This window comes from Castanea sativa, chromosome 12, assembly GCF_040712315.1.
Source record: "Castanea sativa cultivar Marrone di Chiusa Pesio chromosome 12, ASM4071231v1".
Lineage (NCBI taxonomy): Eukaryota > Viridiplantae > Streptophyta > Magnoliopsida > Fagales > Fagaceae > Castanea > Castanea sativa.
The window spans coordinates 29,360,660-29,432,748 of record NC_134024.1 but is presented as its reverse complement, the minus strand read 5'-3'; the positions used below and the strand labels follow the sequence as shown (position 1 = coordinate 29,432,748).

At 33.8% G+C, this 72,089-nt stretch overlaps 2 protein-coding genes, 1 non-coding gene and 1 pseudogene across 3 annotated transcripts in view; 1 reads left to right on the top strand and 3 right to left on the bottom strand.

Moving 5' to 3' along the window:
• Nucleotides 1-24,863: 24,863 nt before the first annotated feature.
• Nucleotides 24,864-39,576, top strand: LOC142621289 (SWI/SNF complex subunit SWI3C-like). Its single transcript, XM_075794610.1, has 2 exons — nucleotides 24,864-25,012; nucleotides 38,982-39,576. The coding sequence occupies exon 2, from the start codon at nucleotides 39,036-39,038 to the stop codon at nucleotides 39,441-39,443; it is 408 nt and encodes a 135-aa protein (XP_075650725.1). The 5' UTR covers nucleotides 24,864-25,012; nucleotides 38,982-39,035; the 3' UTR covers nucleotides 39,444-39,576.
• Nucleotides 28,668-28,774, bottom strand: LOC142621390 (small nucleolar RNA R71). The gene has a single exon (XR_012841771.1). It is a non-coding gene; the product is annotated as a small nucleolar RNA R71 (small nucleolar RNA).
• A 1,392-nt stretch (nucleotides 39,577-40,968) lies between the features above and the next one.
• Nucleotides 40,969-48,037, bottom strand: LOC142621069 (metal transporter Nramp6.2-like; annotated as a pseudogene).
• Nucleotides 48,038-64,016: 15,979 nt separating this feature from the next.
• The window catches only part of LOC142620498 (metal transporter Nramp7.2-like), an 8,203-nt gene continuing 130 nt past the window's right edge, over nucleotides 64,017-72,089 (bottom strand). The window contains exons 2-11 of the mRNA XM_075793861.1: nucleotides 70,680-70,758; nucleotides 70,447-70,551; nucleotides 70,124-70,234; nucleotides 66,769-66,949; nucleotides 66,461-66,530; nucleotides 65,294-65,467; nucleotides 65,101-65,205; nucleotides 64,839-64,970; nucleotides 64,659-64,754; nucleotides 64,017-64,358 (exon numbers count right to left, since the gene is read on the bottom strand). Of these exons, the coding sequence (XP_075649976.1) occupies nucleotides 64,017-64,358; nucleotides 64,659-64,754; nucleotides 64,839-64,970; nucleotides 65,101-65,205; nucleotides 65,294-65,467; nucleotides 66,461-66,530; nucleotides 66,769-66,949; nucleotides 70,124-70,234; nucleotides 70,447-70,551; nucleotides 70,680-70,758 (1,395 nt within the window). The remainder of the gene's footprint in view (nucleotides 64,359-64,658; nucleotides 64,755-64,838; nucleotides 64,971-65,100; nucleotides 65,206-65,293; nucleotides 65,468-66,460; nucleotides 66,531-66,768; nucleotides 66,950-70,123; nucleotides 70,235-70,446; nucleotides 70,552-70,679; nucleotides 70,759-72,089) is intronic.

Sequence of the window (72,089 nt, the reverse complement as noted above, 5' to 3'; positions counted from 1 at the left end):
CTCTTTCTGGAAAAATACAGAAACAGGATCATCAAAAACACAGAGGAAGAGAGTAGAAAGAGTGCGAGCAAGACAGAGAAGAAGAATAGGAAGACAGGGGTGTGATCTCAAGTTTGATAGCATTTTACGGTGGTTGAAGTTTCAGCCTTTAACAATAGGGTAAGCCTGTAAGTAACAACTTTTTTTCAGGAAAAAAAAACCTTTAACGGTTTGACCTGTAAGAATCGTTTACAGTTTTGAAACTAGAAAGGTTCAACCATGGTTGGCGCGGTTCACTGACTTTCTTGCATAAACTGGTTCTTGGAGTTTAAAGAACCATCTTGATGAACGGTTCCCGTTTAACCCAATCGGACGTACGGTCTAGTCTGGGTTTAACAACCGTGGTTGATAGTTGGTCATAAGAATATTATACTCAATTAAAAAAAAAGATAATAATAATGATGGCAAGACATAAACGTAAGTTGATAATTGATAATTGATAATTGTGTTAAGTTTTAGACCCCTTAACACAATATGTTTAACCTAATATTAAGCCAAGTTGATTAACAAGTTTGTTAATTAAGTCTTGGTTAAACCAATATATATAAAATAAATATAATGCAGAAAGTAAAGAACACAAAAATTTGATGACCCAGGAAAACCTAACCGGTAAAAAACCTAGGGTGGATTTTACCTAGATATCCTCAAGGTAAAAATAGATCTACTATGAAAGAATTGAAATTTGAACAATAAGACATAGACCACTAACATCTTATTACTACCTCGTGTAGAAAATATACTACCACGACCACGTGACAGCTCTGAGTCTATGAACTACTTCTTTTCTTGATCTGCAACAACCATAAGTTCACCTACTTATGACTTTGACACTTCACTCAAAGGGTTAAGATCTTCTTACAGTTTTTTATGTAGCAACTGAAACAACCATCAATTTCTTGATGTGAATTTTGATCTTGATAGTTCAATGTGTGTGTATAAAGGTAAAGACCTCTAGATCTCACAAAAAGATTTAACACACAACTCAACAAAGACTTTTAAAACATGGCTAGGGTTTTTCCTTTTATTCTTGGAGTAAAACACTTAACCATACACGTTATATGGGCTTGGGCTGGTTTGATAATATTATAGAAAATTCTTGTTCTAGGAGATTTGATCGATCGAGTCTAATTTTCAATCGATTGAGACTTGCAGAATTTGACCATTAAATTCCTGCAATTACTCGATTCAAACCTTACATAAAACCAATCTTTGAGCAAGTCTAAATTTAGACTAAATGTTTTGATCATGGTTTGCCAACATATACAAATTGAAGTTCTAATACATTAGTTCCTAAAGTCTTAGAACCTAACAAATTGGCATAAAAATATTACACAAAGTATGTGAATATATAGTGGAGCATAAAAACTAAGCACCGTGTAAAGTTGTTATTTACAACTATTTTGTGTTGATTTTGATTCCGTATCAAATTTGATTGTAATTTTGTTCAATCATGTTTACCATGTATTTTATGTGGGATTTCATTGTATGGGTTGTGTGTGAGAGAGAGTGTGAAGACTCAAGCTTTTATTGAAGCAAGAGTAGATTTCGTAGGTATTTCGTGAGTAGACTTTCCACGTAGTGAGCCACGTGCAAAGCACATGACTAGAATGCGAAGAGTCATGACAACTGGTGACAGTTGGTTTTCTCATGTAATTTGTGGGTAAAGTCTTCCCATGAAATACCCGCACATTCTGTTTTACTATTTTGGTTTATCTGCTACACCTTGTCGCCACCCACACTATGTATACCAACATTACCCATATATTGTAAGGAGTGCTTTTAAGAGAGAAAACCCTAGCATACACACTTGAGAGTTAGAGATTTTCATACCCACAATTCTCTACAAAATCTTTTGTGGTTTTCCTCATACTCTTACCTCTCCATATCTACATCCTTGAGTGGTTGATAGCCCAAACACTTACCACGCCCAATCTTAGTGTAAAGTGAGGTTTAGGTGCTGCTGGGAAGTATTGGAAGAAGTCAAGCTTTGGTGGATTCAATTGGGCGTATTACGGGATTTGGAAAGCTAGACAAGACACGGTTCTGAGGAGCTTTGTTGGAGTAAGAGCTTGGAGGGTAATGAGAAATTTAGTCCCCGGTTGATAGAATTAACAAGTTTTAAATCCAAACCTGGGGGGAAAACCTTCCCAAAAAGCAATCCACTATAATAAAGAGAAATTTCAGTTCTAGTAGAAAACTTTTATCCCTAGACTCTACAATCCCCGTAGATGAACTTACAATTGAAACCTTCTATCACTTCAAAACCTCTAAACTCTTCAATATATGAACGACACCCTTTTGATGCACGGATCCAAGTACTTGGCTAACTCACCAACTTGAGGAAGAAGAATGTTGGCTGCTAAGTTCTTCACTTTATCAACAATGAAGATCAAGAAGCACTTGGTTACAAACGCAATAGCTTCTTTCAGAGAGAATAAGGAATTAGCCACATTTTTCAAGTGTTCTCCTTGTATTCTCTTATGTGACGGCCTTTAAAATAAGCCTTATATATGTCTAGGGTTGTGAGAAACCTTATATATGTCTCGAGTTGTGAGAAAAGAAACACTACACATACATGTTAGCATGGGCCGAATTTCAGATCTGGAAATCTGAATTTCATAAAGCTCGATAGATACAGTTGTTGAGCTAGCTGTCGAGACCTCGATAGATAGCTATTTGTAAAGCAGCTGTCGAGCTTTAATGAATCAGTACTTCTTTACTTGCTTCTTGGACAAATTTGCATGGCTTCAATACTAGACTTGAACTCTTGTTCTTTGAAGTATTAAACACATCTTAGATCTACCCAAATACAAGTAGAATGTGTTTTGTCAAAAGATTAATCAATACATAAAATGTTGACATATGTTCCTAACATAAATCACATTTGTCCTAACAATCTCCCCCTTTAGCAATCTGTGACAAAACCACAACACACAAATGAACATATGAGAGAAGTCATAAATCACTTAACTCATACTCACTTGTTGAATACAATAAAATCTATCTTAACACAAATTCTTGAAAAACTTTGCAAGAAGAGAGTTCATGGCAAAGAAGACTTTGACAACTTGTATTTCTGAAACACTTAAACAAAACTCATCAATACATTTTAGTGTGAGATAGAAATAAAAGATTGCATACAAAAAAGAAACAGATGTATAAAGATAGAAAAGAAACAACACATGTAGAGATAGGTGAAGAAGACATATATCATATGTGTGTGTGTGTGTGTGTGTGTGTATATATATATATATATCAAAGATAAGAACAATGTATGTAAACATGGTCATAAGACCGATTGATAAGAAGAAGAAGCTAAAAGAAGTTCCTACAACAACAAGGAGATAAACACTCCCCCTAACAAGATGAAACACAACTCCCCCTTACAGAGGTATGTATTTCTCCCCCTAACATGGAGAATCTTTAAAAAGAAACCAGATATTTCCACAATTTCTCCCCCTTTTTGTCAAGGATGATCAAGGGGGCACAAGGAATCCATAAAAATGCATGAATGTAATGAAACAAGATGCTATGAATGACAAGATAAAAGAAAAATGCAAAACTTGTAAAAACAATGCATGCAAGAGGATCTCGATGGATTGAGAGCGATCGACCTGCTATTAAGCTAACCTCGATGGATTGAACAGTTATCGAGAAGCTATCGAAGAGACAGAAACTTTCTCGATGGATCGAGGAGCTATCAAGATTGCGATAAAGACAAGCTGAAGAGCTCGATAGATAGCGAAGTTGTCGAGAGGTGTCGAGGAGCTGTCGAGATTGCTTTAAAAACCATTTTTCAAGGAAGAGAAAAACACAGATATGAATACAATCAAGCATGCTACTCAACCAAAGATCCAAACAACATTTTAATCTCTCAAAAACATCTCTTAATCAAGAAAAATGTCATGCATTGAGGTCCAAAACACACACACATACACTAAACAAGTCTAACCAATTTTATATTTCAAAAATAAGTTAAGACAGTTTAGTAAGCATACATTAACACATGTAAACCTTGTGATGGCCAAATCACATTATACCTGTACATGTATCAAGAGTAGCAAAGAATATTGTGTATTGTGTGTGAAAACATCACAAGATTTCATAAGTGTCTGTATATTATGACGAATTGAGATACGAGTAAGTCAATTTAACTCACAAACGATTATAACTACTTGATGGAGACTATCACTTTTGAGGTACATCCTATAACTTCCACATCTCCTAGAATACACGCTTGCAATCATATATAAAACATTTTGATTTATTTGCTTTCATTTTCTTTGCGTATTTTTCCTTTTAATAAGCATATCATGCATGAACATATAAGAGAAAGAAAAGAAATACCCAATTATGTTAAACCCTTTGACATTGCACTTTTGCTATGCCGAAGCATACTGATGTCATTTTATGATTGGCAAACAATAGTGATGAGATGGTTATTTATGCCTTTCTCTTAGGATTTTCTAGTCATTCTCATCAAAAAGAGTGATACGAGTGTTAAGTATAAGAGATCACTTAATCTTACTCATTACAAACAAGAGCCATAAAACTCACTTGCTTAGTATAAATGCTCATCTAAGGTACAAGAGATACAAAGTTTAGAAAACTTTGTTTCATTGGCCATTCAAGGTACACAAGTACCAATGTACACAAACACACACTATTTTTTTATTTTTATTTTGAAAACAAAATAAAATAAAAACTAAACAACCAAACAAAAATAGACAAACAACACGAAAGCATGAAAGAAAGATGCATATGCATGAAAGCATGATTTCAAAGAAGATAAGAAATCAAGCAAAGAGAGTCCTACTTTAGATAGAAATAATTAAAGCAGAGTACAAATAGAAAAGATAATTAAGTCTTAGACTCGTTTCTCACCCACACAGCATAAGTCTTTGGCCGTGAAGATGAAAAGGCACGTGTCCTAATATGTCTACTAATGGACATAGAAGAATTAAAATTCTCCTAAAATTGAGTTAAAAAGCTAAAAACTTTTAATAACTCTCCGAACAAAGGTATAGGCCCTTGAGAGGAAATCTGTGACTGTTTGGACACTTACTTTCGAGGATACAACTTAAAGCAATTAGGATAAATATATCCTGAAACACCACAATGGAGACAAACATGAGGTCTAATAAAGGATTTAGAATTAGCCAAATTAGTTTTGGATTTTATACCTTTATTACCTTTCTTAGATTGACGCACAATGACAATCCTTGATCTAGAAGCTGTGGAAGAGGAGGGGCTGGAGAAAACAGCATATCCTAAGCCAGTCTTATTAGAACTAGGCTTTTGAGCACTCAATATCTCATCAAGCTTTGCACTAGACATCCTTTCTATTTGAGTTCTAGCTTAACTAAGCTCAACCTCAAGATTCTTGACATTCTCTTTTAAAGAGGTGTTCTCCACAACAAGAGTCTCAACTAACCTTGTAGTCTTATCTAGTTTGACTAATAGATCAGCTTTATCAGTTTTTACCTCATTAAGCTCTTTTCTACAAAGACGAGAAGTCTTTTCACATTTTATGAATTCAGTGCATAGTTTATCATAGGCTTCTTGAAAGGTTAACTTTTTGGATACTTCCTCATCAAAAGAATCCTCACTGTCACTAGCACTCTCCATAATTACCTTATTGATTAAGGCAGCAAAGGCCATAACGTGACTACATTCATCCACATATCCATCAAAAGAGTCATTCTCAGTGTCACTCCAAGTAGCAACCAACCCTTTATCTTTTGACTTCTTGGTATTTTCCTTCATAAGGTAGTTTGGGCACTCTATCCTTATATGACCAAAACCTTTGCACTCATGGCATTGGATGAAGAGTTTCTCATTCTTACCCTTCCTAGAGGATTTAGATTTCCTAGGAGGTTTGCCCTTATTCTTTTTCCTAAATTGAAGAAGCTTGATAATCTCATTAGTTATGAAGGTTAGATCCTCATCTTCATCCTCATCTTCATCTTCATCTTCAAAGTCCTCAATCTCTTCCTCTATACCCTTAAGAGCCAAGCTTTTTCTCTTTCCACCTTTTTCCATTGAGCCTAATCCCATCTCATAGGTTTGAAGGTTCCCTACAAGCTCAGTCAAAGGAAGTTGATCAATCTCCTTCGCTTCTTCAATGACAGTGATCTTAGCATGGAATCTCTCAGGTAAAGACCTAAGGATTTTCCTAACAATTTTGGATTCTGCTATAGATTCTCCAAGGTTGAAAGCATAATTCACAATATCCTTGAGTTTAGCATAGAACTTATCAAAGGTCTCATTCTCCTCCATCCTTATTTCTTCAAAACTACTAGTGAGTCTTTGAAGCTTCATAGTCTTTATTGCCTTGGTACCTTCATAGGTGGTCTCAAGAATGGTCCATGCTTCCTTGGCAACTTGCGTGGATGATATTTTCTTGAATTCCTTATTGGTCACCCAACAAAACAAAGCATTCAAGGTCCTACTGTTGAAATTTACGGCTATGATTGTTGCATCATCCCAATCCACCGGCGATTCCTTTGGCTTAATCCAGCCAACTTCAATAGCTTGCCATACCTGTTCACCTAAAGCCTGCAAAAAAAACTTTCATACGAATTTTCCAGTATGTATAATTGGTGCCATCAGATAAAGGAGGAATCAAAAGAGATTTTCCACGATCCATGACAACGGGGGTCAAGGATCACACTCAGGAAATTAATCTAATCAGAGTGTACTCGCTCTGATACCACTTGATGGGAAATTTAGACCCCGGTTGATAGAATTAACAAGTTTTAAACCCAAGTTTTTAATTATATTTATTATGAATAAAACTTGTTAAAACAAAAAACATCAATATTATGTCAAAATCATATGCATCAAAAAAGTAAATAAGACAAGATATGATGACCCTATAAAACCAATGAAATAAACTAGTTTCATAGTAAAAAACCTGGGGGGGAAACCTTCTTAAAAAGTAATCCACTATCATAAAGAGAAGTTTCAGATCTAGAACAAAACCTTTGTTCTTAGACTTTACAATCTTCGTAGATGAATTTACAGTAGAAACCTTTTACCACTTTAGAACCTCTGAACTCTTCAATATATGAATGCCACCCTTTTGATGCACGGATCCCAGTACGTGGCTAACTCACCAACTTGAGAAAGAAGAATGTTGGCTGCAAAGTTCTTCACTTCATCAACAATGAAGATCAAGAAGTACTTGGTTACAAAACCCTAAGTTGTAAAGACGGAGTAGCTTCTTTCAAAGAGAATAAGGCATTGGTCACATTTTTCAAGTGTTCTCCTTGTATTCTCTTATGTGACGGCGTTTAAAATAAGCCTTATATATGTCTAGGGTTGTGAGAAAAGAAACCCTACACATACATGTCAGCATGGGTCGAATATTAGATTTGGAAATCTAAATTTCATAAAGCTCGAAAGATATAGCTGTCAAGCTAGTTGTCGAGACCTCGATAGATAACTATCTGTCGAGCAACTGTCGAGCTTTAATGAATCAACACTTCTTCACTTGTTTCTTGGATAGATTTGCATGGATTCAATACTAGAATTAAACTCTTGTTCTTTGAAGTATTAAACACATCCTAGATCTACCCAAATACAAGTAGAGTGCATTTTGTCAAAGGATTAGCCAATACATAAAATGTTAACATATGTTCCTAACATAAATCACATATGTCCTAACAGAGGGCTTAGGTGTATTGGGTAGATTAGGCTTGGAGGGTCTCTTGCTATTCGTGTATCCCAACTTATTGTCTAGTAGATTGATTTACCGCTTGGAGGGAGGCAGAGAGGTTTTTCACTGAATTCTTCGGTTTTCTCTTTGATAACACATCGCTGTGTTATCTTGTGTTTGCATCTTTCTTCTTGTTAGGTTCTAAGACCTTTAGGTTTAAATATATTAGAACACTAATTTGTAATGTTGGCAAACCATGATCAAAACGTTTTAGTCTTGTTTAGACTGCTCAAAGTATGTGTCTTATATGTAAAGTTGGAATCGAGTTTTTGAAGAATTTACTATGCAATTCTCCCTAGATCGATCAATCGAGAATTAGACTCGACCGATCGAAAGTCGTGCGCAGTGTTTTTCTGCAAAATTTTCCAACTCAGCCTAAGCCCGTTTTACATGTAGGGTTTTTATGTTTGCCCTAGGTATAAAAGGGAAAACCCTAGCCACATTTTTTAAGAAGTTGTTAATGCTGTATGTGTGAATCTTCTGTGAGATCTAGAGGTGTTTGCCTTCACAAATACTTAGGGTTATCAAGGATCAAGACTATGTCAAGAACTTGATGATCATTTCAGTTGCAGATTCAAGAGCTTAAAGATATACAAGCAGGAGCGGGAGTGCTTGTGCTTGCTGGGAATCCAAGAAAGAAGTAGTTCGTGGACTCGGAGCTGTCATGTGGTCATGGTAGTAAGTTTCCTACTCGAGGTAGCAATAGGATGTTAGTGGTCTAAGTCGCTACTGTGTAAACTTCAATTCTTTCATAGTGGATTCAGTTTTACCTTGAGGATAGCTAGGTTAAATCCTCCCCAGGTTTTTTACCTGTTTGGTTTTCTTGGGTCATCATATCATTGTGTTCCGCTGCTTTGTATGATATGATATATTTGTGTTAACCTAGATTTGCTTAATTTACCTAAGTTAATCACCTGGCTAAATAACTAAGTTAATCTGGTTGTGTTTAAGGGTTCTAAAAACATACAAGTGGTATCAGAGCGGGTAGCTTTTTTATTGAAGATCTTTTGATCTTTAAGCTGATCCTTGACCCTTGCTGTCATGGATTCTTGGAAAATCTTTTTACAGATATGTCATCTTGTCTACTTGTTATTTTTGTCTATTGTTGTCTTTGTTAAATCTTTCCTTGGACATCTAGGTATAATTTCATGTGATAAAAATTATTTGTGTTACACAACTTTAACCACCTTAAAGGCACGTGATTATTGTCTTTGGTATTTGGATAGTGGTTGTTCCATGCACATGACAGGAAATAAAGCTTTATTCAAGACACTCTTTGAAGGAAAGATTGGGACAGTCATGTTTGGAGATGGAAGCAAATCTGTGATTAGAGGCATTGGTACTGTGGACATTCCAGGGTTGCCAATGTTTGAAGACGCCTGGTATGTTGATGGGTTGAAAGCTAGCTTACTCAACATTAGTCAGATTTGTAACAATGAACTAAATGTTCTATTCACCAAGTATGAATGTGAGATACTTGATGGAGAAGGTGACTGTATGTGTATTGGTGTGAGGACAGTTGACAACTGCTATTGTATAACACCAAGTATAAGCAACAAGTATTTTAGTGCAAAGATCAATCAAGTTGACTTATGACATTAGCGGTTGGGACATGCTAGTCATAAGCAATTAGAGAAGATTTCCAAGTGTGATGCAGTTATTGGTTTGCCCAAGTTTGAGAAGATAAAGAAGTGTATCTGTGGACCATGTCAGATGGGTAAACAAGTGAAGTCCAAGCATCCGTTTGTAACTGAAGTTCAAACTTCTAGACCTCTTGAGTTGTTACACATTAATCTCATGGGTCCTGCCAGAGTTTAGAGCTTAGGTGGGAAGAAGTATATTCTAGTTGTTGTGGATGATTTTACTTGATATACTTGGATTGTACTTTTGAAAGATAAAGCTGAGGCTTCTAAAGAGATGATACATTTGTTCAAAAAATTGCAAGTTGAGAAAGGTACTATGATAGCTAGAATCAGAAGTGATCATGGGAGAGAATTTGAAAACAGAAAGCTGGCTACCTTCTGCAATGATCAAGGCACACATCAAGAGTTCTCTTCACCCAAGACTCCATAAAAAAAATGGAATAGTGGAACAAAAGAATAGGGTTGTGTCAAAAGATGGCACGTGTTATGCTACACAACAAGAAGTTGCCCAAATCTTTGTAGGGAGAAGCAGTTAACACTGCTTGTCATACACTCAACTGGGTGTATTTTAGACTTGATTCCAAGAAAACTTCCTATGAACTCTGGAGAGGAAAGAACTTGTTGTCAAATATTTCTGGATATTTGGTAGTGACTGTTACATTCTACATGATAGAGAGAACCTAGAAAAGTTTGATGCAAAGAGTGACAAAGGTTATTTTTTGGGATACTCTTCTATTAGTAGAGCTTACAAAGTGTACAACCTAAGAAGTAATACAGTCATGGAGTCTTCAAATGTGCTGATCAATGATGAATTGAATTCTGAAACTCAGTCAGATAACATGCCTCCTGTTCAAGAAAAGACCATGGAAGTTGATGAACGTATTCCTAATGATTATATTGGGAAGCATAGTGATGAAGAGTTGTTAGTATTGAATGATGTTGTTTTAGTACCATCAAGTTCAGAACCATCTACACCGGTTCATGAAACTCAGCTAAGACAAAGAGAGCCTAGTCCTTCATCAGAATAGAAAGGTACTTTCACATCTCTAGTCAAAGGTCCCTCTTCAAGAGTAAAGTTAAATCATCCTGTCACAAACATATTAGGCAGTCTGAATGATAATATGAGATTGAGATCCAAAGCTTTGAATGTAATCACTCATTCATGCTATCTATCCCAATTTGAACCAAAAAGGGTGGATGAAGCTCTTCAAGATGTTGATTAGGTGAATTCTATGCATGAAGAACTCCATCAATTTGTTCGGAATGATGTGTGGGAGTTAGTTCCTAGACCAAAGGGAGTTAATGTGATTGGAACTAAGTGGATATTTAAGAACAAGTTAGATGAACATGGAACCGTTATCAGAAATAAATCAAGACTTGTTGCTCAAGGGTACACACAAGTGGAAGGGATTGATTTTAATGAGACCTTTGCACCAGTAGCTAGATTGGAACCCATTAGGATACTTTTGGCCATAGCAAGTCATTTGAATTTCAAGTTGTATCAAATGGATGTTAAGAGTGCTTTCTTGAATGGCATGTTGCAAGAAGAGGTTTATGTTGAGCAACCAAAGGGTTTTTTTGATCCTCACAGACCGGATGATGTCTACAAGTTGAAGAGAGTCCTCTATGGTTTGAAACAAGCTCCAAGGGCGTGGTATGATTAGTTAACTGCATATCTCATTAAGCATGACTTCAAAAGAGGATTTGTAGACTCTACTCTCTTTATATGAAAGGATAAGGATTACTTTGTTGTAGCTCAAATTTATGTTGATGATATTGTTTTTGGTGAAGTAAATGGATTCTGGAATTTACATCAACCAAGAAAATACACAAGAAATCTAGTTAAGAGATTTGGACTTGACAATGCTGTACATGCTAGAACACCTATGGCTGCAAATGCAAAATTAATAAATGATCCATCAGGTGAGTCTATTGATGTTACATTGTATAGAAGCATAATTGGATGTCTTTTGTATTTAACTACTAGTCGGCCTGATATTTCTTTTAGTGTTGGTATCAGTTCTAGATTTCAGTCTAATTCTAAAGTTTCACATTTGAATGCTGTTAAAAGAATCATCAAATATGTTGGTGGAACTTGTGATTATGGATTGTTTCATAGTAAAGAGTCTAATCTTTCTCTTGCTGGATTCTTTGATTCTGATTGGGCTGGTAATGCCGATGATAGAAAAAAAACCATTGGTGGGTGTTTTTATGTTGGAGCCAATCTTGTTGCTTGGATGAGTAAGAAGCAAAACTCTATCTCTTTGTCTACTGCAGAGGCAGAATATATTGCTGCTGGAACCTGTTGTTCACAACTTCTTTGGATGAAAAAGCTTTTGAGTGATTATGGGATGTCGCATGACACCATTGTAGTTTATTGTGATAATTCTAGTCCTATCGATATCTCTAAGAATCCTGTTCAACACTCTAAGACTAAGCACATAGAGATTAGATACAACTTTATTAGGGATTTGGTTGAAAGAAAGATTGTTGCTCTTGAGTATATCCCTACTGAACGTCAGAATGCTGATATTTTCACCAAACCTCTTGATAGAAGTAAGTTTGAGACACTTCGTCAAGTAATTGGTGTGATTCTGTGTCCCTAGTCATTCTTGGTCCTTGTGCTTCATTGCTCTACTCTTTGTGACAATTTTTTTTGGTATTTTTTTTTTGTTTTCTTTGCTTTTCTAGGATTTGCATTGTATAACATTCATGCATTTCATTCAAGGTTGTTTTGTTTTTTTTTTTTTTTCAAAAAAAAAAAAAAAAGAGGAAAAGGGAAGCAAAATGTGTACATTGTTCTCTTCGACTTGATATCAAGGGTGGCCATATTATCTTTACATAATATGTTTATGTACCTTGTTTAGCTTGGATGAGCTTATTTTCTTACACTTTACTAATTTGAGCTTTGTAGTGCATGTGGTGTGGGAAGATGTTTATAGTTTTTGATCACATGATCTTGATCTTGAAATCACATGCCTTTGATTGTCGGACTTAAACTTATTGAAAAAGGCATAAATAACCATCTCACCACTGTTTATTAGCCAATTATGAACAACTTAGTGCATATCGTAAGATTTTATGCTCAAGAAAGTGTAGCAAATGCACAAAAAGAACATAAGGTGTAGCCTCGGTTTAAAATGCTAAAATTGGTGTGTATATTATTGGACTATAATGAATTCAATCAATTAAAATTGGTGTATACATTATCCCGGCTAATTCTTAATAAGTTTCTGATCAAATAAAATTGGTGTGTACATTATGAGGCAAATCAAGAAACTTACATGATTGCAAGCTTTTATTCTAGGAGATGTGAGAGTTATATGATGTACCTCTTTGAGGGATAGTCTCTTTTATATGTATGTGATGAATTTTGTAGAAATTGTGCTTAATTTCTATTCACATATCACCTCACATGTCTCTCAAGCTTGTGCTAGTTGCACACACTACACAAGTTACTCTTTGCTAAACTTTGTACATGTTATTGTGTGTGATTTAGTGTTGGCCATCCAAGATTGAAACTTCCTTGAGTTTAAATGCAAAATGTGTTTTGAAGTTTGAGATTTTAAGGTGAATTGAGTGAAAATCTTAATTTTTAGGAAATCTAGGCATAAATCTAGTGTTTTTGAAAAGCATTTCATCTCATACTCATGCTTTTTATTCATAAAATTCTGTGTTTTGAGGAGTTTTTGCATAAAAATTCTTTGTTTTTCAAAAATTTGGTTTTTCAAGAATTTCGATCGATCGAATTTGCTTCTCGACCGATCGAAATTGCAATTAAAATTTTGGTCATCCACTGGTTGTTTCAATCAATGCTCGATCGCTGTTGGATCAATCGAAGGCTTTTTTGATTAATTGAACCCAACTTTCGACCGATCAAAAATCATATAGAGAGTTTTTAAAATCATGAGTTTTCTCATGTGTTCTTGTACTTTTCAAACTTTTTTTTCTCTCTCTCTCTCTCTCTCTCTCTCTCTCTATACGATCTGTCCAAGCTCCCACTCAAGATTTTTGTCGTTTTCCTCTGATTCTTTTGTAAGGTTTTTGTCCTCTAAGGCCGGTAAGACCTTTATACCTTTCCTTTTTCATTTATTTTCATGTTTCATGCATTTTTGTCATGCATTTAAGGGTAAATTTTGAACCTATAGAAAATAGGGGTTTTTGGAGTTTTCAATCATTTCCTTTAAAATTGATCATTGGGTTTTTGTTGTGGGATGTTATACAACTGTTCTTGGTGATTTAATTTGATCAATTTGGGATTTTGTGAAAAATTGGAAATTCTAGGGCATGAAACTACCTGAATTGGAGATTTTGTTCAATTGAGTTTAATTTGATGAAATTGGCTTGTTGGATTTATTAATTTGATCATTTTAATGTGATATCTATCTTGTGTAATGATCAATGGGTCAATTTCTTGAAAATTTTATAAGTGGTTTTTCAAATTTTTGGGGTTTTTGACATAAACTCTATGCTCAAGCCAATTTTGTGATTTTAAAGTTAAATTGAATTTTTTCTCATTGCATTAGAGCATGCATCATGTGTTGATTTCTTTCATGCATTATATGGATTGTTATTTTCTATATTGTTTTGTGCTAACTTGCAGTCTGCCCTTGGTTTTTCTTGTTTTTTGGTTATTTTCTGTTATCCTGTCTTTTCCTTAGCATCATGCCTAGGAAAACTAGAGCCAACAAGAAATCGTCCTCTTCTTCTGCTCCATCCTTTAAGAGTGAGAGATTCTTGGGTGAGAAACACCAAACGACCTTTGAAACACTAAACCTTAAAAGGAATGTTTGGGCTGAGCGAAAGGTTTTTTTAGATGAGCTAGATCCCAAGATTAGGAGGAACTTTGAGCGTAGGGGTTGATTACCTTTGTTAGATATTTCTCACCCCCCTCCGGTTACCTTGATCAGAGAGTTCTATTCGAACCTCCCTATCCACGTCTATGATTCCAACACTTTACTTAAGAGTTGGATACGAGGTGAAGAGTACACCATTACTCCCTTGGTAGTGGCTGAAGCTCTTGGGGTGCCTCTTGTTTAGCATCCTATCTACCCTCATGATAAGTCTCCTCCCCTAGATGACATCATGTCTTACATCACTGGGTCTTCTATCTAGTGGGGTTCTGATCCTCGGATCACTACTGTTGAGCTCACTGAGGTTCACTATCTTTTCTTTCGGATTAGTTGTCATTCCTTGTGGCCTATATCTCATCTACACACCATTCCTATTAAGAGATGTGTGTTTCTGTATGCCCTTTTTACTGATGCCCCTATTAGTTTTTCTCATCTGTTTATTCGTTCCTTGAACGAGGTTTATAAGAGAAGTTCTACTGCTCATGCTCTTTTCTTCCCCGTTTTTATTCACTGGATTCTTTTACATTTTGGTTTAGAGGAGTTTCCTGTGTTTGAGCCTGTTCATATTATTGCTCCTATAGGTGCCACCTTTCTTAGGCAGATGGCTACTCAGTTGAAAGCTAACTCTAAACATCTTAGGGTTGAGTCTTCTGGTGTCATACCTCCTCCTCCTCCCTCCTCTATAGGTGATACTTCTGCTGAGGTGTCTATCGATCCTGCTGATGTTGCTACTGATGTTCCTCCACTTTCTACTTCGGATGATTTAGGCATTTGACGTATGTTGGAGACTGTTATGACCATTCAGGCGGCTCATGGTTAGCTTTTGGTGGACATGTTTGATGTGTTTCGTGTTTTGCGAGTAGATTTGGAGAGTATTAGACCACCACCTCCTTTTGATGATGAGTGAGTGCCCTTTGGCAATTTGTCACAAAAAAGGGGAGTGCATATGGTGTAGAGAGGAGTTTTTGTTGTTAGGGGGAGATTTTGTGTTGTTTGGAGCTGTGAAGTGTTTAGATTGTGTCTAGGTGCTTCACTTTGTATTTACATTTTTGGCTTATGATGTTTGTGTTTGAGTTATCCATGATAAGCTAGATACTTTGTTTTGTTTATCTGTTTCTTGTTTCACATTGTGCTACATTATTTATTGATTTTTATATATGAGGTTATTCATGATATATGTCTTGTAGTTTATGTTTATGTGAAATCAAGAAGTTATGCTGTTTACTTGTATTTTCCACACATGTGTTTATGTGTTTGTTAAGTGTTACAGGAATATACAGGTTGATTCAGTCATGTTGCTGTCTACACTTGCAACTGATAGATAGTAGTTATGTTGAATTTGTTATGTTGGGCTTTGTTTTTGTAATGGGCTATTTCTATGTAAATTTTGAGCACTTTGTTATGCTTGTGTTTTGTCACGAATTGCCAAATGGGGAGTTTGTTAGATTCTAAGACCTTTAGGTTTAAATGTATTAGAACACTAATTTGTAATGTTGGCAAACCATGATCAAAACGTTTTAGTCTTGTTTAGACTGCTCAAAGTATGTGTCTTATATGTAAAGTTGGAATTAAGTTGCTACAGAATTTACTGTGCAATTCTGCCTGGTTCGATCGATCGAGAATTAGACTCGACTGATCGAAAGTCGTGCAGAGTGTTTTTCTACAGAATTTTTCAACTCAGCCTAAGCCCGTTTTACGTGTAGGGTTTTATGTTTGCTCTAGGTATAAAAAGGAAAACCTTAGCCACGTTTTTTAAGAAGTTGTTAATGCTATGTGTGTGACTCTTCTGTGAGATCTAGAGGTGTTTGTCTTCACACATACTTAGGGTTATCAAGGTTCAATACTATGTCAAGAACTTGATGATCGTTTCAGTTGTAGATTCAAGAGCTTAAAGATATACAAGTGGGAGAGGGGGTGCTTGTGCTTGTTGGGAATCCAAGAAAGAAGTAGTCCGTGGACTCAAAATTGTCACGTGGTCGTGGTAATAATTTTCCTACTCGAGGTAGCAATAGGATGTTAGTGGTCTAAGTCGCTATTATGTAAACTTCAATTCTTTCAAAATCGATTTAGTTTTACCTTGAGGATAGCTAGGTTAAATCCTTCCCAAGTTTTTTACTGGTTTAGTTTTCCTGGGTCATCATATCATTGTGTTCTTTATATTTCTGCTGCTTTGCATGATATGATATATTTGTGTTAACCTAGATTTGCTTAATTTACCTAAGTTAATCACTTGGCTAAATAACTAGGTTAATCTGGTTATGTTTAAGGGGGTCTAAAAACGTATACTTCCCTACTCTTTTAGCTTTCATTTTAGTGTTGTTATATGATGAATATGGCCTAGAGTAGTTTTGTTGTTTGTTTGCTCGCATTTACTCTTTTCCGCACTTAGTTAAGTTAGAGTAAAATCAACCAAGCTGTAATCTTTTATTTTGGGGTCTGAACAGCTCTTATGCTTTTAATACAAATCCGAGCTTTCAACTGGAATCAGAGTAGATGCACTTGTTATGGTTTCATTACCTAAGTGCGATCTTAGACTCCTTTTGTGATGGATCGATCACAATCGCTTAACGCTCCACCATACTTTAATGGGAGCAATTATGATTTTAGAAAGTCTGTATGAGGGCATTCCTTTGTGTTATAGATGAGACGGTATGGGATTCCACCGAGAATGGGTATGATAGACCCAATACTGCCAAATCCGAATGGGATAAGGTAGCTCTTGCTTTGGCAAATGCCAATAGCAAAGAAATTAACGCTATTTTTTGTGGTGCGTCTAGTGATGAATTTCACAAGATATCTCATGTGAAGACCGCCAAGGAATTTTGGACAATTCTTGAAACTACCTATGAAGGTGCCAAGAAAGTCAATGACACAAAACTCCAAATGTTTACTACCCATTTTGAAGAGCTCAGGATGAGTGACGATGAGTCATTTGATTCATTCTATGCAAAGAACTTCCGAAAATATCTTAAGTTGAAAAAAAGTGGGAAGTCTTTTAGCAAAGGAAAGTTCTCATCCTCTAAAGGTGATAGGAACGAGTTCAAGAAGAAAGATGAGAAGGATTTTCAATCCCCTTAAGGAATTATATGCTATGAATGTAACAGTCATGGACATCTCAAGAAGGAATGTCCCAATTATTTGAGAGGAAAGGGTAAGGTGTTTACCACTACCCTTAGTGATTTCGAAAGCTCAAATTCAGACTTGGAAGGAGAGTGTGATAGTGATGGAAACTATAGGGCCTTTATGGCAATTATCTCCGTTGACTCTAATGATGAATTGAGCAATTTGGTTGATGACTTGGTGTGCATTCGGACAATGAAGAAGTTGAAGGTTCAGATGATGAGGACATGTGCCTCAATGAAGGTGAGAAAAACCTTCAAGAAGTCTATGATGCTTTGCTAGAAGATTGTGGCAAATACGCTAAGGTTACGAACCATGCTGTGAAAAAGATGAAGAAGATTGAAGAAGAGAATAGGTGTACACTTGTGCAACTTAAGGAAACAAAGTGTGAAGTAGAAGGACTTAAGGGAGAATTGGTGGAAGCTTATTCTAAGATCAAGTTTCTTGAACTTGAAATTATCCAAGCTAATGTCAAGGTTGAGCACATCTCCACCAAGAAACTTGACAACGTGCTGTCCTCACAAAAATCTTCACATGATAAGACCGGTTTGGGCTATACCAGTGAAGGAAGCTCTAGCAGTGAACCCAAAAAGGAAGTGAGGTTTGTATCAGCCAAGAATCTAGAGAAACTCAAAGAGGTGAAGCTCGAGATTGAGACCCCTACTATTGCCAATAGAACCATTGGCGCAAGACCAAAGGATAAAGGGAAGTCATTACCCAAAAATCAAAGGGGCCTTAAGTGAAGCATGTGTGTCATTATTGTGGCGTGCAAGGGCACATAAGGCTGAATTGCTTTAAGCTTTATGCACTCAAGAAGGCTGGTTCTATGTGTGGCCAAGAAAGTTCAAGAAGAATGCTAAAGGGAGCACAAGCTAAGAGAGAAAGTGACAGACAACTCATTGGAGATGTTATGGAAATGTTGAAGAACGTCTCACTATGCCTTGCTAGCTTCACCTTGAGGTTTGAAAGTTATGTCCGTCGTACCCCTCCATCTAAGGATCTCACCCAAAACACTCGTAAAGTGTGGATGAAGAAGGGTACTCATCCATGATCACTTGCCCATGCATTAATACTTCCAATGTTTTAGGGTCATAGGTTTATGCATCATGACATATACATTCTTCTTTTGTCATTGCTTCTGGTTTGTAGCATAATTCTTTTACAAGTTTGTTTTTGTATTTGTTGTTTTTGTTGATCTTACTTTACAAGTTTTGTTTTTGAGTATGTTGAAAAATTCAAAAACCATAAAAATTGAAAAATCTCCAAAAAGTTTGATCACTTGTGTTGTGTTTATCACATGTGAGTTTAGCCTAGCACATTCATACTAATGGCGTAGTGCATTTACGAACTTAGCTTGTTATGTATGCACATCTATCTTTGTGAGAAAAATTTTGAAATCTGTGTAATTGTTGTAAAATTGATCTTCAAGCTTGTCATGAATGATTAGTCAATAGTCTTGTTGGTTTTGATACATGCATAGACTTGTGCCTATATATCTTCCCACTTTTTATGTTTTTGCTTTATAGCTCAACAAATGTCAAATCTTGAAAAGAAATAATGAGCTACAAAAGCCGTCGCACATACTAGTATTTGACTAGGAAAAAGGGAAATCGACTTGTATTAAAATGATTGGTGCCTCAAAAAGCCAAATGCTTACTCTCAATATTGAAATATCAAAAATTTTAGGCATTGATCTCAAAATAAGATGTATTGTCCATCAATGATAAAAAGTTATAAGTTGAAAGAAGCTAAAAGAAAAGTTTCAAAGATTGGTGATAATTTTCTTGTGGGAGGTCATATATGTTCATTTCTATAATTGAGATAGACCACTTGACTTAGTACTAGTTGTGTATAAGTTGATTGAGTTGACCATTAAAGCTTCACTCTAGACTAAAGACTATTCCACATTTGATACACACACACAACATAGAAGTTTATTGTTCAATGAATGCTTATTTCATTTGTGTTATTGTATATGTTCAAATGTGATATGTATACTCAATTGCCTGTTGATCAGACCCAAAAATATATGAGTATTTTATATGTTTTTGAAAGTGTTTTTTATACTTTCGTGTTTTAAGTTTTTGTTCATATTGAATTTTTAATGTTTTTCATCAAAAACTCCTTCAGAGGCATTTTTGAGAGAAGCTCGCGAGTAAGCTCTTCCCACGAGAATGAGATAGGCAAAACAAGAAATTCAGACAAAAACTTTTGCGACTGTCTCGCGAGTAAATCTTACCTGCAAAAAGTTTTGTGCTTCAGTGGCATTTTTCATGAGTAACTTTGTGAGATGAGAAGCTATCCCACGAAAAACGCGTGCTTTTAGTTTTTAAGGGTTGAACATGACAGTTTCTCAAACATAAACACTTTTCCTCCCTGGAGCCTCTCTCAACCCTAAACCTATTTTCTCTCAAAAATCCAACCAAAAATCAAGTGAAATCTTCTCAAAATCATCTCTAAGGTATGTTTAATCAATCTTTTCTCTTTATTTCTTAAGATTATGCCTTGGATTTTTTGTTTTGCATGAGTTGGGTATATTTTTGAAAAAGGTTGGGAACCTTTAAGTTTTGTAAAAATCTTTTCAATTTCTTGATTAGGCTTTGTCCTATTTGCTTTGTTTGTGTTTGTGTTGGCCCCTTGTGGCATTTTAACATGTATTTAGGCAAGATTCATACATGTTCATGCATTGTTTACATGTTAGTTGTGTTTGTGCATTCCAAGTGTTTGATAAAATGCCCAAATGACATTTTGTTTTGTTTTGAACTCTGATGAGTACCAAACTTTGGGGATTACCATGATTATACATGTTTATCATGTTTTGATCATTGGTTGTATGTTTTACACACTTTGACCTAAATGTGTTTAGTCATGCCTTGATCATGCATCACATATGCACACCACAGACACACTTGATGCACACATTTGTTCACTTGTCATGTTTTGCATATCACTCATGCTAGATGATTGTTATTACATGTTTAACACTCATAACATGATCTTGTGACATTGCTTATGTTCTGCTTAGGTTCTGCTTAAGACTTCGTAGTTTGTTTTATGGACTAACTTGGTACTAATTAAGTTTGTGTTTCTGTCTTGCGTTTTCGCACTTGTTCCTTGTGTTTTGTGATTGTTTTTGCAATGTCTCCTACTAAGTATTTTGCCACAAAGAAATCATCAAAGCATCCACGCATTTATTTGGGGGAGACCGGAGAATCTTGATGATTAAGGGCCCGTTTGGTAGAGGAGTTTGAGTAATGTTATTTGTAGTTTTTTGAAATACGTATAGGGTGAAAAAGTGTGTGAAAATGCATGTAATGTTGTTTAAATACTGAAAATATGTGTTTAAGAACCTCTACCAAATGGGGCCTAAATTTTCTGTCAGAATTATTAGTGATATTTGGGGGAGGGGTTTCCTCCAAATTAAGGGCTACTATACGGTTGCTCTCTCCACCCTCATGATGATGGTGATGGTACAACTTCTGTTATTTGCTGCTGTTGCAGTTAGCTTCTCATTCTTTCTCTCTGTCTCTCTGTTTCTCCCTTTCGACTTTGATTTAACTACTGCATGTGAAAGCCTCAAATGGAGCTCCTTTAATTATAGTGCATGTGGACATGTCACTTTCTTCTCTCTCTCTCTCTCTCAATATATTTTTTGATAGAGAAATAAATCTCACTTTTAGATCCTTCTGTCTAGAAGAAGTGTGTTATCTAAAAAAAAAAAAAAAGGATATAGATATAAGAATATGATGTTTGCACTCCTTGGCAAAAGATGTTTGGTAGTATATTTTAAACAATAGTTTTCGGTGTTTAAACAATATTATACGTATTTTCACACACTTTTTCACCCACATTCATTTCCAAAAAATACAAATAATGTTGCTAGAACAACATTACCAAGCGTACCTTCCTCTTTATATATATATATTTATATATATATATATATATATATATATATATATATATATATATATATATATATTAAAGTACACATTTGAGTTATTCTTGTTTTGAAATAGTTAAAAATTAATTTTATATATATGCTGCAGGTTAACCGGTTTCCCTAAACCTGCCCCCAAGTATTATTGTCATCTGCATATATAATGACTTAAACAGAATCGTTGTCTTTTATAGGCAGAAGAATACAGAATAATTTTGCTAATGGATATGCATTGCCTGAGTTAATTAAAAAAAAAGTTTAAAATATAAGAAACTATAACCATTATAGTTCAAGGTGCTCAAATAAAAAAACAAAAAAGCTATAGATCAGGTGATGAAAGAACAACTTGTAGTAGCACTGACAATGGGAATAAATTATGCGGTCTTTGTGATAGACTATGTTACTTATCTATCGTTCTACTAAAAGATTCCTATCTATTTTAAAATTGCTGAGTCAATTTAAAAAGGAAGTCAGTTTTTGTTTAAAATTTTATTTTTATTATAAACAGACTCAACAATTTTAAACAGGTGGCAGTTTTTAGTGGAATGATGAGTAAGTGACGTGATCTTGCATGAGGATAGTATAATTTATCCACGCTGTGCCACGTGAAAAGCCAATATAACATATTTTGGTAGAAAAAACCTAAAGGGTGAACAATTATTTTTGGAAAAATAATATTTCACGTAAAAAGATCATTTCCAGAGATGGATTACTGTGCCTTCTAGGAAAAAATATTCATTTTTTAAAAGAAATTATTTTTGTGAGCTTTTATAAAGAAATCATTTTTGAGATTAAAATCCCATAGCATTTTACAAGCCATTTTCAAGGAAAATTGATACTTTAAGGATCTTTGAATGATGATTTTTGGAAAGTGGAACAAGCAAAGACTCTATCTTCAAAATCAATGTTAAAAGCTTTACTTGGAAATTTATTTGGAATCTTTGGAGATGAGTTTTTCATTCTTTGTTTAGAAGAATCCCTTCCTTTAGCAATGCTTGAAAAGATTACTTGAAAAAGCACTTGAAAAAAAAAAAAAAAAATCCTTTTTAAAAACATTTTCAGTGTGTTTGTTGGAATCAAGTCTTTTACTCTTGAGTAGAATGTGTTTGTGATGCTAACTAAAAGTTAGTATGTAAACACCTCCACCCATATGAGAAATCATACAAGGATTAATGAGATCTAAAAAAAGCATATATGAATTAAAGGAATGTTCACATTTTTATTCATTTTATAACTAACTCAATATCCATATAACCACCATATATCTCAATGTCAAGCTTTTGGATGTTTAATTAATGGAGCAAGGATAAATAAGTTAATCACACATCAATATGGACAAATTTATTTAAACAAGCAAAGATCTATGCACTCTGAGTAATGCTTTACCTTTTTCAATATGTAGTTGTGTGTTAGGAATTCCTATAGGTATTTAGATAATAACTGTTGTAATGTTGCATTTAGTTAGTTATAATTTCAAAAATGTTAATCTCATTTAACACGTGTTGGAATTATTAATGGACATTAGAAATAATAGAACCATTAGGATAGGGCCATGTGGGCCAATATCATAGTTTTATGGTTCTATAAATACCTACTTGGTGCCACTCCCATAGAATTCCTCCTTGTAATAACCTAGTGTGTGTGGGATGGGGGACTGCACATGTCCAAGGGAATAGTCAGATATTTGAAGAAGTCTAGATATTCCTGTTTATCAAAAAAAAAAAAAAAAAAAACCTACTAGCAATTAAATTTCTATTCATTGAAGAATAAACAAATTGATTACCTAGTGCATTTCCTCTCTCTCTCTCTCTCTCTCTCTCTCCTAATATTTCTCTATGGAAGGTGACTACCTTGAATTAAGTCAATTTTTCTATGATTCTCATACATTCCCCTACAATTCCCATCCATCCCAATTAGGAACCACTAGGTTCCTAACATTGTGTATATTAGAGTGTATAGAAAATGCCTTCACAACTTAGAATTCTCAATGCCGTCTTTTGAAGTTTCTCGGAGTCATTGCTAAATATCATCTCTCTCATAGATTCACACATTCTCTTTCTCGGTTAGTTTAATTTATTTCTTCTCTTTCTTTAGCTTTCTTAATTATTTCTTTGAACCATAACAATGAATTTTGTTCCTTCCTAAGAAAAATATCACTACAAAAAAAAAAAAAAAAAACCAAAGGGGATAAATAAAGGATTAAGACCCCAAAAACATATTTTCTATTTTGGTTCAAGTCTTAACGCTTCAATTGGGTTCAACCCATTGTGGCATCCATGGATCCACCCATCTTATCTATACTACTATTTAAGGGGCTTCTCCATGTTTGGACTCATCATTTTTTAGTTAAAAAATGCTCCTATACCTCTATATTTAAGTAGAGATAGAACTAAAGGACAATCACGTAAAAATGCAAATCTAATTCCCATTAAAACATTACCTAAAAAATAGGATCATTTTCCTTATAATTTTTAAATTGCTTTATCTACTTATAAATTAAATTCTCAAAATAAAAATTATATATATATATAAAATAAAATAAAAACACTGTTTTTTTTTTTTTTTTGCTAAAAAAGAAAGCCTCATCGTACGCGCGAAAGGCATGTGACAAGGCAAGTGTCCTATTATGATTTTGATTGGGTTACTTGTCCGACTACATGTCAGTGAATGGTGCTTCCCTAGATATCTTGAATATTAGCCTTCTTGTTTCATAGAATTTTAAGAAGAGAGAAAATGTCGGAATTTCTTGACAAAGATGAACTTTTTCTAGGTTGCCTTTTTGGCCTCTGCTGTTGGACCAAGAATTGCTGTAGCCTGTGCCCATGCTTCTTTGGCAGCATTGTCTGATGAGAATGGCTTATCTGCTTCTGGAAGCATTATACAGATAGAAGGATCTGGACATGGTAATAGGTTGGTGTATTTCCTTCTTAAATTTTACAACAGAACATTGATAGTTTCCTTTAATTTTGCCATTCCATTGTATAAAACTATAATTCTTGTCTTTGGATTTATGCTCATGAGGTTATCAGAGGATATAAGTTTGCAGTCTTTCGTCCTAGTTTTAGGAACTGTTGAGTAGCATTTTTCCACTTACTATTTTTATCCTTGAAAAATGGACTTTTACCACATGCCATTTTGTATGCAAATTATGGCTTCTACTTTATTGGCGAAGTTTTGTAAGTATGGAGGAAATTTTTATTGTTATGACTTAACAAGAAATCCTCTTTTAAAGCTTGTTCATTGAAATTATTGCTTATCCGTCAATGTTAGGTTATGTGTTCTGTACACAGACTAAAAAATTTCTTTTGCACCTGTGAAGGATGAACTCAGAGTGTACATGACAGAGAAGGTGTTTGTCATGGAGAAATTGCAAATTCAATCCATCAAAAAGGTAAGCCATAGTTTGCTTTCCTCTACCCCCCCCCCCCCCCCCCCCCAAAAAAAAAAACCTCTACACACGCACACAAAATTTATCAGCTAACGTTTGTTCTAAAATTTTATGTGGAAAAAACTTCAGAAGAGAATTCAGGAGTACATGGTTCATGGGGGTCAAAATGAGGCAAAGATTCCATTATCTGCAGAAAAAGTTAAAGCTGCTGCCAAAGCTGGCCTTGCTGCTGCAGCAACAAAGGCAAAGCTGTTTGCAGATCATGAAGAACGGGAAATTCAGCGGCTATCTGCTAATATCATAAATCATCAGGTTTAATATTGATAGATATAATAGGTTTATGATTTTTTTTTTGTTGTTTTTTCTCTTTCACTGTGTTTCACTATTTTCCCCTTATATTCCTCTTTTTTTATTTTCTTTTTTTGATAGGTAATAATAATTTTATTGAAACAAGACTACTTTGTGAAAAAAGACACGAAACAGCCTAAAGAATTATGATTGAAAAATGTCTTCAAATAAATTGACTCTATGAAGGATTGAACAGAATTACTATCTGTGGGACCAATCATATAACTAATGAAGCATGTTTTCAATTGAGTTGACATGCACTCCACATCCTCAAAAGTATGTTGATTTCTTTCCCTCCAAATAGTTCACATCAAACGTAAAGAAATAAAATTCCAGATATTAGGTCCCTTACTCTGCCACCCACATAATAAATCAAGAATTTTCTCTGGTAATACACACTAAATCCCAAACGTCATGAATGTAAAACTCAAGTGCTCAAAAGCTAAACTACAATGAATTAAAAGGTGGTCCATAGTCTCCCACTACAATGGTACATACAACACCAACTCACCATAGAATAACCTCTCTTGATAAGGTTCTCACAAGTAAGAATTTTCACCAAAGCTGCTGTCCACCCAAAAAAGGAAACTCTCCAAGGAGCCTTGACCCTCCATATGGCTTTGCGAGGGAAAGACATAGGGATTGAGCTCTGTATGTCTTATAAAAAGATCGCATGGTTAGTTGGTTTTGTAATATAACCCCTCTTATATTCCTCGTCTTCTGCTTAATAAATGCTACTGCAGTGATTAATTTTTAGCTGTTAGTTGTTACTTGTCAGTAGATGGAGTTGGAACTCTTAAGGAAAACTTAAGGCTAGGCCCAGGGGGCAAGGCTTTTATTTGTGTTTGACTTGTGTTAGGGGCTTGAGTTAGGACAAAGAGGAACAAAGTTAAATCAGATTTAGAATTCTTGTCAGATCTGTTAGTGCTTGGATAGCTTGGATTTTGAGGAATTAGGGTTAGGGTTTGGTGGGAAAAAGACCGGAAAATAGTAAGTAATAATATAGGGGTTTTAATGGTAAAAGGAATACTTGGATTTGGGGATGAAATAAAAGGGAAAAAACTAAGATTTGGGTTGCTGTCTTTGTGTTATAAACAGTAACCCCAGAACAGTGTTTTCTTTTTAGGATATTTGGGGTTAATTGATGGATAAGTGGTTTACGGTTTTGAAGTTTTGGATTTTGGGTTTAAAAGATGATAAATCAATTGTGTTTGCAAGGTTTTAACTTTTAAGTTGTTGGGAATTTAAGTATGAAATTTAAGGTGGGAGATGGTTCTTCTACTAAATTTTGGCATGATCCATGGAGTGAGGGACTTCCTTGGGAAAATAACTTCATAGAGCTATACAATATCTCCAGTATTAAGGAAGCTTCAGTGGCTGAGTTGCTATCTTTTTGAAGGGGAAAACTACAATTGGAATATTAGTTTTATACTAGTTCAAGATTGGGAGTTAGAATTGGTTGTCTCCTTAATGGACCTTATTTATCTTGGCTCTTTGAGAAGGAATGGCATGGATAAAATTTGTTGGAAACTATCTCCTCGGGGCACGTTTGATGTACGCTCTTGATGTGCATGAAATATATACAATAAAGTACTCACATATCTACATATTTAGCGCCTTACTTTTATGTTATTTTGTTACTGATTATATAATATTTTTGTGTTATAGGTAATAAGAGCTTTACATGCAAAGTGGGGCTAAGCCAATTGAATCAAGCCAACTTTCATCCAGCTAAGCATGAATTCAAGAGAAGACCAACCCAATTAAATTCAAGTCCAAGTGGAGTAAGGAATCAAAGGAAATTTGTGCCAAATCCAAGTCCAATTCGGATTAGGATTCCAGCCTGTACATCAGTAGTATTTTTGGCATAACTTTCGGCTTAGATATCCAATCAAGATGATTCAAGTTGGGCTAGAAAGTTAACTTAAAGGGCTACAACTTTTTAGTTTACCAAAAGTCCAAATTCTGACGTTAAATAGGCCAAAATCGTCGGTTAAGTGAAGCATAAAAATTTGGAATTTTCTCCAAACGGGAATAAGATTTCTTGACCTATTTAAAGGCTCTTTAGGGAAAAAAGAAAGAAGACCAGAGAGGAAAAGGGGGTACCGCATAGAAGAACTTGTTTTGGGAGTCATTATCAAGAGGAGGACCTGAGGACAATGGCGAGAGCTTCATGTTGATCAACCAATTCAGATGAAAGACATAAGTTTTATTTGTTTTCTTTTCAATTTTATTATGAACTAAATTTATTTTCTAGAGCGTTGATGTAGTCTAGCAATGAACACACAATTTATATTCTGAGTTATTTTATTTTTAATATTTCCATGATTGAGTGTTTAATTCTTATTCTTAATGCTTACTAATTTTTTACGAATTATTGTTTGATCAATTGAATTACAATGAGACCAAGAGGTGATTTATTACTTTAGTTCTAAAATTAAACATCATTAGTTGAGCGAGAGTAGAGATGCTTTGCCGCGATTAGTGTGATTTTTCAGAAAATTCAAAGTATGTAATGAGTCTCCAATTAATTAAATTCACATAGACATATGGAATTGTTAGTTGAAGATATTTTTGATATTATTCAAGAGAAGATATTGAATACTTAAGGAATTTTTAATCATCAACGGGAGATTATTAGAATTTAATAATTAGGAAGAATAAATTGTGTGAGATTTGTTAGGTGAAATCAACCACTCTAGATCAATTCTTATCATATTTTTACACTTTTAGATTTTTGCATTTTGTTAATCTTTTGTTCGTAGATTTATTTTTATTAAATAGTTTAATTTAATTTAGATAGTAGAACGTTCTATTTATTTTCGATTTTCCAAATAGTAATTAATTTAGTGAATTTCGGTATTCAATAACATAGTTAATCCTTGTGGGTTCGACATTCGTTTTCTAAAAACACTTTACTACTTGTTACGATTCTGTGCACTTGCAGATTATTTTACGCGAACAAGTTTTTGGCGCCGTTGCTGGGGATTAACTATTTGTTATTGATATTGATACTAGCTAGATATTTACTACTTTGGATTTTATTTAATTTATTCAAAAGAAGAAGAAGTTAAATTAGGTGCATCTGAGTTTGTTTTCTTTCTTTTTCAGGAATTAGAAGTGCATGACCAGATCTAAACTGTTAGAGCATACACTCTTTGATCCTAAAATTGAAAGAACCTTACGTCAGCTCAAGAAAGAAAAGAAGAAAGAGGCCAACACATCTCTATCTAATATGGCCGATCAAGAGCAAACGGCGTTAAGAGATTATGCTACGCCCTCGGTAAATGGAGCTACGTCGAGCATAAGGAGGCCAACCATACAAGCCAATAATTTTGAGATCAAGCCGGCCATCATTCAGATGATACAGCAGACTGTCCAGTTCGGGGGGTTGTCACAAGAGGATCCTAATGTCCATATCGCAAATTTCTTGGAAATTTGTGATACTTTTAAACAAAATGGAGTGACAGATGATGCAATTCGACTAAGACTTTTTCCCTTCTCACTTAGGGATAAAGCAAAAGTTTGGTTGAATTCTTTGCCACCTAGCATCATTACTACATGGGAGGAGTTGGCTCAAAAATTCTTAGCAAAATATTTCCCTCATGCAAAGACAGCAAAGCTAAGGAATGATATCACCACGTTCATCCAATTTGAGGGTGAATCATTATATGAAGCATGGGAGAGGTACAAAGATTTATTGCGAAGGTGTCCTCATCATGACCTTCCAGCATGGCTTCAAGTGCAAACATTCTACAATGGTCTAGGAGCTACAAACAAGTCTATGGTTGATGCAGCAGCTGGTGGAGCTTTAATGAGTAAAACTCATGAGGCAGCCCATGAACTTCTGGAAGAATTGGCATCCAACAACTATCAATGGCCTACAGAGAGAGCAATGCCAAGAAAGACAGCTGGAGTTTTAGAACTTGATTCTATTACCTCATTGGTGGCACAAATGGCAACTTTGTCTCAGCAACTAGGTAAAATGAATGTTAATGCTATTCAAACTAATGTTGTTTGTGATCATTGTTCAGGAAATCATTCAAGTGCTGACTGCCAAGTGGGAAGTCCTTTTGCCTAATCGAGTTATGGACAAGCAAATTACATGTCAAATTTTCAACGTCAAAATAATCCATACTTGAACACGTACAATCCTGGATGGAGGAATCACCCCAACTTTTCATGGAGCAATAACCAAGGGCAAGCTAAACCACCTCAGCAATTTCCACAGCAAGAGAAGAAGCCGACACTTGAGGACATGTTCATGCAGTACTTGCAGAAGACAGATGTGGCGATCCAAAACAACTCATCTTCAATCCGTAATCTTAAGGTGTAGATTGGTCAGCTCTCAAGCATGCTTACAGAGAGGACTGTAGGAACTTTGCCAAGCAACACTGTCACCAATCCGAAAGAACATGTAAAGGCAATATCATTGAGAAGTGGACGAACATATGAGGAGCCAAAAGTAACAAATGCAAAACAAGATGAAGTTGTAGATAATGAGGAGTCAAAGATGAAGGAGGCCGAGTCAAAGATGAAAGAAGTGGAGCAAGCTGAGAAGACTAAGGAGAATGAAAGAGCTTCAAAATCAAAAAAAATCTAGGGAAGTTACTTTTGAGACTTTTTCTACTTCAATTTATGATCCACCAATTCCTTTTCCTCAAAGATTAAGAAAAAACAACGTGGATGATCAGTTTTCTAAATTTCTAAATATATTTAAGCAATTGCCTAAATATGCTAAATTTTTGAAGGATATTATATCAAAGAAGAGGAAATTGGAGGAGCATGAAACAGTAATGCTGACAGAGGAGAGTAGTGCAATCTTACAAAAGAAGCAATCTTACAAAAGAAGCAGCCGCCTAAGCTGAAAGATCTGGGGAGTTTCACTATCCCTTGCACTATAGTAAAATCTTATTTTGATAGAGCTTTATGTGATTTAGGGGCAAGTATTAATCTAATGCCTTTCTCTGTTTTCAGGAAATTGGGTCTTGGAGAAGTAAAGCCGACCACTATCTCTTTACAATTGACGAATAGATCCATTAAATATCCAAGAGGAGTCATTGAGGACGTATTAGTAAAAGTTGACAAGTTCATCTTCCCGGCTGACTTCATTGTCCTTGATATGGATGAGGGTGAGGAGATCCCTTTGATATTGGGTCGACCTTTCCTTGCGACGGGGAGGACCTTAATTGATGTCCAGCAAGGAAAACTTGTTTTGAGGGTTGGAGAGGATGAGGTCACTTTTGATGTATTTAAGTCTATGGAATTTCTTTCCTAGACACATTCTTGTTTTCAAATAAGTGACTGAGACGTGATCATGGCCGATGAGACTCATGCAATTGATTTTCTAAAGTTACCACTTAAAGTATGTCTTACTCGCTCTACACTTGTTAAATTCAATGATGAAGAGGTTAAGGAGTGTGAAATATATTTGGAGGCTACACCACTCTTTCCTCTTTCAATGCAACTAAAAGTGGAAGACTTGAAATCATGTCAGCCAACATCTCCACCAGAAGAACCACCTAAACTTGAGCTCAAACTGCTTCCATCAAAGTTAATATATGCTTTCTTAGGTCAAGACTTTACTCTTCTAGTTATTATTAATAGTTCTTTGAGTGATGTACAGGAGGAAAAGTTGCTGAGAATCTTGCGGGAACACAAGATGGCTTTGGGTTAGACCATCTTTGACATCAAAGGAATTAGTCCTTTAATTTGCACACACAAGATTTTAATGGAGGAAAAATATAAACCGATTATCCAACCCCAGAGAAGACTGAATCCATCAATGCAAGAAGTGGTGCATAAAGAAGTGTTGAAGCTGTTAGATGCCGAAATTATTTATCCTATCTCGAACAGCGCATGAGTAAGTCCAGTACAAGTCGTCCCAAAGAAAGGTGGAATAACCGTGATAAAAAATGATAATGATGAGCTTATACCAACAAGGACGGTCACGGGATGGCGAATGTGCATAGATTACAGAAGGCTTAATGATGCAACTCGGAAAGATCATTTTCCTTTACATTTTATTGATCAAATGTTAGAAAGACTTGCAGGGCATGCTTACTACTGTTTTCTGGATGGATATTCTGGTTATAATCAAATAGCCAATGTTCTTGAAGATCAAGAGAAGACCATTTTTACTTGTCCATATGGAACATTTGCATATAGGCGGATGCCTTTTGGCCTTTGCAATGCGCCAGCCACATTTCAAAGATGCATGATGTCCATCTTCTCAGACATGGTGGAAATTTTTTTATAAGTCTTCATGGATGACTTCTCTGTCTTTTTATATTCTTTTGATAATTGCTTGTCTAACTTATCTTCAGTTTTACAGAGATGCAAGGAGACAAATTTAGTATTGAACTGGGAAAAATGCCACTTCATGGTAGAGGAGGGGATAGTGCTAGGCCACCGCATTTCCTCTAAGGGAATTGAAGTTGACAGAGCAAAAATAGAAGTGATCGAAAAACTCCCTCCACCAGCCAATGTGAAGGGCGTGAGAAGTTTCTTGGGACACGCCGGATTCTACCGACGGTTTATTAAGGATTTTTCCCAAATTACTAAACCTCTTTGAAATTTGTTGATTAAAGACACTCGATTTGAATTTTCTAATGAATTCTTGCATGCTTTTGAAACACTGAAAAAGAAATTAATTTCAGCACCTATAATTGTGTCACCAGATTGGAATTTACCGTTTGAATTAATGTGTGATGCCAGTGATTATGCTATAGGGGCTGTTTTAGGGCAGAGAAAAGATAAAATTTTCATGTTATTTATTAAGCAAGTAGGACCTTAACAGAAGCTCAACTGAATTATGCCACTACTGAAAAAGAATTATTAGCAGTTGTTTTTGCTTTTGACAAATTTCGTTCTTACTTGATACGTTCGAAGGTGATTGTCTACACCGATCACTCTGCTCTGAAGTACTTGCTTGCAAAGAAGGATGCTAAACCAAGATTGCTTCGATGGATTTTGCTTCTACAAGAATTCGATTTGGAGATTAAGGACAAGAAGGGTACTGAAAATTTGGTGGCGGATCACTTGTCTTGTATGGAGCTTCAAGGTACGGATGATGAGCAGCAAGTTCAAATAAAAGAAGCATTCCCGAATGAGCATTTGATGGCTATACAAGTTGTTCCATGGTACACCGACATAGTCAACGACTTGGTGTCGCAAATTCTACCTCCTAGGATAACATATAAACAAAAGAAGAAGTTCTTCTCTGACTTGAAATATTATTTTTGAGAAGAACCTTTTTTATACCGGCACTGTGTAGACCAGATAATCAAAAGATGTGTGCTCAAGGAGGAGATAGAGAACATACTGAGACATTGTCATTCATTGGAACTTGGCGGCCACTTTGGTGGTGCAAAAACAGCGGCAAAAATTCTACAATCAGGGTTTTATTGGCCATCTATTTTTAAAGATGCATTTAAATTTGTTAATTTGTGTGATCATTGTCAAAGAGTTGGAAATATTTCTAGGAAACATGAGATGCCTTTAAACAATATTTTATTTATTGAATTATTTGATGTTTGGGGTAGAGATTTCATGGGTCATTTTCCATCCTCATATTCTAACAAATTTATTTTGGTGGCTGTAGATTATGTCTTTAAATGGGTGGAAGCACTTGCTTTGCTGACTAATGATGCGAGAGTCGTAGTGAATTTTCTACGAAAGAATATCTTCTCTCGATTCGGCACTCCAAGGGCAATAATCAGTGATGGCGAAAAGCATTTTTGCAATCGCCAATTTGAAGCACTACTGACTAAGTATGGAGTTACACATCATGTGGCGACACCATACCATCCTCAAACGAGCGGACAAGTCGAGGTATCTAATCAAGAGCTGAAGCGTATATTGGAAAAAACTGTGAATATCTCTTGTACAGATTAGGCGAGAAAGTTAGATGATGCTTTATGGGCCTATAGAACAGCATTCAAAACACTGATCGGGATGTCACCATACCGGCTCGTTTATGGAAAAGCATGCCATCTACCGGTGGAACTAGAACACAGAGCTTATTGGGTGACAAGGATATTGAACTTTGATCTAAAAGCAGTTGGCAAGAAGAGAATATTGCAAATCAATGAGATGAATGAGTTTCACAATGATGCTTATGAGAATGCTCGAATTTACAAAGATAAAACAAAGAGATGGCATGATAAGCATATTCCAAGTAGGGAATTCGAAGTCGGGCAAAAATTTATATTATTTAACTCACGACTTCGACTCTTTCTAGGAAAGCTACGCTCTCGGTGGTCAGGACTATTTGTGGTAACCCAAGTTTTTCCCTATGGGGCGGTTGAAGTCCATCATGAATAAAAAGGGACATTTAAAGTAAATGGACAGAGATTAAAACCCTATATGGATGGAGACTTTAACTCAGAAAAATGCTCCATTGATCTCATCTATAAAAAAGGATGAAAGGATAACGTCTAGCTACAAACGTTAAATAAAGTGCTTTTGGGAGGCAACCCAAGTTTTTCATTTTTTTGTTTTTGTTTTATTTTTTTTTCTCTTTATCTTATTGTTTTTTTTTCTTCCATTTTGTAGGAATAAAGAGACCACAGAAATCTTCACTGGGTACACGGTTGGACTTCAAGGAAAAATATTCAATTAGAAATCAGGGGAGCATCTCTTCTCCTTTCTCATTCTTTTATTTAGTTTTTCTTCCTTTTTCTCATTGAGGACAATGTGAAATTTAGGTTTGGGGGAAGGGAATTTATTTTATTTATTAAAAAAAAAAAAACTTTCTTTTGCCTAGCTTGAGGTTTGTGTTTTAAGTTCATTATACTACTCTTGCTTAAAGAATTTCATTGCTTTCATGCTAAATTCATTGCACATGCACATAGCCACTCAGACATGACTTCTTGTTGAAGGATAAAAATGATTAAAAAATCTTGATGATAACAATGTGGAGACTGTAACCCTTGTGAGTTTTGAACCAATCATTATTTTTGGAGGGTTATTTAATTTTTTTTTCTAATCTCAAAGTTCATTTGGAAGTGTGTAACATATTTCCCTTGTTGTAGTCTCATTGTTCTTTCTTTTGGGCAATAAAAAATGATTTTATGCCAAACTTGAACCTTTTGAAGTCATTGATGTTTAATGAACTATACTAGTCTTTGAGAAATGAGATTAGGCCATTTTTGTCTATTTTGAGCCATATATGTGTTTTTTTTTTTTTTGATACATTATCGCTAGTCACCCCATTGAGTCTTTTAATTAGCATTTCTTTCTTAAAGCCCTTGTCCATAGTGTTTCAAGATGGAATTTGATCAGTTTGTTTCAATGTGGTGGTTTGTGCGAGAATTCAAAGAAGGAAAAAAAAAATTGTATAGAGTTCCATTTACTCCAATGTTTTGAGTTGCTTAGTAACTAGGGGTATTCATTACCAATGTTTACTCTTACGTTAAAGCGTAACTTGAAATATGAGTATGCAAAAGCACTTCAAGTTTGTGACTTGTTGAGTAACTGGGTGCATCCATCACAAATGCCTGCATTCACGTCAAAAGATAAGTAATGACTTGAAGTAAGTAAAAAGAAAAAAAAAGAAGAAGAAGAAAGGAAAAAAGAAGTAAATAAAAAGGGTTCTCATCAAATTTTGAGAAGTGAAATGCAAAGGACTATTGCTTTGAAGAAGAATAGTTGAAAAAAAAAATGTTGAATGGAAATTCCAAAAAGAGTTGACATTCCGACAAATCTTGAAAACACTTCTTATATTTACCTTTACCCATTTTTATTTCATTCCCTTTACTTTTACCCTACATTACGCCCTAATAAAGTCCTTATTTGATCTTGAAGATTGTGTAGTTCAAATATTGATATGACTAAATAAAAAGTGTGGTATAAATTCTTTTTGGCATCTTTTCATGAGACTACTTGTTCTTTCTTGATTAAGCATTTTTCATGTGATTTATATGTGAGATTTTTATTTTGCTTACATTATTCCACTCACATATATTGTTGAGAGTGTTACACCCTATTTCAGAGTGATTTCATTTGTTGAGTGATAATACCGGAAAGGTTTGAGTTGAAACATACTTTCAAATAGAAATTCGAGTCAAGTTTATTCTAAAACTAAGAGTATGTTTGGGTTGGCTACCACTTTTCACTCACATTGAGTTTTGATGGCATGAGAAATTTCTTTAGCATTTGTAGTGATTTTGAACTTGAACTACTTCTCTTTGCAAAAGGCAATTGAAATTAAAAAAAAAAATTGATTTTCTTTGTTTTGTTTATTTTAGTATTCATTCTCAGAATTTTGTGGGTATATTCCCTGCAAACCCTCACGAGACTACAACTCGTCCACTAGTGTAAGCTAGGGGTTTAAAGGCTTGTTGCATACGCTAAATACAATCGAAATTTCTGGCAAAAGTGGATTAGTTAGGATATTTTCTTTGTTTTGTTTTACTCTTTATCTGTTTTGCTCGAGGACTAGCAAAATGTAGGTTTGGGGGTATTTGATGTGCATGAAATATATACAATAAAGTACTCACATATCTACATATTTAGCCTTACTTTTATGTTATTTTGTTACTGATTATATAATATCGTTGTGTTATAGGTAACAAGAGCTTTACATGCAAAGTGAGGCTAAGCCAATTGAATCAAGCCAACTTTTATCCAGCCAAGCATGAATTCAAGAGATTCCTTGACCTATTTAAAGGCTCTTTAGGGAAAAAAGAAAGAAGACCAGAGAGGAAAAGGGGGCGTCACATAGAAGAAGTTGTTTTGGGAGTCATTATGAAAAGGAGGATCTGAGGACAAAGGCGAGAGCTTCATGTTGATCAACCAATTCAGATGGAAGACATAAGTTTTATTTGTTTTCTTTTCAATTTTATTATGAACTAAATTTATTTTCTAGAGCGTTGATGTAGTCTAGCAATGAACACACAATTTATATTCTGAGTTATTTTATTTTTAATATTTCCATGATTGATTGTTTAATTCTTATTCTTAATGCTTAATTACTAATTTTTTACGAATTATTTTTTGATCAATTGAATTACAATGAGACCGAGAGGTGATTTGTTATTTTAGTTCTAGAATTAAACATCATTAGTTGAGCGTAAGTAGAGATGCTTTATCGGGATTAGTGTGATTTTTCAGAAAATTCAAAGTACGTAATGAGTCTCCAATTAATTAAATTCACATAGACATATGGAATTGTTAGTTGAAGATATTTTTGATATTATTCGAGAGAAGATATTAAATACTTAAGGAATTTTTAATCATCAACGGGAGATTATTAGAATTTAATAATTAGGAAGAATAAATTGTGTGGGATTTGTTAGGTGAAATCAACCGCTCTAGATCCATTCTTATCATATTTTTACACTTTTAGATTTTTGTATTTTGTTAATCTTTTATTCGTAGATTTGTTTTTATTAAATAGTTTAATTTAATTCAGATAATAGAATGTTCCATTTATTTTCGATTTTCCAAATAGTAATTAATTTTGTGAATTTCGGTATTCAATAACATAGTTAATCCCTGTGGATTCGACATTTGTTTTCTAAAAACACTTTACTACTTGTTACGATTCTGTGCGCTTGCAGATTATTTTACACGAACAATTCTTACTATAAGGCTTTACAACCTCTAAATTCATTTTCTCTTCAATGGAAGCCTCTATGGAAACCAAATGAGATGACAAAGGCTAGTTTCTAAGGACAGTGGTGTGGGGAAAATTTTTGACGATTGATAATTTACAGAGGTAGAAAGTGGTTATGGTGGATTGGTGTTGTACGTGTAAGAAAAACAGGGAGACTACTGATCACCTATTCCTACATTGCCCAATTTCCCAAGAGTTGTGGAATATGGTGTGATCACTATTTAGGGTTTATTGGGTCATGCCATGTGGTGTTGTGGATATCTTAGCAAGTTGGTTAGGCAAGTTGAACAGACACAAAACGTGCTTTGGAGTATAATCCCTCATTGTCTTGTCTTATGTGAAAAATTGATTCCCGAGTTGAAACTTCTCTTGTTACTGACCTTGTTTGATTGGGCAAATGCTTTGGGTCTTTTAATTGTCTACCTGATACGCTTGGTTTTTGTACTTTCTATGTTATTTGATTATTTATTTATTTATTTTTGCCTCTTAGCACATTGCCTATGTGCTTTGCTTTTCTCTGTATTTTCCTTTAGTATTTTTCAATGAAGTTTACTAATCATCAAAAAAAAAAAAAAAGTATGGAAAAGTATAACAATAAACTTCTAAGCATCACACTTTGGGGAAGGTTATCTCAAACAAATTAACCTCAAACAAAACTTCATAGTTTCTGAAAATTAAAAACTTATTCTTCATCTCTTCTATCGAATAGAAAGCTTTGCATCCATATAAATGGATAAATTATACCTAACCTTAATAGGACTCCACTTTGATAACTAACCCCAAACTATATCAGTGTATAGCTAAACTAAGAAATAAAACCCAGCAAAGCCCCAAAATAAGACTAGGGATGGCAAATTGGGGTGAGGGGGATGGGTTATATTAGGAGTGCCCTTGTTCCCTCTTTGGAGCGGGGAAAATATGCACAGGATGGGAGTAGGGTGGAGCAGGGTGGAGGTATTTTTCTATCCCTAATGAGGTGACTTCAACAATTATTTTTTGGACAAATATTAAATAATGAGGTGCCTTCAACATTAATGAGGTACAAATTAAAGAGTAAGGGGATGGATGGTCATAAGAGTGCTAACAGAGGGAGAAAACAAGTGTTTGTGAGACGTGATAAAATATTTATAAAAATAAATAAGTTATAAATAGCATATGTATACAAAATATTAAATTATATATAAATAGTATATATACACATACGCATGCACAAGCGCGCACACACACATTTGGGGCAGGGTGGGGTGAGCAAAACCCATCCTTGCCCTGTAACCTCTCCAGGGTAGGGAGGGAAGCGTGGGGCAAAACAGGGTAAGGCAAGGGAAGTTTTACCATCCCTAAATTAGACACAAAGGACGCATGTCTAAAAATCAGAAAATTAAAAAATTGCCACTGAAAATTTTAAAATAATATTGGTTTCTCTGCCTATATCAGGGCTTGAACTTATCTCAGTCTGGCCGATGTTCCTTATTTCTTTCACTTTTGAGGGTTATTAATTTTCTTCAATTCATCTATTGATGGGTCGAAAAGAACCTTGGACGTGGAAAAGAACCTTGGCATGCCTTTTAACTTATCATCTAGCTGGGCCCCAATTTCCATCGTCAATTTATTAATTTGTAGTTTGGTAGAGGAATCGGCCGACCCCAAGTAATTGGACTAAGCTATGTTGATTTGTATCTATAGAGCAGTTGGATGCCACTTGACTATGATGAGTTGTGTCTTTCGTAGGATGCCAAATAAGTCCATTGTTCTTCTAATCCCATTATGTATTCTTTATGTTTTCCTCAACTTGGTTAAATGGAAACACTACTATTATTTGTGGGCATAGCCATCAGTGTTGACTCCTTGTTGAATCTTGAACTTCTATATATGTTGCTCTGCAAGACGTGATAGGTTTACACGTTCCTTCAGAAAATCACGGTCACCCTCTTAATGAAACTCTCTTTTATATCACTTTGTTGGTGAAACTGCTGTTTTGGACACCTATGAGCTTACTGATTTTCGTTAGCTGTATAATGTGCTACAATCAGGCCCTAGAAAAGCTGGATTTTTTTTTTTTTTTGAGAATTAAAAGGCCTATCAGGAGATGACAATCATGATGTTGCCATTAATAAATCACCTTTTTGGTTGTATTGTGTCTCTTCACTGCCTGTTATAGTTTCCCCTAATATTTTCTTATTTACAAAATGTTGTCTGTCTTTAAGCAGTTACTTTAATTGAAGTGGAAAATTTCTTTGTGAAGTATGATCCCCTCATTGAAAGAAAACAAAAACTTCCCAATACCATTTCTGTGCTATGAAATTTACTTGACAGTTGAAAAGATTGGAGCTGAAGCTGAAGCAATTTGCTGAAGTGGAAACTTTTTTGATGAAAGAATGCGAACAAGTTGAGAGGACAAGACGGAGGATTGCCGCTGAGAGGGCCCGCATGAAATCAGCTCGATTTGTATCTGCTGGGGCCACTTCACCAATGATTCTACCAGGTGTTGGTCCTTCCATGGTTAACAATAATACCAGCAACAATAGGCAACAAATTATATCAGCTTCACCTTCACAGCCGAGCATTCCGGGATATAATAACAATCAACCAGTCCATCCCCACATGCCATTTATGCCGCGGCAGCAAATGTTTGGAATGGGGCCAAGGTTGCCCATGTCAGCAATACAGCAGTCACCTACTTCAAATGTCATGTTCAACTCTTCAGGGAATGTACAGCCTACTCTCAATCAACCAATGCTTCGACTTGTATCTGGTACTAGCTCTAGTTTAGGTTAGAAAAGAGAACATTATATGAGTTCTCAATTTTATGATTCAATTCCTTTTGGTGATTCATTTCTGCATTGGAAACGGAAAGGGCAGAAAAAGGTTAAATGGATCAGCCAAGAAATCTGCCTCACATTTGTCTATTTTTGATTTAAACATAAATTAGATGGGGCAGATATTGTAGGTCTTGTAATTGTATACTGTCAAAAATAGGAATTAGTTTCTCCCAAAGCAAATTATACTATGAAATTTGTGTTCGATCGGAATAGACTTGGTTGGCTCATCCGAAAGAGAGATCTTTCATGGTGCTTTGTTTAGAACTCGCACGTTATGAGAGCTAAGATGTATATTTCTCTTGCATAAAATGTAGAACAGTTATCATAACTGACAACCGAATGCAATGTGTTGCACATGGTCTGTGCTCCATGGTGCACGCAACGCAGTGTGGGGTGGTTTTCCTTTTTTGCATAACTAACGGCGTTGGTTTGGTTGTTTTAGAGGTTAATTATAAAACCGGACATGATTTTTTTTATATTTATTGATTGGATAAATATAAATTTAGTTGTTAATTGTGTTGGAGTTATATTTCCATTGCACTCTTGAACTATTAAGTTAATTTTGTTCTTGAAGTTGCGAAACAGTTTAAAACTTTAGTGTCAACTGTGTCCTTTTTTAGAAACTAATTTTCTTGAAATTGTTTTATGAATCAAGTTATTTGATGTATGGCTAATTTTTATATTTACGAATACGAAATCATGCTGTTTAGAAGAGTTATGATTTGTTTGATTTAGCAATTAATTTTGGCACAAATAGGGACAAAAGTAACTTTGAATCATTTATAAAATTTTAGGGATTAAATTGACATCATATTGATTGTTCATTCATGATGAAGGTTTGAAATAGTAATTTAACTTTATTTACATTATAGGTAAAAGTACTACTTTGGTTTATATATTTTGAGGTTATATAGTCAATTTGGTCTCTATATTTTTTCAGCAGTCAATTTGGTCTATGTTATTTTTATCTTGCAGTTAGTTAATTTAGTTTGGTGATTTGATTGTGCCTTAATTGGATTTGCATGTAATTTGGATTAATTAATTAGCGTGGCACTTGGGTAACTGGTTAATTGATTTAAGGTCAGTCTTTAACTTTACAGATGGACTTTATAATTTACAGAGACACTCTCTAGTCTCTTCTACTAAGAGAGAGAAATGTACTGAATGGACCGTAGTGACCAAAGTGGACCGACATGAATTGAAGTGGATTGAATGGAACGAAATGGATAGCAGTGGACCGAATGGGGCTAAATGCAATGGTGATGTGGCTTAATAGGAGTATAAAAACAATAAATCTTACACTTTAGTTTTTAGATATTTATAGATATAAATGAGACTAAATAACTATTTCGAAAAATTTCATGTCGTTACAATAATTATCATATTAATGACAAACTTAGAAGTTTAACCTAAATTTACAAAGGTGCAGTGGAAACTGCCATAGGCAGTTCAATTACACTTACATAAGAAGAAAGCCTTAGATGAAGTTGAAGAAAGTTTATGTCACATTTAACTTGGGAGCTCCCTCCCACTAATGACACATCTTGGCACTTGTTGCATTTGAATTTGATGTAGAAAAACCCCTTACTGTGGTAGTGGGATATCAACCAAATCCTCACTGTAAGGAATGTGATCAGCCTCGACCCCCTCATTAGAATTGCTATGCCCGTGTTCCAGGTTGTTTTGGGCCATTGGTTGGTCAAGCGTTATGGGCTCGGTAAATGTTACAGCAGTGTCCTTTCGAAAGGTAAGGTACAATATTGCTAAAACGTAAATGAGCATTAGGGGAAACACTATGATCCCAACGAACACATTTGCAAGCTTGGGTAATTTGTTGTGAAGTAGCCAACCCACAAAGGCTGTAATCAGGTAGTACAGGTTAAAGCTAGTCAATGCCACGCCTAGGGTCCACGAGATCACCATAATCTACAAGCATAATTGTCTGATGCTAAGTTAATAAAAGAAAATATAAGTTTTTTCAATTAAATTCAAAATAATTTAATTTAATTTTAGTCAAAAGAAAAGAATATTGTTTATGCTATATTAAGTAATGTAGTCATATGATCGAATTTAATTGATGAATTTGAGATATAATATCTAATGCTGTAGACTTAAACGAATGAATTGCAGTTATAGGCTTTATAAAACCAGTTTATCGCCCTAGTCAATTGAATTCAAGGCTTACTGTACTAGCTGAGCTCATTTAAAAGAACAGAAGCACAAAAACAACTTACGTAGATTGAATTCTTGTGTGGTCCCATCTTGGGGTTACTGTTACTGAATTTAAGGAGAGGGATTAGAGCAAATGGAAGCTCAAATGCAAGTACCATCTGCAAAAGTCATTAAATTATTATCCTATGTTTGAATATAGGTATCAACATTAAAAAAAGACATAGTTCACAAGTTACAAACCGTTGTGATGATGATAAGTTGGGCTGCACCTTTAGCTCCTCCAATAATGGAAACAATAAGACTAGGTGCAATGGCAATGCACCTTGTCAACAGGTTTCTAATCCATAATCTCATCTTAAGTTCCAAGAAACCCTAAAAATGCCACATCATCCTTAAATTAATTAAAGTTCAATCACAATTAAAGTATAGATAAATACATAATATGATTCTACGTAGGATCATATTATGTATTTATCTATACTTTATACACACACATACACACACAAACACGTAAATTTTGAAGACCTCCATGATGAATTGGCCTGCATAAGTGCCTGTGATGCTAGCACTTTGCCCAGAGGCTAGTAATGCAATGGCATATATAGTTGAGCTTGACCAACCCAACACATTCTACACACATAAAACAATTTAAAAAGGCTTTTGTTAGATGTGTACTCATACATTTAAATGGGTTCAAATTGATAGACTATTATTTACCCCAAAAGCTTAAATTGAAAAAAATGATAAATTGTATCATCTAACCATTATTTTAATATAATGACTTCATATATAAATTTGAACCTTTAGAAGGAAAGGGGCCGAGTCAATGCTAAGATTATTGCATTGATTTGCAATAACATCTGACATATTGTTGGCTGAGCAAATGGTGCCTGATACAGAGATGATTGCAATATTGATTAGACATGCGTCAACCAATGCGAATCCACTCCCTATCAAGTGAAATCGACATGCATCCTGCAGTATTGCACAATGAAAATTAGCAAAAAGCAACTGTTTTGGAATAAAGACATCATTTGTCTCTTTTGCAATTAAATAAATTATAGTTTTATAATCTATGTTTATATGGTTTATGAGTATTTTTTTTTAAATTTTCCTCCAACCACAATAAATAAGGTATCCAAATTTATGTAATTATCAAAGCATATTTTTATAAATTTGTTTTTCTTTTTCTTAAGAGTGATAATCAGTGGCAGAACCTCGATTTTAATTCAAGGGGAACAAAATTAGAAGCAAAAATAATCTAAAAAATTAATCAATATTAACAACAAAATAAATAAACAATATTAAACTAATGTAGTTATCATACAAAATCTAATATAAATGAAAAATGTACAAGTATATATTATATATCATTAAAAGAAACAAACAAAAATAATAAAGTAATAGTATCTAACAATCAAACTAAGAGATTAATCTAAATATATAAAATATAAAAAAAATCTAATTTGATTCCTTAAAATAAATTGAGAAAATAAATAAATCTAAAAGTGTTCATATATAGTATAGCAATATATATGCAAAATAAAAAATATATATCAATTTGGGGTTTTAGCAAACAACCAGAATTTGAAACTTTGAAAAAGCTAAGAGATGGAAGAGAAAAATGATAATGGTGGCTTTAAGGTTTTAGTAACCCGCAAAGATATTATGTAATTTTTAAAAATATAATTTTGTGTAAAATATGGGACCTGCTAATTAAAATGCTTTGAGCTATCCACCACCCCCCCCCCCCCCCCAAAAAAAAAGGATAAAGTAAAAGTTGTCGTGAATGAGAGAATAATGAAAGGTCGGATCCAACGAAATTTTTTTTCACAAAAATTAAATTACAGATTATAGTGGCATGGGTACATATTAAAATTGGCCCATGTATGAAATTATAAATTAATTTAAAAATATTGTGAAACTGTTGTGAATTTTTGTTTATGATATATAAACTTTTTTTTCCCAACATTTATCACCATGAAAGCAAAATGTGATATGTTTTTAACTTTTGTTTCATATTAGAGAGCATTTTGTTTTTTTTTTTTTTTTACTAGAGTAATATTATGTCTACAACATTTTCACAGCAAATTTTCAGTAGAAAATTATTACTGGTTGTAATTTAGATCCATTGCTGACATTACTTCTTTACTTTCAAATATTAGCTTATTATATAAGATTTATAGTGAAAATATTTTAATGCCATGTTAATCTTTTTACTATGTGTCAGTTCTTTTTTTTTTTTTTTTTTTTTTTTTTGAGTTATTACGGTGTAGTTTTTGGTTTTACATGAGGTGTTGTTTTGTTTTTTCTCGTAGTACTAAGCCCCCTCCCCCCTTCCCCTTGGCTCTGCCTCTTGTGATAATAGGGATACTACACATTTAACTCTCTATATATAAATATATATATAGTTTCTTACATTGATGGCACTGACAGAACGTGGTACTTTTCTGGATAGCACGAGAGCCGAGTAGAAAAAGAGATTGTGCCTATTGATGAGAAAGATCGAAATGGAATAACACAAACAATTAGAAAGAAGAAAAGAAATAGTTATGAAACAATAAGCAATCTTACCAAAAAAAGAAAAATAGAAACAATAAGCAAGGATATTTAGATTTGATGAAGCAGGAAATCATGTACGGCACGATAATGGAACCCCAAAGGGCTATGGCACTTCCAATGGCTCCTTGGCCACTGAGCTTGGGTACAAACAATCCCTTTACCACAGCGGCCGCTGGAGGCTTTACGTAATTCATTTCCCCAAAGAAACATGCAGCCATGACCATTATTAGCACTGATATCAGCATCTCCAGCTTCCTAACCTGCCCACTCACAAATTTTTTTTAACATTAAAACTAAGAGTCATGTTAGAAATACTATAATTTTACTATATAGAGCATACAAACTACTATGTCACTGATTTCAAAAGAAATAAAAAAATTTAATTATTCATTTAATAGATGGTTGAATTTGATGAATCAAATTCTTTATTACATTAGTTTGTAAATTTTATATAATTAAATTTGTAGTACTCTTAACATTTTCTTAAAATTAATGTGGAAACTGAAAAATGAAAAGGGAAACGAAATTCAACTTTTTGAACTCTAAGAAATTAGCTCAGGTTGACACCATGCATTTTTTTGGAATAAAAAACCACGGTCTAACTTTTAGTATATCACTTGTTTTGACTTTTTTTTTTTTTTTTGAATTAGGTTAGAACTTAGAAACTATACAAATAATCCACACACCTATAAGTGCTGAAGTGCATGAAAAGGTGCCATCTGGACCAATGGATCCAGTGGTTACTTGTTTGACTTTGACAACAAGAATCGGTGGAGCAGCAAATTAAATAAACACAGGGCATTATCCACACAATTAAAAAATCAAATAAAATAAAATATACCAACTACTTACTAAGTACTTTTTTTTGAGAGATAACCAGTACCTAATTAAACAATGATGCAATCCACAACGAGAATAAAGAAAAAAAAAAAAAAGAGAGAATAAAGTCAAACATAATTGTCTTTGCAAACAAACAGTAAAATACATACATACATTATTAATTATTAATTCATAACTCGGTGAATGAAGGTGATTGAGTTTCGTTGGAGTCAATTAACGTAAAGTCTTTTGACTTGTATTTGATAGCCACAGAGTGTTTAAACCTTAAAATTATTAAACTTTCACTAGGATTACAATATACAATAGATATAAAGTATGATTGTGAAGTGTGCATGCATGGATTCTAAAGCTAGCGACTGAGTCAATAGATCACTATATATTATATGAATCCGATTACCTACAAGTTACAAACTATGTAATGAAATGTAACTATCATACAACTCACGTAGTTTTGTTTTGTTTTTGCTGGCGTAGGTAGATAGCTGTGCATAACAATATTATACAAATTTCTTAAAAATTTAAATGGCCAAAAAATGTACATAGTAGTTGATAGTTGGTCATAAGAATATTATACTCAATTAAAAAAAAAAAAAAGATAATTATAATGACAGCAAGACATAAACGCACGTTGATAATTGATAATTGGCATAAAAATACTACACAAAGTATGTGAATATATAATAGAGCATAAAAACTAAACACCGAGTATGAATTATTCGTCATGATTCAGTGATAATCGAAGGATTCTCTAGAAACTACTGCCAGTTTCTTAGATGAGTTGTAGGCATTGCGTGAACCTTTTCTCTGTTCTTTTTCAAGTGTTATCATAGTTAATTTCTTTTAATTCATTTTCTTTTCCACCAAAAAAATTAATAATAAAAACTCAAATTTATTAATTAATTGAGCAAAAAAGATTCTTAAATTATGCCACTGAAAGCTTTAAATAATTAATGAATAAATTACCCCGTATCTCTGCAGGCTAAGAAATAAGAGAGTACTTAAACCAGTGATGAGAACTCCAGCCCAAATTGGGATGTGGAATAATATATTTAGTGCAAAAGCTGTCCCAATCACTGCCATGAATAAGAAATTAAAAATTTTTATTAATAACAAGATCTATATTGTCTTGTTGCTTGTTTATTGAAGTGTCATTCTTCCCTTAATTTGAATATGAACAAGGAGACATGGATGAGAGGAAAATTCAAGAATGATAAGGCTAGTAAACGCATGAATGTAAAGATATCCTTTTCTTTTAAAGTAAATTTTATTGTTTTACCTTCGGGTATATCAGCGCATATGACAGCAAACTCGGCAAGCAACCATAGGCAATATATTTTGGGTACTCAAACTTACATAACTCTGAAAGGTGTTTGCCTGTGTAGATATGCAAACAAATTCTTAGCTTGATTAGTTACTAGTAGAAAATAAATTGGGCAGAACGATAATAACTATTATCAATTGGCTATTTTCGTCTAGAATCTGTTTGCTGTGCATCTTACCGGTGCTTACACCAAGATTTGCAGCTAGCATTTAAATTATGAGCGCAAAGGTAAACCCAATAAGTGTCACCCATAGTAGCTGAAAATAGAAAATAGCACTACCATGATTAGCATTTCTTAAAGTTTCATGTTGTTTTCATTTTGGTTATTTCCGTTTCAAAATTTTAATTCAAAATAAAAATTTTAATTTGGCCAAAATGAAAACAATCTAAAACTTTAAAGGCCAAAAGTATATTTTAGTAAAATATGAACCTAATAAGTTATTGTACTTTAATTTGGGCCATGAGTCGTTCTTCTTTGATAGAAAGTGAAATACTTTTCATTTAAACTTTTCATCCCAACAAAATTTTGTATTTATGTCAAAGTATTAATTCATTGTCATATCTTAATGGGATAAATGCACTTTAGAGTAATGTTAAAGATACAAATTATTTTACAAAAAATATTTACAAACTGCTAATATGGTGAATAATTATTGGTAAATAAAAAAGTGATGTTAATAGTAGACATAGATGATGAAATGAAAACTAGTAAGAAGTTTGTCACAACATCAGTTTGTAAAAATGTTGTAAAATAGTTTGTCTGTAGCATTATTCTTGTACTTAAATTCATGTATAAATCTATAGGTAATGCACTAATCATTCATGTAAAATGAATTTATATAAGCAATAATTCATTTGAAATATGACATTATTGCAAAAGTTTAGTTGCACCAAAAGTAACAAATGGAAAAAAAGAAAAATTTCATGTGTAAATGCACCAAAAGTACATTATTATTTGAAATTATATTAATCTTAACAATCTATAGCTCCTCTCTTTTTAACAAGAAGTAATAAAATTAAAACTTCTAAAACAAGTAAAAATAATTTCTTAGAAAGTATTTGAAAGTAATTAAACCTATAATATATCTGCATGCGTTAAAATAATAATTAATTAACGCTCTTGTTTTCATTCTCTCTTCCATCATATTTTGTGTAATAGTTCAAATTTTTTTCCTATTTGATTTACCACAAATGTGTAACTTGCTCCAGTTTGCAGATCAGTTTCCACTGCGACATGGTAAAAATGATATTACTTCGAAAAATACACACACACACACAGACTCACTGCTGCCTGGGTCAATATAAGCCATGGAGACAAGAAATCCAGGACCTACAACTGATAGGAACTTTTTCCACCAAGGTTTCTGGAACATCATATATATTATACTCAAATCTTGATTCTAACAAGATAATTTATCCAAACATATAGAACTAAGCAATTTCAAGATAGAAAATATATAGCTAATTAAGAAAGAAAGAAAGAAAAGAGGGTCAAATGAGAGAGACCTGAGAGTCCTCATGATCATGTTTGTCAGAATTATCAGGGCTTTCCTCCAGATTAATGGCTGCTACACGGTGGCTATATCCACCCCATGTTAATGATGGTCTTACTTCAGTTACTTGTTGCTGTTCGATTCTCATTTTTTCTGTGTCTGTTTCTCTCTTTCGACTTTGATTTAACTACTGCAAGTGAGAGTCTCCAATGGAGCTGCTTCAATTATAGTGCATGTGGCGTGTTCTGGACGGCGTAGCAGTCACTCATTAAACTAACTCCAACTTGTCACCATCCTCATCACCAAATAATTATAAATTTGTCACATCCTTCTGTTTAGAAGAACTGAAGATATATGTGTAGGACTATTCTACTATCTAAGAATAAACAAAACAAAAAGATATTGATCTAAGAATGATTTTTCCACTCCTTGGCTAGGTTTTTATTTTTATAAAGTGAACGTTTGAGTTGGTGAAAGTCTATAGGGTACGGACACAAAAAAGTTGACCAAAAATCTGAATCTGATTGACATGAAAGATTGTTAACGGTATGTAAAATGTAAAAAATGATATGAATAGTAGATCAAAATGAGAACTAAATGCTAATACAAGTTTGCCATACTATAACGCGTCATAAATGTTGTCAAATTTTTTAAATATGAATCTTTGAGTTATTTTTATTTTTGAAATAGTTAAGAATTATATGAAATATATATAAATGCAGGTTAACCGATTTTCCGTAAACCCGCCTCAAGCACGTTGTCTATTAGAAGGTACCATCCCGCCTAGTATTATTGTCATCTGCAAATATAATGACTTAAACTATATATGTGAAAGCTCTATATAAACTATCAATACTAGCTAGGAATCGTTGACTTTTATAGACAGAAATAAAAATATAGAATAATTTGGTAATAGCTATGCATTGCACCAGTTAACTGAAAAAAATCGTTTTAAAATATAAGATACTATAATCTTTTTTTTTTTTTTTTGATAACACAAACATACAACAACACACCAATTGCAAATTGCTAGCGGCAGTTAGAGTCGTGGAGCTGTTGATATACCCGTACACACCAATCACACACAGGTTTTTTTTTTTTTTTTTTTTTGATAACACACAAACATACAACAACACACGAATTTCAAAACTACTTGTGGCAGTTAGAGTAGATACTATAATCAATATAGGTAAAGTCCTCACATAAAAATATATCAGGTGAAGAACAACTTTGTAGATTGTAGTAGTTCTCACTATGAGCCACATGGAAAGCCGATGAACAACATAAAATTTTTATCAAACAAAAAATTAACTTGCAAAAAATATTTTTGTTACATTTGCTCAATTTTTGATCGAAAGGTTTTTGATGTTGCGGAAGCACAATACTGTATTTGATCAATGGTGGATCCAAAATTTTATATTTGAAGGGACCAAACAAAAAATAATTTTTTTTCTTTGTATATGGACAGAATTAGGACTTGGAGTTAAGTGGGGCGGGTTTATTACTGATTATGTGCGGTGACTTTGACATCTGGTTTTACTTCTACTTAGCCACTTGAGGGATTTTTTTTTTTTTGGTGTGTGTGACTTTGATGTATATATCAAAGATATACATAGTATGCATAATAGTATCAAATAGTAATGTAAATAAAATTTAGTATATACGTTAATATTTTATAACTCAATATGTGCAAAAAAAAAGTGTATTTATTAAAATTAAACAATCAAGAGGCAATATTGACAAAAAGAATGAGTCAGCAGTTTTTAATTTGCCCATAAACCTAGACTTTCAAAATAAATTATCATCCATTATTAAGTATAATGATTAAGATAAAAAATACTAAAAAAAATCAAAGAATGTTAAATAGTAAACAAACAATCACTTAAATTTCAATAATATACTAAAGAGGTTTAAAATCTGTGTTGTGTATTCAAAAGTTAGGCTATTTTGAATATATATCACTATCAGTTTTTTTAAGACTTTTTTCCCTCTTCTCATATATATATATATATATATATATATATATATATATATATATATATATGTGTGTTAAAAATACTTAGTATTCTAAAAAAAAAAACTAACCAATTACATGTTAATTTTATATATATATATATGTTATATACAATAGTATATTTTTATCATGTCTACTAGTAATTTGTTATATTTATAATGTTATATAATTTATTTACTATTTTAATAATATATATATATATATATATATAAAAGAAGAAAATTGCAATAAATAAAAAAAAGAGGAAAAGAAAAAATCCGGGAATCCTACACAAGTACACTTGCTTTTGTAGACTTTTACTCTTAATTAGACAAGTGGTGGAGCCTTGTTGGTATTAATAAATCTAAATGGACGGTTGAATTAAAACTGATAATGTTACACAATACTTGTTTTATAAATAATGGAGGAAGCGAAGAAAACAAGAAGTAAAGTAAAGTAAAATAGAGAAAAAAAAAGATAGATCAGTTGAGAGAGAGACAGAGAGAGATAAGATGTCAAAGAGCTCGCTAGTCCTTGAAAATTGTTAAATTGGTTGGGATAAATTGTATCTCAATATAGAAAACAATTTCAGTTTTATTAATCTGAATAATAATCTGATGACTATCTCTGGAGGCTACATTACATATAAATAATAAAAAGATAAAACCCTAGGATGAAATAGAAAATGTCCAAAATGCTAATTCGTGCTAATAACAAAATTAGGTGACAAAGTATTGATTTTTGTCTAAACTAGCAAAATTGAGTTACTTGCACCATGATAATTTCAGGAGCCCTTGCTACTCTAGGAAGGTATGTTTTGTTTATTTTACATCAGTTTTAACTAGAAGACCCTTTTAATTTTAACAAAAATTAGGTTGTAACCTATGCTTACACATAGAAATATTTAATGATAGTGATGATCGATGAGTTGATCTTACCTAGGTAAGTAACATGGTCATCGTGGTTTTGCGTATAGTAATGAATTTTTCACTTGACACCAAATTTTAAAAAATTAAAATTAAACAACAATTAAAAACTAATTTAGATTTAATCTGGATTATGATTATACTTTAATATAATATATACGATTAAATGTTTGTCAATAATTTATTGGGCTACACTTATAATTATTCATTGTGATTATGTGTGCTTTTCTTAATATTTGTGGGTAATTCAAAAAAATTTTCAAAGTGAAACACAATTATTAAATACTCTTTAACTTATACCTCTTGAAAACGTGTTAACAAAACCATAATTTGAATATGAAGCGTAGAAATTTGGCCTATCTAAACCTGCCATAATATCATTATTAAAAGGTTGAGCATAGATTCAATCATTTGAACATCTTAAAAAAAAAGATCCTTACAGATAATTAACATGTAACTTATTGTAACATATTAATTATTAAAATTGCTTCAAGGATTTAAACTTTTAAAAGAATGCAATGCTTTTTTTTTTTGGTTGAGAATACTAAATATTTTTAATACACAAACACGAGGATATGGGAGAAGGTTTTAAAGAAATTTACAGTGATGTATATCCAAAAGGGCTTAATGTAATGCTAAATTATCATTAAAATATTTAGCAAAACTACTAAACTTATGAAAACTTGATTAAGATTAAATTCAAATTTATATTTTAACAGGAGTACCTTATAGCATTAAATTCTTATAAACATTATGTAAAGTTGCAACTTACATCTATTATGTGTTGGCTTTAATTTCGTGCCAAATTTGATTGAAATTTTGTTCAATCTTTTGTATCCTGTATTTTATGTGAGATTTATTTGTAAGGGTTGTGTGCGTGTGAGAGAGAGAGTGTGTGAAGACTAAGGCATCTTTTGATGCATGTGCCCAGCACATGACTGGAATGCGAAGAGTTATGATAGCTGGTGACAATTGGTTTTCGCGAGTGTTTCTTGGGTAAGGCATTTCTGCGAGATACCCTCGAAACAGTCTGTTCTGCTATTTTGTCCTATTTGCTCCACTACATCCTCATACACACTATATATACCATCATTACCCACATATTGAGTATAGAGTTTTTTAAAGAGAAAACTCTAGCCTCAAATCCTTGAGAGTGTGAGATTGTCATACCCATAATTCTCTACACCATCCATTGTGGTTTTCCTCTACTCCTGCCTCTCCATTTTCAAATCCTTGAGAGGTTGATAACCCAAACACTTACCACACCCATACTAAGTGTCCAGTGAGGTTTTGGTACTATTGGGAAGCATTTGAATAAGCGAAGCTTTGACAGATGCAATCGGGCACATTGCGGGATCCGGAAAGTTAGACAAGACACTATTCCGAGAAGCCTTGTTGGAGTAGGAGCTTGAAGGGCTTAGATGTACTGGGTAGACTAGGTTTAGAGAGTTTTTTACTATTTTTGTATCTCAACTTATTATCTAGTGGATCGATTTACTGCTTAGAGGGCGGCGGAGAGGTTTTTCGCCGGGTTCTTCGGTTTCCTCTTCGATAACACATCGGCGTGTTATCTTGTGTTTGCATCTCTCTTCCCTACTCTTTTAGCTTTCATTTTACTGCTGTGTTTTGTTGAATATGACTTAGAGTAGTTGTATTGTTTGGTCGCTTGCATTTACTCTATTCCGCACTTAGTTTAAGTTAGAGTAAAATCAATCGAGCCGTAATTTTTTCATTTTGGAGTCTAAACAGCTCTTGTTTTTTTTTTTTTTTTAGCACAAATTCGATCTTTCAATTGGTATAAGAACGGATGCACTTGTTGTGGTTTCATTACCTAAGTGCGATCCAAGACCCCTTTTGTGATGGATCGGTCACAATCTCTCAATGCTCCACCATACTTTGATGGGAGAAACTATACTTTTTGGAAAGTTTGTATGAGGGCATTCCTTTGTTCTATAGATGAGTCCTTATGGGATTCCGTTAAGAATGAGTATGTTAGACTCACAACAACCAAGTCTGAATGGGACAAGGCAGCTCTTGCTTTGGCAAATGCCAATAGCAAAGCAATTAACGCTATCTTTTGTGGTATGTCTACTGATGAATTTCACAAGATATAGCATGCAAAGACCGCCAAGGAAGCTTGGACGATTCTTGAGACTACTTACAAAGGCACCAAGAAAGTGAAGGACACAAAACTCCAAATACTTACCACTCGATTTGAAGAGCTTAAGATGAGTGACGATGAGTCATTTGATTCATTCTATGGGAAGTTCAATGAAATTGTGATTGCCAAGCTCAATCTCGGTGAAAAGATTGAGGATCCTAAGGTGGTGAGAAAGATTTTGAGGTTCCTACCGAAAAGCTACTGTGCGAAGGTCATAGCTATAGAAGAAAGCAAAGATTTGGACGAGATCAAGATTCAAGAACTCATTGGATCTCTCCAAACATATGAGCTAGGACTGCTTTCTCACAAATCAAGCAAATCACTTGCTCTCAAAACCATCAATGAGAGAATGGACGACTGTTCTGAAGAAGATGATGTGGAGAAAGAAGTAGCATTCCTTGCAAAGAACTTTTGAAAATTTTTGAAGATGAAGAATAGTGAGAAGTCTTTCAGCAAAGGAAAGTTTTCATCATCCAAAGGTGGTAGGAAGGAGTTCAAGAAGAAAGATGGGAAGGACTCTCAATCCCCCCTAGGAGTTGTGTGCTTTGAATGCAACGGTCATGGACACATCAAGAAAGAATGTCCCAACTACTTGAGAGAGAAGAGTAAGGTATTTGCCACTACTCTTAGGGACTACGGAAGCTCAAATTTAGACATGTAAGAAGAGTGAGACAGTGACAGAAACTATAGAGCTTTCATGACAATTACCTCTGTTGAATTTAAGGATGATTTGAGCAATTTGGTAAATGAACTTGGTGAGCATTCCAAGGGTGAAGAAGTTAAAGAATCGGAAGATGAAGATGTATGCCAAACTGAAGGTGAGAGCAACCTTCAAGAAGCATATGATTCTTTGCTAGAAGACTGTGGAAAATATGCCAAGGTTGCGAACCATGCTGTGAGAAAGATGAAGAAGATTGAAGAAGAGCATAAGTGTATTCTTGTGCAACTTAAAGAGGTGAAATGTGAAGTAGAAGGACTCAAGGGAGAGTTGGTTGAAGCTTACTCTAAGATCAAGTTTCTTGAGCTTGAAATAATCCAAGCTAATGTCAAGGTTGAGCGTATCTCCACCAAGAAACTTGACAGTGTGTTGTCCTCACAAAAAACCTCACATGACAAGACTAGCTTGGGTTATACCGGAGAAGGAAGCTCCAGTAGCGAACCGAAGAAGGAAGTGAGGTTCGTATCAACCAAGAGTATTGAGAAATTTAAAGAAGTAACGCCTGAGACTGAGACCCCTGTTGTTGAGAAGAGAACCACTAGTGTAAAACCAAAAGATAAAGGGAAGTTATTAGCCAAAAATTAGAGGGGGCCTCAAGTGAAGCATGTGTGTCATCATTGTGGTGTTTAAGGGCACACAAGACCCAACTATTTCAAGCTTCATGCACTTAAGAAAGCTGATTCCATGCGTGGCCAAGAAAGTTCAAAGAAGAGACCAAAAGGAACAAAATCTAAGGGAGAAAATGAAGGACATCTCATTGGAGATGTCATGGAAATGCTGAATAACATCTCTCTATGCCTTGCTAGGTTCACTCCGAGGTTGGAAAGCTATGTTGGTCGTGCACCTTCATCCAAAACTCTCACCCTAATCACTCAAAAAGTGTGGGTGAAGAAGGGTACCCATGTATGATTATTCCCTATGCCCATGCTTTAATTCTTTCCATGTTTAAGGTCATATTTTTGTGTCATTGCTTTCAATTCGTAGCATGTTTCTTTTGCTAGCTGCATTTTGTTTTCGTTTTTGTTAATCTTACTTTTCCTGTTATGTTTTTGAGTGTGTTGAAAAATTCAAAAACTCATAAAAATTGAAAAATCTTCAAAAATTGATTGCTTGTGTTGTGTATATCACATGTGAGTTTGGCCTAGTACCTTCATACTAATGGCGTAGTGCATTTACGAGCTTAGCTTATTTTGTATGCACATCTATCTTTGTGGAAAAAATCTTGAAATCTATGTGTGATTGTTGTAAATTGATTTTCAAGCTTGTCATGAATGATTAGTCAATAGTCTTGTTGGTCTTGATACATGCATAGACTTATGCCTATATCTTTTTCGACGTTTTTATGTTTTTGCTTAAAGAGCTCAACAAATGTCAAATCTCGAAAAGAGATATTGAGCTGTAAAAACCGTCGCACGTACTAGTATTTGACTAGGATAAAGGGAAAACGACTTGTATTGAAATATATGGTGCCTCAAAAAGCCAAAGGCTCACTCACAAAGTTTAAATATCAAAAAGTTCAGGCATCGATCTCAAACTGAGATGTATTTTTTCAAAAATGATCAAATGTTATGATTTGTAAAGAAGCCAAATAAAAAGCTTCAAAGTTATGTAATCATTCTTTTGTGGGAGATCATATATGTTCATTTCTATAATTGAAATAGTCTACTTGACTTAGTACTAGTTGTGTATGACTTGATTGAATTGATCATTGAACCTTCACTCTAGACTAAGGACCATTCCACATTTGGTACTCACACACAACACACAAGACTTTGTTCAATGAATGTTTATTTCATTTGTGTGATTGTACATAATCAAATGTGATGTGTATACTCAATTGCTTACCGATCAAACCCAAAAAGATTTTTGAGTATTTTATATGTTTTTGAAAGTGTTTTTGTACTTTCATGCTTTAAGTTTTTGTTCAAAATACATTTTTGTGTTGTTCTTCAAAAACTGGTTCAGAGGCATTTTCGCGAGAAGCTCGCGACTAAGAGCTTCCCGAGAAAAGAGTTTATGGGAAATCTAGAAACCTCATTTTCATACAGAGAGTATCGTGACTGTCTCACGACTATATTGCGATTGTCTCGCGAGTATTTCGTGACCAATCTCTTCCAGCGAAAATATTTTTAGACAAAAACTGGAAAACACATATTTTAGACAGAGACTTTTGCGACTGTCTTGCGACTGTATTGAGACTAAAAGCTTCCCGTGAAAGTGTTTATGCTTCAGTGGTGTTTTTCGCAAGTAATTTCACGACTGTCTGACCTGCGAAAAACGTGTGTTTTCAGTTTTATAGGACTTATTTGACTGAGTTTTTAAAACACTCTCTATTTTCCTCACACTGCCTCTATCGAACCTTTCTCAACCCAAATCCTATTTTCTCTTAAAAGCCCATCTTTTTCAAGATTGTTTTTTGAAAAATCAACTTCAAGGTATTTTCTAAAACATTCTTATCATTTTTGTCTTATATTATTCAGAAATTATCTTAGGGTTATAAATTTTGGGGATTTTCGAACCAAGGGTTGGGTTCATGACTTTTAAGTAAAACTTTTTCAACATTTTTGATTGGGCTGAGTCCTAGTTGGTTTGTGTGTATTTGTGTTGGCCCCTTGTGGCATTCTAAACATGTATTTAGACATATTTCCATGTGTTCATGCATTGCCCACATGTGTAGAATAGTGTTGGATGCTAAGTGTTTGACAAAATGTTCAAATGACATTTTTGTTTTGTTTTGAATTCAAATGAGTTCCAATGTTTGGGTTTACCGTTGATTGAACATGCTTGACATGTTTTGATCATTGGGTGTGTGTTTTACACACTTTTCCCAATTTGTACCTCTATGAAATGCCATGCATCACCTAGGCACACACTAAGCACACTCCTTGCATCAACTCATGCACTCACATGCACAGTTGATATATTCTTGCATTTTGTTAGTGTTTACATGGTTTAGCACTTAAAGCATGTAGTTTTAACTCTGTTATGTTATGTTTTAAGTATTTGTGCTTATTTGTTTAGGACTAACTTGAATATAATCAAGTTTTGTGGCCTGTTTTGTGTTTCTGCATTCTCTTTATGTGTTTTGTGTCTACTTATGTAGATGTCTCCCACCAAGCATGCTGCTTCCAAGAAATCCTCCAAGCGTGCTCGCACAGATTCTGACAACTTCAAATCTGTTGAGGCAGATATGGCTTACAATGACTACAACAAGCAAGCTACAATAATTATGGAGAGAGTTGTCCAATTGGATACCCTTGAAGAAACTTTCATTCCCGATGTGTTCAAGGAGAGGAAATGGATGAAGCTATTAACTCCGAGTGGAAATGTGTACTCAGAAATCATTAAAGAGTTCTTTTCCGATGCTAGTGTGGACGGAGACCATATTAACTGCTGGGTGAGACAAAAGGAATTTGTGATTACAAGAGATTCAATTCAAGATTTTCTTGAAGTTCGTCCTCCTTCATAGCTGATTACCGTTCAATACAGTGATCATTTGGAATCCATTGAGGAAATGGTAAAAATTCTTGGTGGTACACCAACCAAGAGGTCTATGAACATAATTCCATTTAGTCCGGAAATGAGGGCCCTTGCTTATGTGATGATCCACAATTTGTATTCGGTCACCAACTTGTGGACATTGTCCGCTGCAAGGACAATCTTCTTGTACGATCTCTTCACTCACAAAGAGATTGATATTTGTGGACACATCTTCCACGTTTTGACCAACAGCATTGAAAAGCGGAACTCTAGAATAGTCATGCCATTTCCCTCTCTCATTATGGATCTCATTGCAAAGGCAAAGCTCAAACTTCCGAGCGGTCTCACTATTGTGCATAGAGATTACCCCATTGGTGCATACATAGTGACTTGAAGCATAGCTCACATTAAAGGATTAAAGACCGACACTTCTCAAATTTCAAGGGCTGTTGTTGAAGAAGAAGGTGGAGACACAGAGGATAAGATTGACAGATTTACTTCTGCTCCAGAGAGTTCTGCACAACCATCTTCCCAAGCACAACCATGAGGATCCGATCGTCTTGATCGACTTCTTACTTCGGTAGAACAGATATATGGCATGCTCGAGTCTCATGTGCAGCACACCGCTGATCAATTTGCTTACATTCAAGGTCAAATCACTGCATTATGATCTCAGATTGAGGATATGGCTGTGGCGCAAGGATCTGATTCAGAATCTGAGTAATTCTAGCTCCTTTGGCCATTCCGGTCAAAAAGGGAGAGAAAATTTTGAGGGGAAGTTGCACATTTTGAGAGGAAGCATAGCGGAGTATAGTGTAGCACATGCACTTCATAGACATATTGGTTAATTTTTGGTGATTTAGTTGTTTACTTGCTTTTTCCATAGTCTAGAACGCTTTTATTTACATTGCTTTCTTTTAAAGCTTTAAGTACTTTGGTTTAATTCCAATTTAATATTCAGTACTTTGTGTTTATCCCATTGCTTTGTAGCTTTTTTTGTACTTATAGTCTATCTTGAGTACTACACTCTTGTTCCCTTATTGGATCTTGTATCGTTAATGCGAATACTTTGGTATTTTGCATTGGTTGAGTGTTTTGGACATACAATTGATTTTTGCTTTGCAGTTAATTGCATTGTGTGTTCGGATGATCGTTTACTAGTTAAATGATTATTGTAGTCATTCTGTAATGACTGTTCTTGTATGATAATCAAGTTATGCTTCATTGTTTATATCTTGGTGTTTACCTTGATCGCATTATACTTGCTCCTATACGTACCTTGTATTCAACTTGTCATGAGCTTAATGAAAGTTTTGTTTGTGTGCGAGTGTTTCTGGATATAGGTGTATTCATGCAAGTGCTTCACAGTTTCTAGATTAGGTGTGAGTGAGTTTTACCATTGTTCTTAAACTCACGTTTAAGTCTAGAGTCTGTTATAGGGTGTTTTGTCACGGAATAGCCAAAATAGGAGATTGTAAAGTTGTAATTCACAACTATTATGTGTTGGTTTTAATTTCGTGCCAAATTTGATTGTAGCTTTGTTCAATCTTTTGTATCATGTATTTTATGTGGGATTTATTTGTAAGGGTTGTGTGTGAGAGAGAGGGTGTGAAGACTCAAGGCATCTTTTGAAGAAAAAAGGAGTTTTCGCAGGTAGCTCGCGACTAGCCATCCCATGAAGTGATGCATGTGCCCAACATATGACTGGAATGCGAAGAGTCATGACAGATGGTGACAGCTGATTTTCGCGATGTTTCGTGAGTAAGGCCTTCCCGTGAGATACTTGCGAAACAGTCTGTTCTACTATTTTGTCTTATCTACTCCACCACATCCTCATACACACTATATATACCATCATTACCCAAATATTGAGTAGAGAGCTTTTTAGAGAAAAAACCTTAGCCTCAAACTCTTGAGAGTGTGAGATTGTCATACCCACAATTCTCTACACCATCCATTGTGGTTTTCCTTTATTCCTACCTTTCTATTTCCAAATCCTTGAGAGGTTGATAGCCCAAACACTTACCACACCCATACTAAGTGTCCAGTGAGGTTTTGGTGCTGCTGAGAAGCATTGGAAGAAGCCAAGCTTTGGCAGATGCAATCGGGTGCATTGTGAGATTCAGAAAGTTAGACAAGACACGGTTCCGAGAAGCCTTGTTGGAGTAGGATCTTGGAGGGCTTATGTGCACTGGGTAGACTAGGCTTGGAGGGTCTTTTGCTATTCGTGTATCCCAACTTATTGTCTAGTGAATCGATTTATTGCTTGGAGGGCGGCAGAGAGGTTTTTCGTCGAGTTCTTTGGTTTCCTCTTCGATAACTCATCGGCGTGTTATCTTGTGTTTGCATCTCTCTTCCATACTCTTTTAGATTTCATTTTACTGCTGTGTTTTGTTGAATATGGCTTAGAGTAGTTGTATTGTTTGTTCGCTCGCATTTACTCTATTTAGCATTTAGTTTAAGTTAGAGTAAAATTAACCGAGCCGTAATTTTTTTAATTTTAGGGTCTAAACAGCTTTTGTGTTTTTAACACAAATCCGAGCTTTCACATTACATGACACTAATAATAACTCACTAATTGTAGTAATCATGCAAGACACGATTCAAATTAACAAGCACTCGTAATAAATTAAAATACATATAGAATAGCATCAAAAAGATATTATAATCTTAAAAGAAAATAGTGTTGAGAAATTTTGTTTTGTTTTGTTTTTTTTTTTTTTTTCTAAACTTTATGTGAATATTTTTCAAGTTTTTTGTTGTTGTTGTTGTTGAGGATTTTGGATTTGATGCCCAAAACAAATCCTTTTGATTGCTGTGGGACATTCTTTGAAGGTTGTGGGCATCAAGAACTAACCTAGAAATATACATATGATATTTACTAAACTCAAGATTTGAAATGATGTCAATACCTCAACAATGCTCATACAAAATTTGCTGCCAAAATTAACAAATATATATTGGGAACAAATGCAGTGCAGGTTAGATTTTTGTCCATATTCTATTCTTTAGCTTCTTTTACTAAACTTAGTTATGCTATGAGATGTATCATTGAACTCGTAGTAGCCATATGTTCTCCCCTTGCAATATGAATTACTTCAGTTTCAAACTTGCACAAGTTACAAAATATAGTTTTGTATGGCTGTCACTGGTAGCTTGATATTGACACTGTGAACAGCTAAAAGTTAGTTGACTGAATTTGTAATTGATCTATATTGTTCAGAAATACGTGGATACTTGTTAAGGATTTGGCCGACCCCGTGTAATTGGACTAGGCTATGTTGATTTGTATTTATGGAGCATTTGGATGCCACTTGACTATTGTGAGTTGTGCCTTTCGTATCATGCCAAATAAGTCCATTGTGCTTCTAATCCCATTATGTATTCTTCATGTTTTCCTCAACTTGGTTAATTGGAAACACTAATATTATTTGTGGGCATAGCAATCAGTGTTGACTCCTTGTTGAATCTTGAACTTCTATACATGTTGCTCTGCATGACGTGATAGATTTATACAAGTTTCTTCAGAAATTCTTGGTCACCCTCTTGGAAACTCTCTCTTTTATATCAGTTTGTTGGTGAATTTGTTTAATGAATCAAGTTATTTGATATATGACTAATTTTTATATTTACGATTATGGAATCATGGAGTTCGGAAGAGGTATGATTTGTTTGATTTTAGTAATTACTTTTGGCACTAACAGGGACAAAAGTAGCATTGAATTATTATAAAATTTTAGTGACTAAATTGACATCACTAATAGTTCTACATTCATAATAAAGGTGCAAAATAATAATCTCACTTTATTTACAATATATTTTAAATCACATGGCAAGGATCGATGTTGTGCTGTTTATATATATATATATATATATATATATATATATATATATATATATATATATATATTATTAGGTAAAGTTAAGAGAAAATTCAATTAAATTTCAAATTGAAATTCAATTAGAGCCTAATTTTATGCCATGTGTCCTATCTAATCTAAATTTTTAAATTTTTATGTCATATGAGTTAATTCAGTGTAAAAATTAGATTTCAATTAGGGTTTAATTTTGCGTCACATGTCCCATCTAATCTAAATTTTTGTGTCAAATGAGTTAATTTATTGTAGAAAACGTGGAGTCTAATATAAATAAACCAAAAAAAATATAACTTTATTTAAAATTAGAGGAAGAGAGGGTTTGAATAATTTTATGTTTATGAGACTTTATATATATATATATATATATATATATATTGCTTTTTAAAATCAAAGTTTATAGAAAATTCAATTAGAATCAAAATTCAAATTTTCTTTTATTTGTACAAATTAAATTGTTTAGATCTTTGCTGTTATTTTTTGTTTGAACTAATGAGCATATCTTTTTATACTGTTTCTATTTAGATATTTTGTATGCGAAGATATTGAATGTAACAAACTGTAATTAATTGTGAATTGATATTATATATGTATAGTATCCAATAGTGATTTTCAAAATCATATACGTATAATAGTAATGTAATGAGAAACTTGGCGTAACCAATATTATGAAAATTGTAAAGAAAAACTATTTTAATACCTCCAAATGTCCTGATCGAATTATGTCCTATATGTTTATTAACTCAAACTAATATTAATAGCACCATTACAAATCATCATACCCATGCGTAAGCACGAATTACATACTAGTAATGCAAATGTGGCCTCCAATTTATAAGACAACAATTAATCAATCCCAAATTTCTCATTCTTCAAATTACTTCCAACTCTCTCATCAAGATAGTTCTCACTTCGAGAAGATATCTTGTGCATTTTTCACATACGGAATATGAATAATTTGTCTCACAATATGGGCTGCATAGCTGTAGAACTCATATATTGTGAGATAATTATTGGCTTACTTGCCATCTTGTCCTCTATTATAAAAAGATATATCATGGTGTATGCATATAGTCTCTTACAAAATATGGGTTCCACAGGTGTGTGGGGCCTATGAACTGTGAGAAGTTAGATGCATAAACCTATTGTATAATATTCTTTCTTGTATTTCCCCTTACATCACTATCATGATTTCTCCCTTTCACCGTAAACTTCTAGAAGTTATGAGGTTCTCATTGTGGACAAGTGATGATGTTCACTATTTTACTAAAAGACTCCCACCTGTTTAAAATTATTGAGTCAAAATTTTTTTTTAAACAGAAACTTAGTCAACAATTTTAAACATGTGAGAGTCTTTTAGTGGAATGATGGATAAGTAACGTAATCTATCATGAGAACAATATAATTTCTTTTCAACCTCACTTTTCATACCGTCATGAGCTTAATACATAAACTCCCCTCATTCAAATTTTGACATCAAAATCTTGAACCCTCTACTCCCTTTAGTTGTTCACTTGGCCACTTCTTTAATCCGGAGATCCTCAACACGCACCATCATCGCACGAGTCACACAACTCACAATTCTCAATGTCGTCTTTTGAAGTTTATCCGAGTCATTGCAAAATATCATCTCTCTCATAGTTTCACACATTCTCTTTCTCTGTGAGTTTAATTTATTTCTTCTCTTTCTTTAGCTTGCTTAATTATTTCTTAGAACCATAACATTGGATTTTGTTCCTTCCTAAGAACGCTATTACTACCAAAAAAAAAAAACCCAAAGGGGATAAATAAAGGATTAAAACCCCCCAATTTCTAATTTGGTTCAAGTCTTAACGCTTCAATTAGGTTCAACCCATTGTGGCGTCCACGGATCCACCCATCTTATGTCCTATTATGATTTTGCTTGGGGTACTTGTCCCACTACATGTCAATTTGTCACCGAAGACTGGATTTTTATAGTCTTGGAAGATCAAGAAGCAAACCATTGTCTTTCACTCCTATGTCAAAGCCAAATATCGTGCCACAACCTCCCCCACATGTGAACTCATTTTGCTTTCAATAGCTTCCTAGGGACCTTGGCATCAACTTCAATGAACATCTTTGATGTTACGCTATGACAACAAAGTAGTACTCCTTATTGCTACTAATCTCATCTTCCACTAGCACACCAAACATGTTGAACTTACCACCTTATTTGTGAAAAGATTCAAGCCAGACTAATATGAAATTCTCATATTGCTTTTGCTCATCGAATTGCTGACTTATTCACTTAATCTCTTGGCAAAGATCAATTTCATCACCTCAGTGACAAGTTTAATATTCATGCTCCAACTTGAGGAGAGTATTGGGATACGAAGAATATTAAGATCAGAATTGGGATTTCACCAACTATCAAATAAAATATTTCCTAATTAATTATGTTGACTTCGTGAAAACAAATCGTTTGATTTATAGCAATAAAATCGCCGAAATATATCTCTCCCATTTCTCTTCTTATTCTCCTATATTCAAAGGAGCCTTAAACGTAATACACTTATACCTGTACCATAAAAAAATAAGTTGAAGTAAATAAAACTTTGAGCATTATTCTTTATGGACATCCATCCATTGTTGAATCATGTCCAATCTTATTTTATTCATTCTCATGATATTTTACATGCCAAGGGATTTGTGGGGTTGGTTCAGCCAATAATTCCCAAATCTGAGGACCTCGGATTGGTGGTCAGAATACCCTTAAGTTTATCAATTATTTATAATGACACTAAATAGCTATTATCAAAAGTTTAACATAAATTTGCAATTGAACCGTGGAAAATGCCGTGGTTGGTTCAATTACACGTGAGTTCCATAGGAAGAGATCCTTAGATGAATTCAAAGTAAGTTCATGTCACAGCTAACTGGGGAGCTTACTCCCACAAATGAAACTCCTTGGCTCTTGTTGTAGAAGCCGTGATTGGCTCTTGTTGTATTTGATCTAGAAGAAACCCCTTACTCTGGTAGTTGGATCTCAGCCAAATCCTCTCTGTAAGGAATGCGATCAGCCTCGACCACCTCACAAGAATTGCTTAGCCCATGTTCCATGTTGTTTTGGACTACTGGGTGGTCAAGCGTTATGGGCTCAATAAATGTTACAGCAGTGTCTTTTCGAAAGGTAAGGTACAAGATTGCTAAGACGTAAACGAGCATTAGGGAAAACACTATGATCCCAACAAACACATTTGCAATCTTGGGTAATTTGTTGTGAATTAGCCAACCCACAAAGGCTGTAATCAGGTAGTACATGTTAAAGCCAGTCAATGCCACGCCTAGGATCCACGAGATCACCATAATCTACAAGCATAATTGTCCGATGTTTAGTTAAATTCAATTGTGTAATTGCATTTATCAATAAGTTATATAGTTAAATTTAATTTTTGTTAAAAAAATAATATTGTTTATACTATATTAAGAAATGTAGTCACATAATTGAATTTAATTGATTAATTGAAGATATAATATCTAAAAAATTAATCTAAATTTTATAAGTATGAATTGCTTTATGGGCTTTATAAAATCAACCTATCATCTTAGTCAAGACCTACCATACAGGCTAACCTCGTTGAAAAGAACACGAGTACAAAAATAACTTACATAGATTGAATTCTTGTGTGGTCCCATCTTGGAGGTACTGCCACTGAATTTAAGGAGAGGGATTGGAGCAAATGGAAGCTCAAATGAAAGCACCATCTGCAAAACCCATTAAATTTAATTTTATCCTGTATTTGAATATAGGTATCAACATTAAAAAGACATAGTTCCCAAGTTACAAACCGATGAGATGATGATAAGTTGGGCTGCACCTTTAGATCCTCCAACAATGGAAACAATAAGACTAGGTGTAATGGCAATGCACCTTGTCATCAGGTTTCTAATCCATTTTTCCATCTTAAGGTCCAAGAAACCCTAAAAATGCCACACCATCCTTAAATTAATTAAAATTCAATCCAATTAATCAGGGTAGTTTCACATTATGTATGTATATCAGTATATATTTTTTTGTGTTATATGTTTTTTTCTTTTTTTTCCCCAAGACCTGCATGATGAATTGGCCTGAATAAATGTTTGTGATGGTGGAGCTTTGCCCAGAGGCTAGTAAAGCAATGACATATATGGTTGAGCTTGACCGACCCAACACATTCTACACACATAAAACAATTATAAAAAAAAAAAAGATAAATTTTATCATTTAATCATTATTTTTAATAACTCCATATAAAAATTTGAACCTTTAGAAGGAAAGGGGCCGAGTCGAGGGTAAGATTATTGCATTGATTTGCAGTCTCATCTGAGATATTGTTTGCTGAGCAAAGGGTGCCCGATGCGGAGATAATTGCAATATTGATTAAAAATGCAACAACCAATGTAAATCCACTCTCCATCAAGTAATATCGACATGCATCCTATAGTATCACACAATGACGCAGACACAAGCATTTGACAAATTAGCAAAATAGATCAACGATTTTGGAAAATAAAGTCATCATCTATGTCTCCACTGCAATTAAATAAATAATAGTTTTATAATAAATGATTATATGGTTTATGAGTAGTACTATTCACTCCCTCCAATTATAATAAATACGGTATCCAAATAATGTTATTATTGTAACACATTTGTATTATTTTTATTTTTCTCTTTTTCTTAAGAGTGATAATCAGTGGCAAAACCTGGATTTTAGTTCAGGAGGGAAAAATTAGAAGTAAAAATAATCCAAACAATGGTAAACTGATGTAATTATCATACAAAGTCTAATATAAATGTAAAGTGTAGAAGTATATATTTGACATCATTAAAGTAAAGAAAATCAATTAATAGTTTCTAACAATCAAACTAAGAGATTAATTTGAACACTTAAAATTTAAACATCTAATATCATTGTTACTGGTCATAATTTGGGTTATCACTAATATCACTTTTTTACTTATCGATAATAACTTGTCACATAGGATTTATAGTGAAAATGTTAGGAATATAAACATTATTCTTTTTACTACGTGTCAATTTTTTTTTTTTTATAAATATTTATAAGTTATGCAGTATAGTTTTTGGTTTTATAGGAGGTGTTATTTTGTTTTTCCATAGTCAACCAAAGCTTTCTTGTAATACAAGTACAACTAAATTTTTTTTTGAGGAATCAAGGGGGCAAATTGTTCCCTCTTGCCCCTTGGCTTTGCCTCTGGTGATAATAGGGATATTGGGGTTTTACAAATTGTTGTGTCAAATTTTAAACACTCAATAAAAAAGCATTTAAAAAATGTAATTGTTATATTGTTAATGTGGCATCGATCACATTCATTAATTTGTAAACTTTTTTGGTAGTAAAAGTGCATAGTTTAACATTTTCATTAAGTCTTAATGGCTGGGAGTATGCATGAAAGCATAAGTTTCTTACACTGATGCCACGGACAGAACCTAGTACTTTTCTGGATAGCACAAGAGCTGAGTGAAGAAAGAGATTGTGCCTATTGATCAGAAATAAATAAAATGAATAATATGGTATATAACACAAACAATTAGAAAGAAGAAAAGAAATAGCTATGAAATAAGGGTAAGGCTTACCTCTAGAGCACTAGAGCCTACACAATGTTGACACGTGGCAAAAATCAAACACGTGTTCGTATTGTATTGGCTCCGGTGCACTAGAGCACTGTGTCCATGAAGCAATGAGCAGGATATGTAATGAAGTAGTTTATCACATACGGCATGATAAGGGCACCCAAAAGGGCTATGGCATTTCCGACGGCTCCTTGACCACTGAGCTTAGGTACAAATAGTCCCTTTATCACATCACCTGCAGGAGGCTTTATGTAACCCATTTCTCCAAAGAAACATACAACTATTACCAATATCATCACTAATAAAACCAACTCCAGCTTCCTAACCTAGCCACCCAAATTTTTTTAACAATAAAACTAAGAGTAATGCTAAAGATACTATAATTTTACTATATATAGTTTGCATATTCAACTATTTGAACTTCAAGAAATAGCTCATGTTGAGACCATGCCCTTTAGTGTAACACTTTGTACTTCACAAAAGTCCAATTTACCATTTGTTTGATTCCCCCCCACCCCCCTATCCAAGATAAGTAGAGTAGAAAGAAGAATACTACAAAAGATGTTTATTTGCCTCTCTTACCATGTATGTAGGTATCTTGTGTATAAGATATATGCATACTTTCTCTAATAGTGTGGGAGCTCCACATATTTGTAGGACTCATATGTTGTATGAGAGATTATGTATATATCTGATGCATGAGGTAATTATTGTACAACACACTATTTCAACTCCTCCTTATTAAAAAAGGCTAAAATGCAAACTGAACCCTCTAAGTTTGATTGAAATTCATTTTAGTCATCTAACTTTACTTTCTTTCAATTGAGTCCTCTAAATTTCAAATTTATTCAATTCAGGTTTTTTGTCAAATTCCATTAAAATTAGATAGTAAAGATAAATGATTGAAATAAATTTAAAATAAAATTAAACAGTGTAATTTTTATTTTAACCAAAAAGATAATAATAACAAGAAGAAGATAAGGAAAAAAAAATTCAACTGCTTGAAGTCATGGTGATATAAGCATCTCTCTCTCTCTCTCTCTCTCTCTCTCTCTCTCTCTCTCTCTATGTATATATATATATAGGTAAAACTTAGAAAAAATTTAATTAGATTCTATAATTGAAGTCCAATTTTGTGTCATGTGTCATGAATTATTTATTTTTAAAGAGAGTTTTATTTCTTAATTTTTGAGTCAAATGTGGGGACCACATCATCTAGTACCGCAAACCTTTTCACAAACTTTGTCATGACTTTGCTATGTGGAACTTGTGAGTGGTGGAAATAAAATAATGGGTTTATGTGGGTCCATGATTTCACTACTCAGGAGTCAGGAGTAGTCCTATGACAAAGTTGTGGAAAAATGTGTGACACTGGACTTACCAAAAAATTAATAAAGTCAAACTTAATTGTCTTTTCAAACAAGAGGACTGTTATATTCAAAATATTTTAATAACAATCTTACAATAAATTTTAAAGAACTGCTATTTGAGCAACATTTTCACAATATTTTCAAAACAAATCTTAATTGACAAGTTGTTATTAGTTTTAATTTCAATCAACAATTGAAATTATTTTTTTGCCCATCAATAACAGTCAACAACAACCGATCACATATATAGTATCTGTTTTAAAACTATTGTGAAAATATTGTGGATATAACATTTCTCTAAATTTTAAATGATAAGTTATTAATGATTCTAATTTGAACTCACAACTGAAATTACTTTTTTATTTACAGTAATAGTTGTAACAACTTATTACTTATAATTTATTGTTAAAATATTATAAAATTGTTGTGGATATAATATTTCTCTTTCAAACAAACAATTAAACATGTCATATATATATATATATATATATACAAACTTGCCAACTCAAACAATGCAAAAAATATTATCAAATTTTTTTGTATATACAGTATTGCTCCAGAAAAAAAATAATAAAGTAAAACAATATTGTCTTTTCAAACAAAAAGTAGAACATAATTTATTACAAAATTTATTTATTACGATGCTTTTTCTTGAATAAAAAATACCCGATCTAACTTTTAGTGTACAATTTATACTTATTATTTTTTGGGTTAAGGATCTGTTTTATTCTTCACAGGTAGACCCACCCCAACCTTGGGGACTTGAACCGAGTCTCACCCACCCATACCCCCCGTGCACATAGTGCATGGGGAGGTGCCATCTGGAACAATGGGTCCGGTGGTTACTTTGTTTTGACTTTGAGTTTGTGACAGCAAGAATCGAGAGGCAGCAAATTAATAAGACACAGGGCATCATCCACACAATAAGAAAAATAGAAAATACTAATGAAATAATAAACTACTACCTAGTACCAGGTTCTTTTTATTTTTTTTATGAGAGATACCTACTACCTAGTACCTACATAAACAATGATGCAATCCACACACAACGAGAGGCGATCAAAGTAATAAAGTGGATTCTCAAAAAAAAAAAAAAAAAAAAAAAGTAATAAAGTGAAACGAAATTGTCAATTTCAAATAAACAGTCACCTCAATACATATATAATTGGTTTAAGAAGTATTTTAAGAAAAATTTTGTGAAAAAAAATATTTTTTATAAAAATAATATTAAAATTTTATTAAAATAATTTATTAATATATACATTAAGAATATCAGTTATCATGAGTCATTACTTGGTAAATGAGGGTGTTCGAGTTTCTTACGAGTCAATTAACGTAGTCTTTTGACATGTATTTGAGCCACAAAAGGTATACCATATTCAATTTTAAGATTTTTTTTTTTTTTTTTTTTTTTTTAATTTTGGTGAACAATCTTAATATTTTTAAGTTTATTTTAAAATGAGCAAACTATCACTAGGATATAAAATTAATATCACTGTGAAGTGTGAATGCAATTAATGGATTCAAAAACCAGTGACAGACTCAATAAACTATTATACGAATCCGATTACTTGCAAGTTACAAACTATGAAATATATATCAGACAGCTTACGTAGTTTTTTTTTATAAAAAATTATTTGGGTCGGTGACGCAAATAGATTATTATGATTATTTTTTTGCTGGATGGCGTACGCACAGAGTTGAGGATAAATATTATACTCAATTTATAAAAATTGAATAATAATTATTCCAAAATAAAAAATATATAACGGCTAGACAAAAACATGCGTAGATATATAATTGACAGTTGGGATAAAAATATTACACAAAGTACGTGGACATATGGTGGAGCATAAAAATTGCATCCAAGTTTCATTGATAAGTAATGAAGGGTGTGAAGCACAAAAGATTCTTAAATTATACTGCACCAAATCTTTGGTGTGATAGTTATTCTATAAGTATAAGTGTTTATAGAGTGTGAGGGGCAAATATCGAGGTTCAAATTTTTAGAAAAGAATTTCATACACATATACACTTAGATTATGTTAGAGTATAATTACTATTATATATATATATATAAATATTCTTAAATCATGCCATGAAAAGTTTAAATAATTAATGAATTATTATCCCATATTTTTGTAGGCCAAGAAGTAAGAGAATGTTTAAACCAGTGATGAGAACTCCAGTCCAAATTGAGATGTGAAATAGTATCTTCAATGCAAACGCTGTCCTAATCACTGCCACATATTGACAAATTGAAAAGTTTATTTATAACACGTTCTATATTGTCTTGTTACTTGTTTAAATATGAACAAGGAGACTTGGATGAGAGGAAACTTTTAGAATGATAAGACTAGTACATGTATGAATGTAACTATGTAAGGATATCATTTTTTTTTTTTTTTTTTTTTTTGTTGTTGTTGTCGAAAAGACGATTTTATTGTTTTACCTTCAGGTATATCAGCGGATATGACAGCAAACTCGGCTAGCAACCATAAGCAATACTTCACAAATTTTGGGTATTCAGCCTTACATAATTCTGAAAGGTGTTTGCCTGTGGAGATATGCAAACAAATTCTTAGCTTGATTAGTTACCAGTGGAAAATAAATTGCGGCAAGAAACGATAATAACTTTTATCAATTGGCCACTTTCGTCTAGAACCTGTTTGCTGTGCATTTTACCGGTGCTTACACCAAGATTTGCAGCTAGCATTTGAATTATGAGCGCAAAGATAAACCCAATAAGTATCACCCATAGTTGCTGAAAATAACAAATAGCACAACCATGCTTAGTATTTCTCTTGTAAACTAATCTCTAATGATTTCGGCCTTTCATGTTTAAGTACATTTTTTGTCGTTAAAGTTTCAAGTTGTTTCCATTTTGGTCATTTACGTAAATTTTCATTTTGAATGAAAATTTATAAACCTAGAGGGCAAATATGAAAATTGAATTAAACATAAAGAGCTAAAATGAAATTTTAAAACGAAAGTGACTAAAATATAATGAGTCTCAAACTTTAAGAGTCAAAAGTAAGTATGAACCTAAGTAGGTTACAGTGCTTTAAAATCGTGTCATAAGTATTTTCTTTGATAGAAAATGAAGTACTTTTCATTTACCTTTTCCTTTCAACAAATTTTTTTTTTTTTGGGTAAAAATTTCAACTAAACTTTGTACTCTTGTCGAAGTATGAATTCATTGTTGTATGTTAATGGGGGGATAAATGCACTAAAATTCATGTAAAATAAATGTATATATGATACAATTTATTTGGAATATGACATTATTGTTTAAGTTTAGTTGCTTTAACAATAATTAAAACTAAATAAAAAGTAACAAAAGGAAAAGTAAAATTTCATAAGCTTGAATGCACCCAAAAATACATCATTATTTCAAATTATATTAATCTTAATGGTCTATGTAGGGTCAATGGGTCCAAGAGTATATATTTATGTATGTATTGGGCCAGAGGCCCAATCTGAGGACATTAAATGGTCCGAGGATGGGGGAATATTGACCCAAGAGGCAAAGGCTGATCAAGGCCATCCTGGAAGTTGGTTTAAGGAGGAGTCCGTCCTCGGCTAAATAAAGCCGAGGTAGGAAAGTGTTGCCCCACGTCCAAAAGATATGTTCTAGGAGATCCTGTAATTAAGGGTATCCATGGTGGACGTACAAGATAGGAAGAATAGCTATGAAATATTCAAGATAAAGCTGTTACCACCGCATTAAATGCTTTATAGCTAAACCTCTAGTCGCATTAATAGGGACGTGATGTCTGAGCATCGAAGTTCAGCCTTATGGTTATTTCCAAAGACTTCAGGGAAGGGTTGATGAGACAAATATCCAAAACCAGTAATTTGATCCATACGTGGAGGATGTAGAACGGAAGAAGGGTGATATAAAAGGAAAGAGAGACATTCAAAGAGAGGGATTGGAGAAAAAGAAGGAAAGCATTGATGAATGGGTATTTTTGTAATCTTCGTTTAAGAAGAAAGAAGGATAAGAACTAGCTCCTCGGCTTGAGTCTGAGGACAGTTTTTCATCATATAAACTTGTCCCACAATATTGTTTTGTGATCTAAAGCCATTACCTTT

Excerpts from the sequence above, each read along its gene's own strand:
- LOC142621289 (XM_075794610.1), top strand. The coding sequence starts at position 39,036 with ATGAAAGAATGCGAACAAGTTGAGAGGACAAGACGGAGGATTGCCGCT.